This window comes from Schistocerca cancellata, chromosome 3 (assembly GCF_023864275.1).
Source record: "Schistocerca cancellata isolate TAMUIC-IGC-003103 chromosome 3, iqSchCanc2.1, whole genome shotgun sequence".
In the NCBI taxonomy this organism is placed as follows: Eukaryota; Metazoa; Arthropoda; class Insecta; order Orthoptera; family Acrididae; genus Schistocerca; species Schistocerca cancellata.
The window spans coordinates 242,332,975-242,405,063 of NC_064628.1; positions in this window are offsets into that span (position 1 = coordinate 242,332,975).

The window sequence follows — 72,089 nt, forward strand, 5'->3', positions numbered from 1 at the left end:
TAATTTTTGGTTCCTAGTAAACTCATTCAGTAAAATGCTTCTCACAGAAGCCGCTTTCTGTTAGCGATAACAGAACCTAATTTACGTCTGTAATTCTTCACTTTAGATACTATTTGCGAAGAGCAATCTATCATGATGTGTTCTGTACATTGTTTAGGAAGTGTCCTTTTACCACTAGCACTCGTATCTCAGCACAAGAAGCTCTCAATTATGATTGGCTGTTGATCTAAATGACCAATCAGAACATTCTTTTTAGACGATTGTCACTGCCAAATCTTCTCTCACCCAATCACAAAGTAATGTCATGTAAGCAGAACTCCAATTTATTACATTAGATTTCATTATAAACCAAATTAAATAACAAACTTATTCCGTTCCTAACTTATTTTCTGGCTGCCATTTACAAAAGCATGCTCGCTCAGACATATGTCATATGACACGTGGTTCTTCCTATGAATTTTTAACAAGGTTTGGATGTTACGTACATCTTCACAAAGTAAAACATTACGAATTTTCCTACGTCTCTCATTCACTCTCTCAGTCGCTTGGCCATACTCTCATAAAAAAAGGAATAAATACTAATTTTAAAAAGATGAAATATTCCATCAAATAAAAATTACAAACGCTATAAACTGAAAGATACTAGTGAACTGATTTTTTGGAGCTGAATTTTTCGCACTAGCTCCATATATGCCAGAACAAATGTGTAAAGTCATTTTTCACATTTATGCCTAGCTGCCGTTCATTACTCCAACTGGGAATGTTGTCTAAGTCGTATTGTATCCTCCTACTGTCACTCAACTTCGACATCTTACCGTACGCCACGGCATCATCGGCAAACAACCGCAGATTGCTGTCCGCCCTGTCAGCCAAATCATGTATGTATATAGAGAACCAAAGAGTGCAGAGTGAAAATCTCATTCTGGAAACAGTGGTCCTATCACAGTTCCCTGGGGGCATTCCTGACGATGCCCTTGTTTCTAATAAATACTCGCTGTCGAGGAAAACATACTTGGTTCCATTATTTAAGAAGTTTCGAGCCACTCGCATATCTATGAACTTACTCCATATGCTAGTACCTATTAGTAGCATGCAATGGGGAACCGTGTCAAACGCTTTCCGGAAATCTAGAAACATGGAATCTCTTCGTTGCCCTCATCCATGGTTCTAAGTATATAATGTGAGGAAAGGGCAGGCCGAGTTTCGCACGAGCGCTGCTTCCTAAAACCATGCATATTCGTGGACGTAAGCTTCTCAGTCTTAAGCAAGTTTGTTATACTCGAACTGAGAATATATTGAAGGATTCTGCAGCGAACAGAAGTTATGGGTATTGGTCTGTAGTTTTGTGGGTCCGTTATTTTACCTTTAATGTATACTGGAGGAGCCTGCACTTTTTTCCAGTCGCTTGGGAAGTTGTGCTGCGCAAGAATTCTCGATAATTCTAGCTAGGTAAGGGGTCAATGTCGTAAAGTACTCTTTGTAGAATCGAACTAGGATTCCATCCGGACCTGGTGATTTACTTATTTTAAAATCATACAATTGTTCCTCTACTCCAGGTATGCTTATTTTCGTGTCGTCCATACTGGGGTCCGTTTGATGCTCAAATGACAGTATATTTGTACGGTTCTCCTGTGTGAACGGTTTCTTGGACGGGAAATTTAAAAATTTGGCTTTCGTCCTCCTGTCTTCAGCTGCCACACCAGACTGAGCAACAAGCGACTGAATGGGATTCTTAGACTTGCTTAGCGATTTCATGTATGACCAGAATTTTCTCGGCTTCTCTGCCAGATCTTTTGCTAAGGTGTGATGGTGCGGTCTAACGCACGGCTTTCTGGGCGGGAAGGAGCGCCTGGTCCCCGGCACGAATCCGCCCGGTGGACTTGCGTCGAGGTCCTGGGAGCCGGCCAGTCTGTGGATGGTTTTAGGCGGTTTTCCATCTGCCACGGCGAATGCGGGCTGGTTCCCCTTAATCCGCCTCAGCTACACTATGTCGGCGATTGCTGCGCAAACAAGTTCTCCACGTACGCGTACATCACCATTACTCTACCACGCAAACATAGGGGTTACACTCGTCTGGTGTAACACGTTCCCTGGGGGGGGGGGGGGGGGGGTCCACCGGGGGCCGAACCGCACAGTAACCCTGGGTTCGGTGTGGGGCGGCGGAGCGGTGCAGTGGACTACGGTAGTCGTCATGGGGTTGTGGACCATTGCGGCTGCGGCGGGGACGGAGCCTCACCGTCGTTTCTAGGCCCCGGTTAACATACAATACAATACAAGGTGTGACCGTTCCAGTTGTTGTATGCTTCGCGCATAGATCTTTTCGCAGACGCACGGATCTCTACCAGCTTTCGCTTATCGTCCTTTGTGTGTCCCCATTGAACCTAGAGTGCAACAGCCTCAGCTTCCTTAGCCGAATTTCGTTATTAACACGTTCGTTTGAAAACGGATCTTTCACTTTCCAGTTCAACACCGTGACCAAGACGCCGTGGATCTTCCAGCTTCCTTCATGTTGTACATCTTGAGCTTGAATCGCTCATTATTTCTATTTTGCTTCTTTTTTCACAGTTCAGTACACCTTCTGCCTATTTTCATGCTTGATCTGTGTAGAGTCTTTGACGGACTATCCACTGGGGCATCTTATGTCTGACGAACTATCCACTGGGGGAGGGGAGGGTGAGATGGGGTGTTTCCCTTGTAAGTTATAAGTATTCTGTTTATATGTTTGTATGTTGGCAGCGCTATAGTCTGTAATTAATATCGCTGACAGTCTCGGTAAGAGACTCTGTGGTTGGACGGACTAGCAGTTAGTGAGCGGATGGCTTGGACATGTGTCCTTCATGGAGACTCAGTGTTGGTAGGACATGCATTGTAAAGTGAAGATGGATGTAGTTGGTAATGTTCGGGTAGTGGAATTAATGACGACTATATAATTTTTGGAATTGGGTGTCACAAGAATAAGGTAAAATCTTCTAAATACATTGTTCGCTCTTCCACGAAATCTTTCTTTTGCTAACCACATGCCTCCTATTAATTAAGAGTCTATACTAATTAGAATCTTTTTATTTCGCTGGCTGTAGTTGCTGCTTGCTGTAATTGTTGTAGTTCATGTTATGAAGATTTTCTGTGAGGTAAATGACTTATGAAAACTATGGGTTATTGTTAGGATTTCTTCCAATTCAGATCCATTCTTTTGTGTTAATTATTTGAAGTCATGTTGTCATTTTAGAGCAGTCAGCTTGCGTTGGGCTTTTATATTGCTTTGGAAAGGAAAATTCCGTAGGTCAGTGTTAAAATGATAAAAATAAGTAACGAGACAATAGGTTCAATTTCACTCAGTAGTTTCACCAGAAGTTTGATCTGGCGGTAAAGACCAGAAGTTTCACTCAGTAGATTCAGTTGCGTTCAGTAAACACAAAGAAGTTTCACCTACTCAGTTATTTCAGTGGACAGACACAAAGAAGTTTCAAAGTAAGTTTTCAAATTATAGACGGCGTGTATCTTCAAGAGTTTGCCCGCTTAGTTGTTTCACCATCCTCATGACGCTCTTCCATTGGTCAATGTACCGCTTTAGAGATAATTTCGATTGCTTCGAGCTACTCGCGGTCTTTGGCTCCTAGCAGTGGTGCCATCTCTCCGGTGAAGCTGTGGAGGGAGGGCGGAGTGGTATAGGTCTGCCCATGGCTTTTTGGATCACTCGAAATGCTAGGTGCATGTGATTCCCTGAAACTTTGGCATATGTCAATACAATCTCTTTGGCTGAAGGGAGCAACGAGACGACTTCCTTTACGTCCGTTCGAGCATCTTATGCTCGAGTGGCCCCAGTATCTACACTAGTTACCCGATTGGCACTTAGCCGCTCGCTGCAGGATGGTGGCTCGTGAACGTGAGCCAAAGAAGAGTGTGTAAAGTGACACTCCATCCGAAAGAATGCGAAAGGCGGTGACTGTAGCAGTGTGTGAGAGTGATATTCTTTACTGATTAGTAAAGACACTGGTAACGGGAATTCGGTACAGATAAGCTTGAAACAAGAAATGGAGGTTAGGTTTAACAGTTTGTTTAAAATGCTACTGTCTGAAGTGAGACTGTATGGATATGTTTGCGGAGAAGAGCGTCTTTGAAAAACGTATTGTTTAAAATATAAACCCTATATAAGAGCTCGTGACTTTTTGATGGCTTATCCGAGATGCAACAGAAGTGCTCGAAGGCAAGAAGTATACTACGATACAGGTTTGCTTATTATTAGTTCATAAACAGGAAAGTCATGGTAACAAAGTGTCTGAGGATACAGATGGAGGTTTAAATTACTGGGCACAGGGTTTTCTTGTCTAACACATGCTGCGTGTTATATAGTCGTCTATTAACTGCAGAAACTACGACCGCTGAAAGCATGCTGTCTCCGTCAAATAGAAGAAAGAGTCTAAATTCAGACACTCCACATTTCTGTAGCCACCTTTCACGTTATTAAAAATGATATCCGTTTTTGATAGAAATGAGACTACTAGGAAGGATAAGGAAGGGCTGGACAAATGGAATTGAACATCATTCGTTATTACACGTCTGAAATCAATTTTAGAAGGATGGTCCTCAAAACCAAAGGATATAGCTACCAATTTCCAAATTGAGCGTACTGCAAATTACGGACTTCGATGTGATGAAATTTGCCAAATATTATTTACACCAATGAACAATTTACAGTAGAATTACATAATATTATAGCTACAGGCTTTAAATAAAATCAAACAACACTTAACGGCTTTTAGCAGTGCCCGAAATAAGTACACAAATTCATAGGAAAACCCAGTTAATCTTAACCGGGCACATCCAGTGACATTTATATTAAAGAATGTTTTAAGAAAAGACATGTACAACAACTGTTGAAATGGCTCTGAGCACTATGGGACTTAACATCTGAGGTCATCAGTCCCCTAGAACGTAGAACTACTTAAACGTAACTAACCTAAGGACTTCACACACATCCATGCCCGAGACTGGATTCGAACCTACGACCGTAGCGGTCGGGCGGTTCCAGACTGAAGCGCCTAGAACCGCTCGGCCACAACGGCCTGCTACAACAACTCTAATAACAAATTTGAATAGGAAACTTTTATTCTGATCAATTTCCTGCAAGTGGTTCGCCCTGAGCGGTAGAAGCCGAAACGCTCACGCAGCCTAGTAGCCCAAATTAGCTGATTCCAAAATATACATAAGGCTGTTATCACAAACACAATAAAATTAACACGCGCAACGTAGCATGGAAAAAAGTGCTGAATCCCACACTCTGGAGATTAGATTTAGGGATTAGCTACACTCCTTTCTTCTGTACCACTCTGTTCTATAATATAATAAAGGACATGTAAAAATTCCTGGTACCACGTAACAGAGACCTACAATAAATTAAGACAATTTTGCTGCATTTACAAGACGTAGAAAGATTTTGTTTGCAAACACTATTAGTCTTAAATAGACAATCCAGTCAATAGCTTAGGAAGCCCAGGCCAACTCCGTAAGGAGGACAAGCAGAGAACACAGGTGGAGCTTTAAAAGTCACACCGAAACTTTACGCTGTTGACAACGACAAAACATACTGAATGTAAGACCGTATGTTCTTATCTCCTTCCCTCACCAAGGGAACAACGCATTAAACAGCAAGCATGTAATTAGAAGGGAGCTTTGCCGCGGGAGGCTGAACTTTGTAAAACAAATCAAGTGAATTAAATAGCGAGATGATGATTAGCGACTATCTGATTCTCTGAGTTCCTCCCTATTAACGAGTGTTACCAAAGTAAGCGGACCTCGGTTGATACAACGTGTCGTAACTGCAGTTAGAACAGCGCTGCTGCACTGCTAGATGTAAGCAAGCACTTCAAATCTTTTCACCGGGTATTAATGGAGAGACGTAAACGTGCAGATTGAGGTCTCGTGGCAGCACGTACAGTTGACCCTTCCCATAGACTGCGATTTGTACCACCAGTCAGGCCTCAGTGGCAAAGACCCCTCTTCCCGCTATACCACCAGCTATGGCGGCACGCGGCCCACACACCCATCGTCGAAAGCACAGCCGATAGTCCCGACCACCAGGAGCTCCTCACGGCCCACGAGCTCTCCATCTAGGCACCAGCTGCCTTCTCGGCGGACTGTCTGCGAGAGACCTCTTAGAAGCCGCCCATGGGTGTCCTCTAGCCAAAAATAAGTGCCCGCCAAAACATGGCGCCAAAGCTCGATATGCAACACGTCTCAGAGATTTTAAATACTGTGCGTCAAGTTTGTGATGAAATATCAGTTTCAGGTAAGCTAGAACCAAATCATAACTCGACAGTAATAACTTCTCTGTTCTTGTTATATAATCAGACATTTAGCGCAGCCGAGAGAATGCCAGCCGCACTCACCAGCCAAAAAAAGTAGTGTATGTTTTCGCAATGACCGCACTCTACGCCACGTCGCACTCAAGCTTCCGATGAAATTGATTTTTATTCAAGCCTAATGAATAGTGGTGACGATGACCATCTACTTCAGTGGTTGAAGTGTAAGATTAGCTTCTTTCTGAAGCTATTTAATTTAGCGAGAAGAACGTTGTGTTTCAGCCTAAAATGTGAGTAGCGAAAGACATTTAAGTAGGCAGAGAACCTTATCTAGGACAGTTGATAGTTAAGTTTTCTGGTTTCTGATTTTCGTTACTGTTTAAAGCAAACTATTTTCTCATGCGGCTCATAATGATGGCACGATTTTAGTGATCAGCAAGAACATTATGACCATCTGCCTAATAGCTGGTCTGTCCACCTTTGGCATCGACAACAGCGGTGACGCATCGTGAGATTAGATTAGATTAGATTCAGTTTTCGTTCCATAGACCCAAAAAATTGGATTATTCTCGTGGGTGTGGTACATGTCAGAAAGTATGACATAAAAACATAAAACATTTGAATATAATACCTACTACCCTGATCATTTGTCAGAAGGTAGTTGAAAATAAGGTAATACACTGCAGTAAACTGGGACAGCTAATATTTACAGAATTAACACACTGTCAGAATGAAGCACTGTTATCCACTATTAATAAATTCATCATACGCAAAGTACCTAATCCAGACCGTTTTGACTAAGTGTTGTCAAAACTGAAATCTAACAGATATTTTTACTTAAGCTGACTTAACAATCTCTGTTAAGATATTTATCTATAGAGTAGAAGGAATTGCCTAGCAAAAAATCTTTCAAACTCTGTTTAAATCGTGCTTTATCTGAAACCAAGTTTTTAATGGTTATTGGAAATTCATTAAAAATGTGTGTTCCTGAATATTGGACCCCTTTTTGGACCAAGGTAAGTGATTTTTGGCCTTTTGTAGATTCTTATTATTCCTGGTATTGATACTGTGTACTGAGCTATTGGTTGAAAATAGAGGTGTATTACTTGCAACAAATTTCATTGAGGAGTAAATATACTGAGAAGGAGTGGTTAGAATACAAAATTCCTTGAACAAGTTTCTACAAGATTTTCTTGAATTTACACCACAAATGATTCTTATCACACACTTTTGCACCCTAAAACCTTTTGCTCGGTTTGATGGGTTGCCCATAATATGATCCCATACGACATAATAGAATAGAAGTAAGCAAAGTATGCAAGTTTTTTTTATTTATATGTCCAAGTCGACATCATTCTCACGCCAAATACAGACTTGTTTAGGAGCTTAAGCAATTCTGTGTTATGCCCTTCCCAACTGAATTTATTATCGAGTTGTAATCCCAGAAATTTAACACTATCAACCTCTTCGATCTGCATGTCTTCATACATTATACTAATGCTGGAAATAAATCACTTACCGGTTCTGAACTGCATATAGTGGGTCTTCTCAAAGTTTAATGTCAAAGAATTAGCTTTAAACCACTTATTAATGTCAGTGAAAATTTGATTAGCAGCTATTTCTAAATCTGTACTTGACTTGCTACTTATTGAAATATTTGTATCATCTGCTAAGCAAAATAAACTTAGCATCTGGAAATGTAAGAGATGAGAGGTCATTAATATATACAAGAAAAAGCAATGGACCCAAAAAGGAACCTTGAGGAACACCACATGTAATTAATTCCCAGTTAGATGAAGACTGACTGCTTACTACACAGGTATTTCGCAAACGACACCCTTTTTTCCTGTTAGATAAGACTCAAACCATTTCACAGCAATCCCGGTGACACCATAATACTCTAACTTACTTCGGAGAATGCTGTGATTCACACAGTCAAAGGCTTCTGACAGGTCACAGAAAATGCCAGTAGCCTGTAATTCATTATCTAATGAATTAAGTGCATTCTCACTGTAAGTTTAAATAGCTTTCTATATATCAGAACCCTTCAGAAATCCAAACTGTGACTTGGAAAATATAGCATTTGCAGTCAGATGCTTAAGGAGACACTTGAACACAACCTTTTTAAATATTTTTGAGAAAGCCGGCATGGAAGCAGTGAGGTCGTGGTAGGTCGCTGGAGGGAGGTGGCATCACATCTGCAGACACAAGTTTCCTAATTCCCATAAATTCCGGGGACAAGTGCGTTGGCCTCTGAAGCCACATTCAGTCATAAAAGAACCGCCGCCAGCTTGCCTCTGTCCTGCAGTACAGGTGTCAAGGAGCTGTACACCTGGAAGACTACCACCGATTTGCGCCCCCCCCCCCCCCCCGCTCCCATCTGCATGATGAAAAAGGTATCGGGTGGTCACGTGTCCTTTTCAGTCAAAAATGGTTCAAATGGCTCTGAGCACTATGGGACTCAACTCCTGAGGTCATTAGTCCCCTAGAACTTAGAACTAGTTAAACCTAACTAACCTAAGGACATCACAAACATCCATGCCCGAGGCAGGATTCGAACCTGTGATGGTAGCGGTCTTGCGGTTCCAGACTGCAGCGCCTTTACCCGCACGGCCACTGCGGCCGGCCCTTTTCAGTCGTTGTTGCCGATGTCGTGGTGTTAACATGCATGAGTCGCCGGCTGTGCGGTGTTCGGTGCACTGCGTGTTGAGGCATATTTGCACTCTGCCCGGCATTAAAGGCTGATGTCACTTCCGCCACAGTTTGCCGCCTGTCCTGTTCTACCAGTCTGCCCACCTTGCGACGTCCGACACCTGTAATGTGGGGTGGCCACTCAACCCCATGACGACTGGACACGGTTTCACTTCGGTTTCGCTACGTGTTGAAGACATCACAGAACACCTCGAACAGCCGGAAAGTCGTGCAGTTTCCGAAATGTTCGTGGCGAGCCTTCGGGCGATCGCGATCTGTCCTAGGTCAAACCCAGATACATCGTGTACCTTCCCCATTCCACACACGGACAGCACGCTTACTGATACTACATGCACCGTGCATGTGCCTGATTAACAATAATTCCTTGCCAGATGACGCTGCTAGCGCCTGGACGACTTGATATCGATAGTACGTCGTTGGCTATAATGCTCTGGCTGATCCGTATATAGACTAAATTGCGAAAATATACGTTTCCAGTATAACTAAAGTGATCTGACTGTAGTTCCACCATCTGGTGCGAGTATGTCAACAGCAACACCAGCCTACCGACATACAGAGCGTCGAGCGCGCCAGGTCGGCCGGCGTCTGCCCTTACCCTCCACTTGGCTCTACGTTCGAAGACAGCATGCTCGCTTCCAGTATTCAAATTCGCACACGTTATACCCGTAGCGAGCATGAGAGAGCCAAACGCCCAATTTGCGGACCTCTACGAAGCGGCCGAGTGGAGTTCAGGGCTACTGTCCCTGAGGTTTATTAATCTGACCGCTGGAGGCGACTAGTGAGTGAGAGCCGGAGTCCAGTCGCATTGTATGCAAAGACAGGAGGCGCACTGGTGAGAATGTTCATGATTATGTCTGCTGAGAGCCCTTTGTTTTCATCTGCCTATGAGTTGGTTGTACCTCGCTGCACTGTGGATACTCATACTTGTTGTTGTTGTTGTGGTCTTCAGTCCTGAGACTGGTTTGATGCAGCTCTCCATGCTACTCTATCCTGTGCAAGCTTCTTCATCTCCCAGTACCTACTGCAACCTACATCCACGCTGCCCTCCAATATTAAATTGGTGATCCCTTGATGCCTCAGAACATGTCCTACCAACCGATCCCTTCTTCTGGTCAAGTTGTGCCACAAACTTCTCTTCTCCCATGAACTCATACTAGAAACCGACATTCTCAATGTTGAGTGTAGCCGAATTTTCAGATAGCATTAACAGTGGTGAATAGCTGCACTCCACTGAACTATGTTTTGGAATGCTAGAGTTGTTTTGTGACGGTTCTCTTCATGTAACTTATTAATAGTAAACTGGGTCATCTGGCGTCTCTACTCTTATCAGATCCCGAGTTTGTTTCCAGTCCTTTGGTGTTGTTTGTAAAGACGGTTTAGATCGGCGTTTGCGGGAGATTCTACTCCGGAATGGTTACTGCGACTGCAAACGGAGACAGTGATGCGCTGGCGACTCTTATATGATGGAAACTGTTATCATTACGAGTATCGTAAGTGAATAGTACAATACCCTTTTTTGTTGTGGGAAGAGCTAACCCTGATAGTTGCTCTGTTAATCTGAATTAAAATTTTGAATCACAGAGTTTGTCAGATAGTGCAATAAATGTTTTTAGGCACTTACTGAAGTACATACTTTAAGCATATATTATAAGCATTCGTATTAAGCAGTTTGTCTTGTTAATTAATTGTACGTGTTTTACACTCGGGGTTTGAAGGTTTGTTATACCGCCCATGTTAGCTATTTGATGAGCAGTATGTTAACCTATTACACTGACATGGATCTTTAGCTTTGATCTCCGAGATAAAAGGGACCTTTAAAGTACTGTGTACATACAATGAAGCGCAAAAGAAACTGGTACAGCTTTGCGTATTCAAATACAGAGATCTTAAATAGACTGAATACTGCGCTGCATTTGGCAACGTCTGTATAAGACAACAAGAGCATGGCACAGTTTTTAGATCAGTTACTGTGGCTAAAATGTCAGGTTATCAAGATTTAAGTGAATTTGGTGTTATAGTCGGCGCACGAGCATGGTACACAGCATCTCAGAGGTAGCGATGAAGCGGGGATTTTCCCATACGACCATTTCACGAGAGTATCGTGAATATCAGGAATCCGGTAAAACATCAAATCTTCGACAGCGCTGCGGCCGGGAAAGGTCCTGCAAGAATGGGACCAATGACAACTGAAGAGAATCGTTCAACGTGACAGAAGTGCCACCTTCCGCAAATTGCTGCTTATTTCAATGCTAGGACATCAACAAGTGTCAGCGTGCGAACCATTCAACGAAATGTCTCCGATATGGGCTTTCGAGGCCGAAGGCCCACTCGTGTACTCTTGATGACTGCACAACACAAAGTTTTACGCCTCTCCTGTGCCCATCAACAACGATATTGGCTGTTGATGACTGGAATCATGTTTGTTGTCTGGTCGGACGAATCTCGTTTCAAATTGTATCGAGCGGATAGAGACAACCTCATGAACCCATGGTCTCTGCGTGTCAACACGGGCTATTTCAACTGATGGAGGCTCTGTAATAGTGTGGGGCGTGTGCAGTTGGAGTGATATGCGACCCCTGATACATCTAGATACGACTATGACATGTAACACGTACGTAAGCATTCTTTCTGATCACCCGCCTCCATTCACATTCATTGTGCATTCCGGCGGACTTGGGCAGTTCCAGCAGGACAACGGGACACCCCACACGTCCAGAATTGCTACATAGTGGCTCCAGGAACACTCTTCTGAGTTTAAACACTGCCGATGGCTACCAGACTTCCCAGACATGAACATTATTGAGCATATCTGGGATATCTTGCAACGACGTGCTGTTTAGAAGCTATCTCCATCCCCTCGTACTCTTACGGATTTATGGACAGCCCTGCAGGATTCATGGCATCAATTCCCTCCAGCACTACTTCAGACACTAGTCGAGTCCACGCCACGTCGTGTTGCGGCACTTCTGCGTTCTCGCGCGGGCCCTACAGGATATTAGGCAGTTGTACCATTTACTTTGGCTCTTCAGTGAAAAAGCCTGAGAGGATGGAAGAGACTGGCATTGTAAGCGTGTGTCTTGACCAAAAGTCTAATGTAACCCAATTTTCAGATAAGCAGAAACTCCATTTTGCATCATATTTTAGTGGCTAGTCAGCAACGACTACATGCGTATTGTGATCTATAAGCTACGAAACAACATTCGTGCCTAAGAAAAGGTGGCTAATCAATGTCTTTCGAGAAAAATTTTTGTTGTCACTTGTCTGGCTTAAAACTGTTTAAATTTTCTTTCTCTAAAATTGTGATTTCTTAATTATTATGTGGTAAGTAGTCATCTTGCCTCCGCCCCTCTAAAAAGGGAAGGGGGTTGGCGTCAGGAAGGGCATCCGGCTGTAAAAACATTGCCAAAACAAGAGAAATGATGGATGCTTCTCAGGATAAATGTTCTGGAGTAATAGCCTCCCATTCGGATCTCCGGGGGAGGCGTTTTGCGAAGGATCCAAAGGTGTTCAAGATTAGAGTGGGAACTCTAAACGTGGGAACGATGACGGGAAGGAAGAGCGATAGTAGACATGGTGCAGAGGAGGAAGATAAAGGCTTTGTGTGTGCAAGAGACAAGGTGGAAGGGCAATTAGGCAAAGATCTTAGCTGAAGGCTATAAGCTACTTTATAGTAGTGCAACCATGGAATCAAGAAATGGAGTTGGAGTTATTTTGGACAGAGAGCTTCAAGAAGAGGTATGTGAAGTCAACAGAGTAAATGGTAGGATCATGTATGTTAAGATGATGTCTGGCGGAAAATGGTAACAGTGCTGACAGCCTGTGCACCCCAAGCGGGATGTTCGGAGGGCGAGAAGGAAAAATTTTGGAGAGATTTGGATGGAGTAATGGTCGGAATACCAGAGAATGAAAGAGTGATAGTCGGAGGGGATCTAAATGTTCATGTTGGCGGAAGGAAAGGTGGGGAAGAGAGGTGGCATGGAGGATGGTGGTATGGCAAGAGAATTGAGGAAGGAAAAAAGATAGTGGAGTTTGCAGTGGCTTTTGATCTAGTGATTACGAATACCTACTTCCAAAGAAAAAGAGAAAAACTAATAACATACGGGAGTGGCGAAAATAAAAGCCAAATTGATTACATATTATGTAGAAGGAAAAATAGTGGGGAGGTGCGAAATACTAAGGTCATATACGGTGAAGGAATAGCAACGCAACATAAGTTGACTGTAGCGGATTGTGAGATGAAAGCATGTATAAGACAGAGGCACATAAATCAATGTGAAAGGAAAATTATGTGGTGGAGATTAAAGGATAAAATTTTCGGAGAGGAGTTCAGTGAACAAGTACTTGGAAAGGTAAAATTGGCAGAGAGTGTGCAGGAGTGGTGGAAAATAAATAGTGCGGTTATAAGGAAGACCGGGGAGGAAGTGTTTGTGTTAACATATGGAAGAGAGGTGCCAAAAGATAAGGAAGCATGGTGGTGGAATGAAGAGATTCAGAAGGTTGTGAAGGAAAAGAAAGACGCTAAGAGGAAGTGGGATATGTCCGGAAGTGCTGAGGATGGGAAACCATACAAAAGTGCAAAGAAGGAGGCAAAACGAGCCGTTAAGGGAGGCATACGAACAACTACAGAAAAATCAGGATATGAGACAACTGATTTTTTTTTTTTTTTTTTGTCATCAGTCTACTGACTGGTTTGATGCGGCCCGCCACGAATTCCTTTCCTGTGCTAACCTCATCATCTCAGAGTAGCACTTGCAACCTACGTCCTGAATTATTTGCTTGACGTATTCCAATCTCTGTCTTCCTCTACAGTTTTTGCCCTCTACAGCTCCCTCTAGTACAATGGAAGTCATTCCCTCATGTCTTAGCAGATGTCCTATCATCCTGTCCCCTCTCCGATTCTGTGTAGAACCTCCTCATTCCTTACCTTATCAGTCCACCTAATTTTCAACATTTGTCTATAGCACCACATCTCAAATGCTTCGATTCTCTTCTGTTCCGGTTTTCCCACAGTCCATGTTTCACTACCATACAATGCTGTACTCCAGACGTACATCCTCAGAAATTTCTTCCTCAAATTAAGGCCGGTATTTGATATTAGTAGACTTCTCTTGGCCAGAAATGCCTTTTTTGCCATAGCGAGTCTGCATTTGATGTCCTCCTTGCTCCGTCCGTCATTGGTTATTTTACTGCCTAGGTAGCAGAATTCCTTAACTTCATTGACTTCGTGACCATCAATCCTGATGTTAAGTTTCTCGCTGTTCTCATTTCTACTACTTCTTATTACCTTCGTCTTTCTCCGATTTACTCTCAAACCATACTGTGTACTCATTAGATTGTTCATTCCGTTCAGCAGATCATTTAATTCTTTAATTCTTCCTCACTTTCACTCAGGATAGCAATGTCATCAGCGAATTGTATCATTGATATCCTTTCACCTTGTATTTTAATTCCACTCCTGAACCTTTCTTTTATTTCCATCATCTACAGATTGAAGTGTAGGGGCGACAGGCTACAGCCTTGTCTTACACCCTTCTTAATACGAGCACTTCGTTCTTGATCGTCCACTCTTATTATTTCCTCTTGGTTGTTGTACACATTGTATATGACCCGTCTCTCCCTACAGCTTACCCCTACCTTTTTCAGAATCTCGAACAGCTTGCACCATTTTATATTGTCGAACGCTTTTTCCAGGTCGACAAATCCTATGAAAGTGTCTTGATTTTTCTTTAGCCTTGCTTCCATTATTAGCCGTAACGTCAGAATTGCCTCTCTCGTCCGTTTACTTTTCCTAAAGCTAAACTGATCGTCACCTAGCGCATTCTCAATTTTCTTTTCCATTCTTCTGTATATTATTCTTGTAAGCAGCTTCGATGCATGAGCTGTTAAGCTGATTGTGCGATAATTCTCGCACTTGTCAGCTCTTGCCGTCTTCGGAATTGTGTGGATGGTGCTTTTCCGAAAGTCAGATGGTATATCGCCAGACTCATATATTCTACACACCAACGTGAATAGTCGTTTTGTTGCCACTTCCTCCAATGATTTTAGAAATTCTGATGGAATGTTATCTATCATTTCTGCCTTATTTGACCGTAAGTCCTCCAAAGTTCATTAAAATTCCGATACTAGTACTGGATCCCCTATCCCTTCTAAATCGACTCCTGTTTCTTCTTCTATCACATCAGACAAATCTTCATCCTCATAGAGGCTTTCAATGTATTCTTTCCACCTATCTGCTCTCTCCTCTGCATTTAACAGTGGAATTCCCGTTGCACTCTTAATGTTACCACCGTTGCTTTTTATGTCACCAAAGGTTGTTTTGACTTTCCTGTATGCTGAGTCTGTCCTTCCGACAATCATACCTTTTTCGATGTCTTCACATTTTTCCTGCAGCCATTTCGTCTTAGCTTCCCTGCACTTCCTATTTATTTCATTCCTCAGCGACTTGTATTTCTGTATTCCTGATTTTCCCGGAACATGTTTGTACTTCCTCCTTTCATCAATCAACTGAAGTATTTCTTCTGTTACCCATGGTTTCTTCGCAGCTACCTTCTTTGTACCTATGTTTTCCTTCCCAACTTCTGTGATGGCCTTTTTTAGAAATGTCCATTCCTCTTCAACTGTACTGCCTACTGCGCTATTCCTTATTGCTGTATCTACAGCGTTAGAGAACTTCAAACGTGTCTCGTCATTCCTTAGTACTTCTGTATCCCACTTCCTTGCGTATTGATTCTTCCTGACTAATTTCTTGAACTTCAGCCTACTCTTCATCACTACTATATTGTGATCTGAGTCTATATCTGCTCCTGGGTACGCCTTACAATCCAGTATCTGATTTCGGAATCTCTGTCTGACCATGATGTAATCTAATTGAAATCTTCCCGTATCTCCCGGCCTTTTCCAAGAATACCTCCTCCTCTTGTGATTCTTGAACAGGGTATTCGCTATTACTAGCTGAAACTTGTTACAGAACTCAATTAGTCTTTTTCATCTTTCATTCCTTGCCCCAAGCCCATATTCTCCTGTAACCTTTTCTTCTACTCCTTCCCCTACAACTGCATTCCAGTCGCCCATGACTATTAGATTTTCGTCCCCCTTTACATACCGCATTACCTTTTCAATATCCTCATACACTTTCTCTATCTGTTCATCTTCAGCTTGCGACGTCGGCATGTATACCTGAACTATCGTTGTCGGTGTTGGTCTGCTGTCGATTCTGATTAGAACAACCCGGTCACTGAACTTTTCACAGTAACACACCCTCTGCCCTACCTTCCTATTCATAACGAATCCTACAACTGTTATACCATTTTCTGCTGCTGCTGATATTACCCGATACTTATCTGACCAGAAATCCTTGTCTTCCATCCACTTCACTTCACTGACCCCTACTATATCTAGATTGAGCCTTTGCATTTCCCTTTTCAGATTTTCTAGTTTCCCTACCACGTTCAAGCTTCTGACATTCCACGCCCCGACTCGTGGAACGTTATCCTTTTGTTGCTTATTCAATCCTTTTTTCATGGTAACCTCCCCCTTGGCAGTCCCCTCCCGGAGATCCGAATGGGGGACTATTCCGGAATCTTTTGCCAATGGAGAGATCATCATGACACTTCTTCAATTACAGGCCACATGTCCTGTGGATACACGTTACGTGTCTTTAATGCAGTGGTTTCCATTGCCTTCTGCATCCTCATGTCGTTGATCATTGCTGATTCTTCCGCCTTTAGGGTCAATTTCCCACCCCTAGGACAACTGATACGGATAGGCAAATCAAGAGATAAAGCTTCTAAGGATCCAACAGCAATAAAACAAATGAAAGATAAAAGAGGAATAATTCTGCATGACCATGGAAAAATAATCCAAAGGTGGTTGAATTATTTTGAAAAATTTCTGAATGTAGAAAATGTAAGAGTGAAAACTGAGGAAGGAGGGGCAAACGAAGGATTAACGATGGATATAAGTAGAGATGAAGTCGAACAGGCAGTTTAAAATATGAATAATGGGAAGGCAGTTGGCCCAGACCAGATCCCCGTTGAGGTATGGAAGTGTCTCGGTAAAAACGGAATTGAGCTCCTTTGGGATTTAATGAAGAAGATTTGGCGACAGGAGGAGATGCCAGACGAGTGGAGAACTAGTGTACTGATCCCAATATTTAAGGGGAAAGGTGATGTGCAGGACTGTAGTAACTATAGAGATATTAAACTGATGGCACACACAATGAAAATTTGGGATATAGTTACAGAAGCAAGATTACGCAAGGAGACTGTGGTGGGTGAAGAACAGTTTGGGTTCATGCCCGGAAGAGGAACGACTGATGCAATACATGCTTTAAGGCGGATAGTGGAGCGACATGGGGAGCTACAAGCCGATCTACATATGGCTTTCATTGATTTGGAGAAAGCATATGACAGAGTCCCAAGGAACGAAATATGGAGGAGCAAGAGAAAGCAGTGCGTGCCAAATAAGTATGTGAGGTTAGTGAAGGAAATGTATAGAGGAGCAATGACACAGGTGAGAAGTAGTGCGGGCATGACAAAGGAGTTTCCAGTAAAAGTAGGATTACATCAAGGGTCTGCGCTTAGTCCCTACCTCTTTGACCTGATTATGGATGTGCTGGTGAAAGATGTGAAGAAGGAAGCGCCATGGAATATGATGTTTGCGGATGATGTGGTTCTTTGTGAGCAGAGCATCGACAGACTTGAGGAAAAGCTGGAGGATTGGACGAAGGCACTACAAGAAAGAGGGATGAAAATTAACACGACAAAGTCAGAATATTTAGCACTGAAGGATGTGCAGATGAGGTCTTGCAAGATCCAGGATGATGAGCTGAAATTGGTTTGCAAATTTAAATACCTGGGATCGTACATACAGAGGGACGGAGGACTGGAAAGCGAGATACAATATCGAATAAACTGCGGCTGGAACAACTGGAGGAAAATGAATGGAGTGTTGTGTGACAAGAAGGTGAGCATTGTGTTGAAAGGGAAAGTGTACAAGTCGGTGGTAAGGCCTGCTATGATATACGGGGCAGAGACGTGGTTAATCACAGTAGCCCAGGAAAGGAAGATGGAAGTGGCGGAAATGAGGATGCTGAGGTGGACGTGTGGGTAACAAGGAAGGAGAGGGTTAGAAATGAATTTGTTAGAGGATCTGTGAAAGTGGGACTCATGGGGAAAAAGTTACAAGAGAGCAGACTAAGGTGGTACGGACACTTACAGAGAAAAGGGGAATAGTATATCGGAAACAGAGTTGAAGGTATAAAGACTGAAGGAGCGAGAAGGAGAGTAAGACCGAAGATGAGGTGGAAGGATAAGATATCCGGGGACCTAAGGGAGAAAGGATGGAAGAAGGAAGAGGCAATGGATAGAGTACTATGGAGGAGAAGGATCCAGAAGAGCAACGGCGACCCTACATGACGTGGGACAAGGTGACGATAAAGAAGAAGAAGAAGAAGAAGAAGAAGAAGTCATTTTGCGGTTATGTACCCAGTTATCTCTCCCACTACCAACAGCGTGTAATAGTTGAACAAAATTGTGACCATTCTTGCTGCTCTTCTTGAATGTCCATCAAACATCTCACTAGAGTCAGCGCTAGCCTGTGTATTTCATCCTGCTACTCAAGGCGTCCAGCATTTTTTGATTCTCCTGTACCTTTCAATCAAGGTCCGAGGTGATAAATGTTGGTGCCACTAACTTTTTCTCACTCCATACTTTTTAAATAGAAGTTTTCTAAGCATTTGTATGGCGAAATTAACTGTCTCTCTTTCTGGACGTCGATCAGTCGATAGTCATTTCGAAATACTTTCAAAATTTCCTTTGTTATAGATACGACTGAGCAACAGGTAAATACGCTTTCTTGATCATATCCTTCAAACTGTTTCGTATATTTGGCATCTAGCACATTAGAAGAGAAAAGTATATAGTTTTCGTTGCAAAGTGAGATATTTTCAGTTGCTTTTGAACTGAGGTGTGCAGCCAGTAACAAACAAACAATGACTATAATGAGATTCGAGCTTCATTTCGTCTGTTCATCGAAAGAAAAGCAATAACTACAGACAATAATCGTCACAATTGTGAGATATAGAGAAAGAGGCAATGATTATTAGGCAGACGTGAATGTCGTGTTCTGTATATGAAAATGTTCTCTACGGACAACGGAGTACCTGATAAACAAAACTGAGAGGCAATGAGAAGACGGAAGTGTGAACGTTGACGTTCCCTACGTTTCCTGCAGATGGAAATAAGCTCTCGGGACATCAGATGGGTGGCAGTGACAAAGAGCCGTTTATCAACAATCATCTGGCAGGAGATCCGACAGCTTTCCGGCAGAGTCTCTTTAACCAACAGACGGGAGAGTTGATGGTATAATCAACACGTCCAGGAGCGATGTTGAAGGGAGAGGAACTATTACGTTACTATCATCACAGGGAGAAAAATTATTTGAATGTATCCACACGATACGAATAAAGTCTCAGTTTCAAAGAAAATTTTACATTAAAGCGCTAGATGGTATGTACTTCGACCTACAAAATAAAATAATTCCCTTTTTTATACTGAATAAGATATTACTGCATGTGTGACCCGCTTATTTTCAAATCTGAAGTAAAGGAAATCGAAAAAGAAGACAGTGTGCAACATTTTTAGAAGGTACACCATGTCACAGATACGACAGTTTTTCAGAGTTACGCTATACGAGTTACTTCTCTTACCGCACCTGGTAGATGCCTTAGTATGGGCAGCAGCACTTGTATATGTATGGATGGTTAACGCATCACTGTAACTCCTCAGGATAACTGCTGATGCCCCTAGAACTCATCCTGACTCGTAATATTCATAGCAAATGTGATTAGTTCCAAGTTACGCCAAGGTTCATATCCAAGAGTACATACTTGTATTAATGACAGGAGAACCGGTTCTTAATAAGTGGGCGGGATTAGCCGAGCGGTCTCAGGCGCTGCAGTCATGGACTGTGCGGCTGGTCCCGGCGGAGATTCGAGTCCTCCCTCGGGCATGGGTGTGTGTGTTTGTCCTTAGGATAATTTAGGTTAAGCAGTTTGTAAGCTTAGGGACTGACGACCTTAGCAGTTAAGTCCGATAAGATTTCACACACATTTGAACATTCTTAAGAAGTATGAATACGAGGAAAGAACAGTGTCAAATGCCAATAGTAGACGGAGTCATACAGGAGTCATCCGAGGCTCATATCGATGGCAATATATGATTTCCTGACATCAAGACACTTTCAAGCAACTAGCCTCATAAATTTCCAGCAGTTACGTTGGCTAGATGAATCACGCTTACCTCGAACCACAAAAATATAAGCAAATTAATCAGCCGCACACTCAGCAAAGCCACGCTTAAGAGACAGACAGCCAGAAGCATCTGCCATCAGTCTCGCGGTCGCGCTGATAACAGGAGACACGTGACTCTGTCCATCCACCGAAACATGCCGCACGCAAGCGTGAAGCCTGTGTAATGCATAGATAAGATACGTCGGCTGTTTACTCCTGCTCCTATCCACGACGCACTCGTGACCGATTAGGACGAATTATTACAGTCATGACGAGAGCATTTTCTGAGCTAGCAACATGTTAAGTTCTGGACTGCAAAGGCTTGGAGTGTTCAGAAACGTAGTTGAGACAACGTCTAGCAAAAATCCAAACTGGAACTAAGATCACTTATTTGTATAAACCGTATACTTACTTCTTGATGCAGACGATCAACAACAATTTTCACAACGCGAGAAAGTTCTATTTCGGAGGAAAGCCCAACATTAGTAGCCGGGCATTTTTCGGCGTCTTCTAACACGAATTGTTATATCAGTGTCCCGCTTTTCACTGTGAGGCTTAGCCTTCCCCACAGCCTCTTGACAGACATCGTCTCGAATTTCTCTACGTTCAGTCGCTAATGGTTCAAGATCATGGAACGCAGCTCTAAAATTCATTTTACGACCTTGTAATCTGAGCTGCACGCCATCAGGTCTCCTCAAGATTTTATGTCATGGGTTGCCTAAAGTCAGGAAATTGAAATTCAGTGAATTTTACAATACAATTGTAGTTTCAGTACTGGTGTCACTTGTGGTAGTAATGTCCTCTGCCAGTTTTTCTGATTTAACTCTTCCAGTTCGTCGACAATAACCGCTTGTGCCCTGCCATTCCATTGTAGTTCAGATTCACGTTTAAAAGTTTCCTATAAATAATTTTCTTAAATAATTCCCAGTATAATGTTGAATGTGAGAAAAAAGAGTTATATGTTTTCATTTAGTCCAAAACATATAATAGGGATTGGATCTTGTTAACCGCAGTAGCTCCTACCAAATCTAAGGAGTGGTTCACAGTTTAAAAAAAAAGCTTTATTATTTTTTTCCACAATTTCGTAATAAACCTTGACGTTATGGAAGCATTCTCATAACACTGTCATCTACAGTTCTTAATGAAATATGATCCGAATTTAATTTTTCAAACCTTGTATTTTCAGTTGAAGATACATCTTTAGTATGTATTTTAATAAATCCCCAAAAAAGATTCTTGATAGTAACTTTGCTGTTGGTAAACATCAATATTTACATTGTAAGTATGCTGTTTATGTTTTCTTTATGTAAGTAGGCTGTTTATGTTTTCTTATTGGCAACGTTACGTAGCGCTCTGTATGAAAATCACTGGCTGTGCTGTGTGCAGTCTGTGGCTAGTTTGCATTGTTGTCTGCCATTGTAGTGTTGGGCAGCGGCAGCTGGATGTGAACAGCGCGTAGCGTTGCGCAGTTGGTGGTGAGCCGCCAGCAGTGGTGGATGTGGGGAGAGAGATGGCGGAGTTTTGATAATTCGTAATACTGGATATTATGAACTACTATATATATTATGACTATTAAGGTAAATACAATGTTTGTTCTCTATTAAAATCTTTCATTTGCTAACTATGCCTAGCAGTAGTTAGCGCCTTCCGTAGTTTGAATCTTTTATTTAACTGGCAGTAGTGGCGCTCGCTGTATTGCAGTAGTTCGAGTAAGGAAGATTTTTGGTGAGGTAAGTGATTTGTGAAACGTATAGGTTAATGTTAGTCAGGGCCATTCTTTTGTAGGGATTTTTGAAAGTCAGATTGCGTTGCGCTAAAAATATTGTGTCAGTTTAAGCACAGTCGTGAATAATTTTTTTAAGGGGACGTTTCAACATACCCCTTGCGACATTTCTTCTCGATGAACGATATTATAAGTCGACTCAAATAAAAATCAATAATTTTATTCCTTTTCATGTCACTTATTAATTGATTTCGAACTGTGTATGCCAGGAGGTGAATAAAGTCACTTGAATCTATGGTGATAGGTATGAAACAGTTCTTGGCACCCCACAACATTTTAAGATGATTTTCTAGTAGTTGATAAAACTGAGCTACAAGTTCAAGTAAAGTAACACGTTTTCGACATTTGTACCATCTTGAAGAGCTAGATTTTCAACGTAACCACGTAGAGGAAGATTTTTTACTATCAGGTACTTCATGCAAGTCGTTGCAATAAATTTCGCCGCCGTTCTTTACCACACTTCAAATTTGTTTCTAATGATGCAATGATTCCTGTTGTATTAACCAATCTTCTTTCTGTTTCTTTCCAACTTGTAAATGATTTTCGATGTTATGGACTTCTTTTAGGGCTAAACAATTTCTTTGCTCCATTTATTAAAACCAGATGTAATTACGAAAGATGACTGTGTCGCAGAATTTGATGTAAGAACCAGAAAACAACAATAGCATATGCTACATTATTTTTTGGTAAATATAATAATCAAGGTTGGTTGGCTTCTGTTCCTTCTTTTTCATTACCGACCCGACGACAGAACAGACATTTTGGCACTAGACGATCAGCTGATGCTGCTCAGCATTTAGACTGCATTCCTTCTGAAATATGCGACATCCACGAATAATTATTTCTGTTTTAAGCTGATTCTATATTACAGGAAGATTATTAATGAATTTTAAATAAGCAACATCTTTGAGCTCTAGATCATCAGGAATTACAGGCAGTGTTAGTGTTGCATTTTGTGCATTTTTTATTGGATTTGGACGTGGATTAGAAACTTTATATTCATCATCTTCAAAGACTTGTATACGAAAGTTGTAACTGGTTTTCTTTTTGCGATTTTTTTCTCTAATTATGATTCCATGGACGGTCTAACACGCTGCTTCCCGAGCGGGAAGACGTGCCGGTCGCCGGCACAAATCGGCCCGGTTGATTACTGTCGAGGTCCGGTGTGCCGCCCAGCCTGTAGAGGTTTTCTGACTGCCTCGGCAAATGCGGGTTGGTTCTCCTTGTTCCGCCTCAGTTACGCTAGGTTGGCGATTGCTGCGCAAACACTGTCTCCACGTACGCGTACACAATAATTACTCTAATATGCAAACAGAGTTACATTCGTCTGGTATAAGACGTTCCCAGGAGGGGGCGAGGAGGTTCAGGGGGGGGGGGGGGGCTAACAGCTCAATAACCCTGGGTTCGGTGTCGGGCGGCGGTGGGATGGGTGGACTGCTGTGACCTGTTGTGGGGTTGTGAACCACTGAGGGCTATAGCGGGACGAAGCCTCTCCATCTAGGTCTACGGTTTAATGCATTATAGAAACTTATTCCATTGTTATTCTGGATTTCTGAGCTGCTTCTTCTTGCTTCAGTTATCTTTTTCGATTGTGGGAACCCCTAAGGATTTCTTTTCTTCAGTCACTGACGTAAAATAAATAAAAAGAGGCTTTATCTTATTAATTATAATATAACTTTTGAACACAGCAACAATTGTAAATGAAATGTAAAAAAAGGCGAACTTGCTTTGTTGGAAACTGATATTTCTCCTGAACTACACTTGCCCGTGTAAGGTAAAGGTTCCGAGCTCGAGTCTCGGACGGCGCAGACTTTAAATCTGCCAGGCAGTTTCATATGAGCGCACACACAGCTTTAGAGTGAAAATTTCGTTCTGAAATTTACAAGTAGTCTGATAGAAACATGTGATTAGTGGTAGTAATAAGGTGTAGTCATCATTCCAAAAACTTATTTGACGTAGCTCTTTACATTTATGTCTGTTCTGCACATTTCTCCTCGTCTCTGCAGAAATACCGAAACCTCCATTTACTTGTACCTGTTTACTATATTCAAGGCATGATCTCCCTTATCACTTTTACCCTTCTCAGTTTCCACTTGTACCAAAGTAATGCTTTGTCCTGTTCACTCTTTCCCTTGTTTTAGTCAAGTTGGATCATAAGCTCTTTTTTCCTTGCTTCGATTCATTGACTGTTCTTTAGGTTTTTGATGAATCTACCTCATATTCAACGTTTCTCCGTAGCACCACATTTCAAAAGCTGATACTGCTTTCTTATCTGTACTGTTGATTGTCAACTCCAGGCAAATACTTCCAGAGAAGACTGCACAACAATTAAATTTATATCGCTGTGAATATGTTTTTATTGCTCGAATTTTTTTCAAATGCTATAACATCATCTGCATTTTGTATGCCCTTACTTCTGCTGCTGTCAATTACGTCGCTAAAAATGTCTAAAAATTGATCAACAACTTTCAGAGTCTCACTTTCTAATTTGAGTTCCCAAAAACTGTATTTAATTCTATGATAATTTCCTATGATAATCTGATCTGTCAGCGTACTTCAATAAACGTTGTCGAAAATTTTGTCTTTTCTCAACCAAACTTCTACATTAAACCATGAGCTACGTATTGCTTTGCTTATTCCCGTATTTCTGCTCACCTGCACTGATTGTCCTTTGTGTCAGCTTCTGTCAGTTGTTCCCTTCTTCTGCAGATAATTCGTGGTAGTATTTTGCACATTAAACAAACGGTTTGAAAATAATCATACCCGTCGCCCCCAGATTTGTGTGATACATTTACATTTATGTTAGGAAAGATTTTTATATCCGCGCAAAGAGTCGACAGTCATGATGGTAGTGACGAAGAAGAAGAAGAAGATAATGATAAAGCTTGTGATAACTGTAATGGTGGAAAAGGCGTTGGTTGTGGCGGCGGCAGCTGTGATGATGGTGCTTTTGATCTCCTTTTAACAATGTTGCTGTCCTTTGGTGATAAAGATTCTGTACAGGCGTTGTGCACAAGAATACACATGCGAACAGTCGTGAATTGTCGTTCTTCTCTTCACGCCTTTTTCCCATTAGGTTATTAGGAGGACCAAACTAAAATGAGGGCTGGCTCTGAGCACTATGGGACTTAACTGCTACGGTCATCAGTCCCCTAGAACTTAGAACTACTTAAACCTAACTAACCTAAGGACAACACACAACACCCAGCCATCACGAGGCAGAGAAAATCCCTGACCCCGCCGGGAATCGAACCCGGGAACCCGGGCGTGGGAAGCGAGAACGCTACCGCACGACCACGAGATGCGGGCCTAAAATGAGGGTTTAATGTACTATCGACGATGTGATCTTCAGGATTGGCAGACAATTATCATTGGATAATGGTGAGGCAAAAATATCGTTTTTAGCAAAGTAACGCTACCGAACATCACTTAAACCGATATAGGAAAAATCACTTAGAATCCGTCCTCACTGGGCAGACAGAAGCCTAAAATCCGCCGAAGCCCCAGATACAAACCGTTGACCACGGCAGCATCTCGTTCGAGGCTACTGGGGTCCTGTCTGCTGCCACTTTTGTACCTGGCAGGAGCAGATTAGATGCTTGTAAGATTTCCTTCTTTTACTCTGCGTTTCCTGAACAAACTTTCTAGACGAAAGTTACTAGAAAGAAATAACCACAACGATACACACTACTGGAGTAAGGTTGCCTGGGCGTGGAAGAACCCGGAAAAATAAGGCTTGAACATCATTAGCACGAGTTTTATTAACACTCCTCTGGAAAAGTAACTTTACCAAATAGGTGACGTATTAAGATAAAGCCATCTAATTAGATAAGACAATTTAAGAACAATTATTGATAATCGACAAAACAGTGTCCTCAAAGGTTCTAAAGGTTGAAGTACAGAACTCAAGAATGCCCTAAATAACTGTTTAACAACTGCTAAAACACGATAGAAAAACAAGCAGCCCAACATCTTTGGAATTTTCTTAATTAAAATACAATAAGTAATACAGGTTAACCTAAAATGGAGTTCATTAAATGGAAAGAAAAACAATTAAAGCCTCTTGATATGAAGCCACTAGGCATCGTGCAATGTGGTCCGGAAATTACTTAGGACAGGCTATATACGCTGCTCACCGTACTCCTCCTTTTCTCAGCAACCAATGGGTGACGTCTCAAGGCACAAGCATACAATGATAGAATGATAAGCAGAGAAGTTACTTAAGTAAAACAACTAAAAACTGAAGTTACCAGATTACATAGTGGCAGCATAGAAAAAACAGTTGCAATAAGTCGTTGAAGGATAATAAGGTAGCTGGCCATGGCAATCCCCAATCCGCCCTCCCTCCCCCCTTCATCTAATTGTAAAGAAATTCAACGGCTAACCAAGACTGTTTCAAATCACGCCACGAGGTGGAAACTGTAAATACTTAACTGTCGCGAGGGACGGAAAACGTAGGTGGAAGGAATACTCGAAAGATTGGCAGATGAACCTCACATATGTGGATTGGAAGTATAACCCTTACAAAATATATGCAACAAGATTTTCCTTCGTAAGACGCACAAATCTGAGGGCTCCAAATAACCCAATAAAGTGACTTGGCAATATAGTGCACAACGTGCCAGGGGGAAAAAATTTGGACGTCACGAATAATGACACACTGAACATAAAGAAATTTTACAAACCCAATAATTTAAAACAAATCAAAACACAACTCTATGACAATTATCAGATTGAAGCTATTATGTTTTGATACGAGCGATACGCTCCTCAAATCGCCTGGTCAGGCACAGGAACAGGGAACAGCAACAACAGGAGGCTGAACCGAGTCAGATACAGAAGCAGCAAGACACAAACAAATGCAGGAAGCGAACCAGTCATAACTGCCACGCTCACAGGGGCAGCAAGATCAGTCTACACGAATGCCGCCTCGTTTCGGCACCGAGGCAACGAACTGGAAGTAGCTCTCCGAGCATCCAAAGCCGCTGTTTGGTGCCAAGCACGGGAAAAACTTTGAGCCACCAGGAGATGTTTGGATAATGGAGAATCACCGCTCGCTTCTAAATCTGGTCGGCCAAAGGAATAATGTGTCCATTCCCGTTTACGGTGAATGTGGTCCCTCATGTCCGGAAGATGCTCAGCCAGACAGACTTGGAAGACACATGAGCGGACTGATGACCCTGTAGTTTGGTCCCTTTATACCTCAAACCAACCAACCAACACATGGGCGGTGGAACAGAGAGCTGGGCCCGTTGCCTCGCGGAACTTCGCTGCCCATGCTGCTTGACTCCGTTTCCCGGAGGACGGCCTCAATGCCACTCGCGGCAAACGTGTCACTCCCCCTTCACGCCAAAGCTCGTGTTGCATGAGACATGGCGCGATCCATCGATGGCACAACGGTTGACAAAAATTTTACAAATGTTCATGGCGATTTGACGATAGTCAAGTTTGAGTGAAACTGTTTCGTTTGTGGCTGTATAAATTAAGTTGTTATTAAACGTTTGCTGCGTCTTTCTGTTATAGGTTCGTTGTTGCATTCTGCGGAGAGAAAGGGAACGGAAAACATTCTGCAGAACTTCAGAAGATGGAAATATGTGTTTGATTCTTTTGTGTGAATGTCCGAATAGTATTGTTGTGACTGGTGGTGAAAAAGCTAAACTGATGCTGAATTGTCTAAGTACTGGTTATCAACTCGAGTCTTCTAATTGCTTACTATTGAAAACTTGTAATAAATTACTTATGTGTTTCTTGAAGTCTTACGGGACAACCAAATATTTCATCGTCTTTCAAGATTGCACCTGGGATAACATTATTTCTTCCAGTATTTCAGTTGATAATCTTACAGCGTCAGGCCTCTGTGACCGAGCAGTTCTAGGCGCTTCAGTCCGGAACCGAGTTGCTGCTACGGTCGCAGATTTGAAGCCTGCCTCGGACATGGATGTGTGTGATGTCTATAGGTTAGTTAAGTTTACGTAGTTCTAAGTCTAGGGGACTGATGATCTCAGATGTTAAGTTCCATAGTGCTTAGAGCCATTTGAACCATTTGAATCTTTCAGCCATTTTCAGCATGAGTCGCTGGCAGAATTTACACCAGCCCGCAATACTGTGGAGTAAACACAGTCCAGAACTGGTATGCTAATCAAGCAAAATCACTGTGAACATTGAGGCAGCCATTCCACCGATACAGCAGGAGCAAGATGCCTACTTAGTAAAACACCGTGACCTGGTGCGTGAAGAAATGCGTTACTGACAGCTGCAAATCCTCTTTCGACAGCAATCGTCGACCCTTCAAGGCCTTTCTTAAGGGAGGGAAGGTGCGAAATAACATGGAGAGAGATCAGGAGTATAGGGTTTTCGACAGACAGGAAGCCCCATACACGTTCTTCATTCTCCACCGGTATTCGTCCTTCGGCAGGAGAGAAAAGAATAAGAGCACGTTGATACTGTTTGTACACATTTGGTAATAACGTCGCTACATTTCGCGTTTCTGGATTTACCGCACGCACGCCACAAGTTACGAATGCCACACTAATCCCTTTTGTACATGACGATGCTTACGTAGCTGCTTCGGAGTCATGCTACGTTGCATATACCCAGCGGCAACGCCCTCAAACGGAAACTTTTTGATCACGCCTTATATTAAAATGAATGGCATGTGTTTGAATCCCTGTCAGTGTAGTCCCAAAACAGTAAATGAGTGGTTTCATGATTTGTAGAACTGGAATCCCTCGTCTAGGTTGAGCAGTTCATCAGCTGTAATTCCACAGTTTCCTTGACTACTGAATCCCAATACAGTGAGTCTACGGCCGGTATTTTTCGTTTTCCATAACCCATCGAATGACCAGTGGAAATACAGTGTTCAGTCCATGGAGATTCGTTACACTGTGCAAGGCAAGAGTGTCGTTGCTGTTCGATGCACCGTTCTTGTACAGTGGATATTGTTTTTCCTATATGCCTTTTTCCCATACGGGTAAAGAATTTAATATGTGTCCACCTTTAGTAAAAGCAAATCATATTTCACAGATCCTAGAAAAGCTGCTGTCTTGGATGCTCCACCTTACGCTTCTTCATTGCTCTGGCAGTTTTTGAATAAATATTTCCCATTTACGATAGAAAGGCCGAAGATTATACATCTGTTTCTTATTCCTCTTTCTTTAGTTGGTCAGACATTTTCGCTCTCATAGCTCTCCGAGTCTATATCAAATTTTACTGTGCCAGATCACCCATATCGGTCACTACATGGGCCCTATGTAATAGTGTTTGGAGTACACTCTTAGCGTGCAAAGGATGGTGTCATATAGACTCATTCAGGCATAAATCTGTGTGGGTGAACTAACAGTACATGCGATGCTCTAAGAATTCACCCTCCCTACGCCAAACTAACACTTCTAAAAGCCGTAGACAACCATTAATTTCGCATTCCATGGTAAAAGTGATATTTTTATTAAGGGTGCTATGATTTTCAAGAAATTCTATCAATCCCTCCTCGCCAAGAACCCAAACTATGAATATGCCAGCGACGTATCTCCCGAACATTGTCGGTTTTAAAACTGCAGAGTTGAGCGCTCATTATTCAAAATCCTCTGTAACTGAATAAGTTACCATGGGTGCTCTAAGCTTTTACTGCCTGGAATTTCGCACATGCCATCAAATCAACGCGTCTGACTATCTCATAAAACAAACAGAAAATTCAGAAGACAGCACTTAACTGATATCTCTTACCGGTATTAAGCCAATGTGCTTTACAATGGACATGAACTTTGGTGATGATTTCATTTGTTGGAACACCTGCGGGCACGGAACGCTCGTCTGCTCTGTAGCCTGTCGCTATTAGGATAATGATGAGACTGTCAAAAATCAAATTTTATTTGACATACTTGCGATGTGCGATGCAAGACAGTATCTTACCATTTTTCACAAAATGCTTCTCAGTAAACAACTCTCGATGAGCAACACGAGCGTGCAAACAGTCATGAAAATAAATGAAATTGGAGAAGTAAGTTTAACGACTGATAAAAGAGAGAACAAAGATCCAACTCTAACTATGCTTAATTAACCCATGACTACAACACACCTTTTCATAAAGTTCCCACACCTAGATATGTTAGCAGAATTTTTCTTAATAACTTTCCTCTGTACAATTACTTTCCTTGATACTTGTTTCAGTTATAAGAAACAATCATATGTTGCATTACAAGAGTTCTACAGCGAACTTCTATCATCCACAATGTTCTAACAATAAGAAGCTATACAGATACAGAAATACGGAAAACTTTATACAATGAAAAATAAAGTTTGATCTTCTTCCATTTATATAATCTCATTATCTTTCCTTAAAACATATTAGTAGAAAATCCTTCTTAAAATAATGCTGACTTTCATTGCCAGACTGTGCAACACACACTACTACAACGTACTCTCCCAAAGAAGTAACGTCTCCGAGCAAACAATATAATATTTCAGTTGTTGACTACATCTATCAAATTCGCAACTTCAGTCAGATTTACGGCCAAAACTATCTGAAAGTCGCCATGGCAAATAGGACAGTCCCTGTCAAGCTCAGACAGAAAAAATAGCAATCATCAGCTGATAACTCCTGGTGTCATATTATTTCAGTGTTTTTCTTTTTTCATTTCCATCTACAGCTTGTCTAAAGAGCACACAAAATAAGATAATCCAGAGGTTGTGCTGCACTCCGCATAGTAGGCCACATCCGGTGGCAGAAGCGTTGCTTGAGGCATGTAGCTGCCAACCTCGATGCGGACGAACTCCAGTGTATCTTAGGGACTTCCTTGAGTATGGAAAGAGGTCTCACCCCCCTTCTAACAATAACAACGATTTCGGTATATCAGCTATATTTCATACGCAGCCATGTATGACCTAAACTGCACCAAAATTCAAATGGCTCCGAGCACTATGGGACTTAACATCTGAGGTCATCAGTCCCCTAGAACTCCTTAAACCTAATTAAGCTAAGGACAACACACACATCCATGCCCGAGGCAGGATTCGAACCTGCGACCATAGCGGTCGTTCGGTTCCAACCTGAAGTGCCTCGAACCGCTCGGCCACACCGGCCGGCTAAACTGCACCAAATGTAAACTGGCTAATGACTGCATTCTTCACTGCAAATCTATGAAAATACCCTCAGCGGTTAAAGTATTGTTGACGTATCACAATAAACACGGGAAATAACGAAAGGGAAACAAATTCATGATCGGTCTGTGAGGTGAGACTATAAGATGTGAGACATACACTTTTTTATCGAATAACCTTAGAATCGAATGAGAAAGACCGCAGAACGGAGAATACACGCTAATGAAAAAACCATGGATAGCAATTTTTAGGCAAAAAGTAAAAGATCTACTGAGAAACTAACTATTGAGATGGATGTAGCTTTGTTTCACTTAATATAAAACAGTTTTCTTCAAGGCATATCTGATGACTCGTAACTTGTATCTTACAATACAGTGGCGTGGAGCAACCAGCACACGCTCTTCAGCTGGGTGACGAAATAGAGTTACTTCTCGGTGTGAAACAGATAAGCCGCTTCAACTAACTCTTTTTGAAAATCACCAGTGCAGGTTTCTTCTGCATCGTACTGTGAGTCACATCACGTATCGTATTGCGTGACTTAGTTCATTTATGGGAATCCCGCCTATAGGTGACTTGTTACATCGTAGTCAATCGATGGAGACCTGAGCAAAACCCTCTAACGATCGAATCCGAAAATGTTTTACAGGATTATCTTGCAACTGCGGCATATATACATAACTATTTAGCAGTATTTATGTGAATCTGTCAAAGACAATACATTTACCCTTACGAAGCTTTCCGTCGTTGTTCAGTGATATCCTTGGGTTTTTCGATGTAATGTTACTGAGCGTATCGATGTTGGTCTGCCGGGGGCGTAGCGTTTCAAACACAGTTAAAGATGAATTTTGGGCAAAAATGGGGATTTTAAACTGATACTTCACGATAATTGTTTTTCAGAGTTACAGGACATGAAAACAGTTTAAAAGATATTAGGGAGAGTCGTGCAGTATCAGCCGGCTTATAGTATCGGCCACGGCTGTGATTTCCCTTTCCGCCTCCAAATGGCAGAAGTGTACAGTAAGTCGAAGAAAGCATAGGTATCCATGTGCACCGGAGTCGCATTTCTTCTGCTTTCCTTCAGTGCTTTGTCTGCTCTGAATGCTTGAGGGTGTTGCTGCAGCTCCTATGGCCTGTGGTGCTCAAGTGCTTCATTTCGTTGCTATATCTCTTCTGTCTATGTTATTTAAGGAATGACATCTAACAAACGTTTCATGACAATGTCTCGTAATCAATGTAGTCTACATCTACATCTACATCTACATCTACATCTACATACATACTCCGCAATCCACCATACGGTGCGTGGCGGAGGGTACCTCGTACCACAACTAGCATCTTCTCTCCCTGTTCCACTCCCAAATAGAACGAGGGAAAAATGACTGCCTATATGCCTGTGTACGAGCCCTAATCTCTCTTATCTTATCTTTTTGGTCTTTCCGCGAAATATAAGTTGGCGGCAGTAAAATTGTACTTCAGTCAGCCTCAAATGCAGGTTCTCTAAAAATCCTGAGTAGCGATTCACGAAAAGAAAGCCTTCTTTCTTCCAGAGACTCCCACCCGAGTTCCTGAAGCATTTCCGTAACACTCGCGTGATGATCAAACCTACCAGTAACAAATCTAGCAGCCCACCTCTGAATTGCTTCTATGTCCTCCCTCAATCCGACCTGATAGGGATCCCAAACGCTCAAGAAGTACTCAAGAATAGGTCGTATTAGTGTTTTATAAGCGATCTCCTTTACAGATGAACCACATCTTCCCAAAATTCTACCAATGAACCGAAGACGACTATCCGCCTTCCCCACAACTTCCATTACATGCTTGTCCCACGCCCGCATCTCGTGGTCGTGCGGTAGCGCCCCGGTTCCCGGGTTCGATTCCCGGCGGGGTCAGGGATTTTCTCTGCCTCGTGATGGCTGGGTGTTGTGTGCTGTCCTTAGGTTAGTTAGGTTTAAGTATTTCTAAGTTCTAGGGGACTGATGACCATAGATGTTAAGTCCCATAGTGCTCAGAGCCATTTGAGCTTGTCCCACTTCATATCGCTCTGCAATATTACGCCCAAATATTTAATCGACGTGACTGTGTCAAGCGCTACACTACTAATGGAGTATTCAAACATTACGGGATTCTTTTTCCTATTCATCTGCATTAATTAACATTTATCTATATTTAGAGTTAGCTGCCATTCTTTACACCAATCACAAATCCTGTCCAAGTCATCTTGTATCCTCCTACAGTCGCTCAACGATGACATCTTCCCGTACACCATAGCATTATCAGCAAACAGCCGCACATTGCTATCCACCATATCCAAAAGATCATTTATGTATATAGAAAGCAACAGTGGAGCTACCACACCTCCATGGGGCACTCCAGATGATACCCTCACCTCCGATGAACACTCTCCATCGAGGACAACGTACTGGGTTCTGTTACTTAAGAAGTCTTCGAGCCACTCACATATTTGGGAACCAATCCCATATGCTCGTACCCAGGTTAGGAGTCTGCAGTGAGGCACCGAGTCAAACGCTTTCCGGAAGTCATGGAATATGGCATCCGTCTGATACCCTTCATCCATGGTTCGCAACATATCATGTGAAAAAAGGGCGAGTTGAGTTTCGCAGGAGCGATGCTTTCTAAAGCCCTGCTAATGCATGGATAGCAACTTCTCTGTCTCAAGGAAATTCATTATATTCGAACTGAGAATATGTTCGACAATCCTGCCACAGACCGATGTTAAGGATATTGGTCCGTAATTTTGAGGATCCGTCCTTCTACCCTTCTTATATACAGGCGTCACCTGCTCTTTTTTCCAGTCGCTCGGGACTTTACGTTGGGCAAGAGATTCGCGATACGTGCAAGCTAAGTAAGGAGCCAATACAGTAGAGTACTCTCTGTAAAACCGAATTAGAATCCCATCAGGACCTGGCGATTTATTTATTTTCAACCCATACAGCTGCTTCACAACCCCAGGGATGTCTATCACTACGTCCTCCATACGGGAATCTGTACGAGACTCAAACGGCGATATGTTTGTACGATCCTCCTGCGTGAAAGATTTCTCAAATGCTAAATTTTAAATTTCAGCTTTCGTTTTGCTGTCTTCCGTTGCTAGGTCAGACTGATCAGTGAGTGACTGGATGGAAGCCTTCGACCCGCTCACCGATTTTCCGTATGACTAGAGTATGACTAGATCCTGCTGTGTCTGTGTCGTGCAGATCGGCTACCCGATAGCCTTCCAGTACCGACCACAAATAATTTCAATTTTTAAGTTATATTTTCTTCTTCTTACTTATTTAAAGACTGAAATGGCGGAAAATGTGAAAAAAGTAAGTGGAAAATTTAATGAAGAGTGCATGAAAATGGCTGGGAGCAATGTTATTTCTAACAAAATGACTAGACAGCTGAAGCGTTTTCAACAAAGAAAAGAAAAAGGTCACCTCTGAAAAGAATAGATTAAATGCAGGAAAAATAAAGTCTGAAAGAGAGGTGAAGGAAGCTGATTTAAATCGGAAGTTTCCAAATAATTTAAGCACGCAAAAGTTGGCAATGGAAAGCCAATTACAAAGCGAAGAAGAAAACTGGAATTTACTAGAAATAACTGGGGGTGAAGAGAAGAAGAAACGTACATTATGCGTTCAGAGTCATTTGAAGAAGACTGGGTGCTGTGTGCCAAATGTAGAGCCTGGGCGGGTGTTGGATGCGTGGATCACGAGAATATTTTGGATTTGATTTGCGACGTCTGTAGAACAATGAACTAAACAATGGCAACATCTCAGCTGAAATAATAACAACAAGTTTCCGTGCCGATGTGTTATATGGTTCAAATGGATCTGAGCACTATGGGACTTCACATCTGAGGTTATCAGTCCCCTAGAACTTAGAACTACTTAAACCTAAGTAACCTAAGGACATCAGACACATCCATGCCCGAGGCAGGATTCGAACCTGCGTGGTTCCAGACTGTAGCGCCTAGAACTGCTCGGCCACTCCGGACGTCAAATTCAGCCTAGTCTTCAACATTACCATATTGTGATCTGAGTCCATAGCTGCTAGTGGGTACGCCTTGCAATCCAGTATCTGATTTCGGAATCTTTGTCTGACCATGATGTAATCTAAATGAAATCGTCCCGTCTTTTCCGGCCTTTTCCAAGTGTACCTGCTCCTTTTGTGATTCTTCAACATAGTATTCTCTGTTACTATCTGAAATTTATTGCAGAACTTGATTAGTCTTCCTCCTCTCTCATTCCTACTACCAAGCCCATTTTGTATTGCAGCCCTTTCTTCTACTCCTTCCATGCGAACGCATTCCACTCTCCCATGACTATTATATTGTTTTCGCCCTTTACATACTGAATTACCTATTTAATATCCTCATATACTTTCTCTGTCTCTTGATTTTCAGTTTGTGTCGTCTGCATGTATACCTGAACTATCGTTGTCGGTGCTCGCTTGTTGTCGATTCTGATAACAACCCAAACACTGAACTGCTCACAGTAACACACTCTTCAGCCTACGTTCCCATCTAACGTTCAGTTCACTGACCCCTACTACATCTAGAATGAGCCTTTGCAGTTCTCTTTTCAGATGTTTTAGTTTCCCTACCACGTTCAAGCATCTGATATTTCACGTCCCGAATCGTGGAACGTAGGAACATATACAGAAAAAAACTTGAAATCAATGTCACAGTGTGGTAGGTTAAGTAAAACAGAGCAACATTTGTCAGGGAATCATCAATCATATATGCACCGTTCTGCGTGTAAGGAAAAGAAATAAAAAATTAGCTGCAAGATAACAGAAAAATGTTAGGTAAGCAACGGGTAATGCCAACCCTGTGGTTCTATAGGGTTAAGCTGCTGTTCTGTTGTTCTATAGCGTCTGTGCTGCGCTACTCTAGGAAAGTTCATTATTTGTGCCAACCGTTAGGTTCTTTGCAGCTAGCGCGAATTTCCCACTGTCATGGTGCCGAATGAACTTTCATCGCTGAGACGCCTTGTTGGGATACAACGACCATTGATGATCTGAGTCTGAGTAGGAGACCGCAGACTGTACACAATGTGCATGTGGACTGAGGTTACAAGCTGAAGATAGGATTTCGCATTTCTAGATCATCTGTATGAAAGTGTTTCCTCACTTTCTTTAATTTATCCCTTCTTTTGAATTAAATGCAAGGAGTGACCACACAACGAGAAACTTCATCCGTTACACATAATATGTAAACCTTGTTCAACATAACGAACTACGATGAGTGTTTTTGTCTTTTGACTAGTTGATAACGAGTTCTTGGAGATCTTGATTGCTTAAGTCAAACCTCTTCACAGGTCGCACAGAATAGCCTTGGGGAATCGTCGATAAAGTTAGTACTCATATCTTATGTGACGTAAAGCTGTTGCACCATTGAGCCTGTAGAATCCCTTAACACTTCCAACACTTCTGCCGCCATTCCGCCCTTACCTGATTAATAATCTATAATGCTAATTTTCTGACCGCTGCACATATCTCGCACGTAACAAATGGAGCAGAATAGTTAGACTCTGGATGATAATGACACTAGTGTCGCAGGAAGTGCGAAGTTCGTTACGAATCTGGTATTTCCCTCCGATTTCATAGCAATATGTGAAAATAAAAGTTGGAAAAAAACTATTTTCAGAGGAAGGTTCCATGTGTCATCTTTCCGCATGTGCTCATCACACCGAGGTATTAAATTTCCTCGCACAGCGGTCTCTCGCTGCAGTTGGCCAGGGGGTGCACTTGTCGAAATGCACTGACGGAAAAAAAATCGTAACACCAAGAAGGAGTTGTGCGATATAAATGAAAGTTGGGAGGCGTTCTTCTACACCTGAAAGATGATGTCTGTTCAAATTTAGCGCCGGTCGCACAGGGGTAGGCTAGAAGCGCTACTACAAGGATGCAAAGCACGTTTACTTTAAATACACGCTGTAGTGGTCGGAAGCGTAAGTTACCTTTGAGATTGGGCGTAGTAAGTTGCCTTTTAGGGGACAGTCATAATCAGCTCCTCACTGAATATGAAGGATGGTTCAAATGGCTCTGAGCACTATGGGACTCAACTGCTGAGGTCATTAGTCCCCTAGAACTTAGAACTAGTTAAACCTAACTAACCTAAGGACATCACAAACATCCATGCCCGAGGCAGGATTCGAACCTGCGACCGTAGCGGTCTTGCGGTTCCAGACTGCAGCGCCTTTAACCGCACGGCCACTTCGGCCGGCGAATATGAAGGAAATCGAGTAATAGCACTCGGAGAAGCTCGATGTTCCCTCTGCTGCACTGCAAAAGGAATTGGCAGGAATGTGGCCATCGTTCGTGATGGCTGGTAGCGGTGGTCAGGACAATGTACGGTCGCAAGAAGATCGGGCTCCAGACGGCCGTGTGGCCCTACGGAGAAGGAAGACCACCGTATGTGGCGTATGGCTCTGGGGCATCATCGTACTGCAATTGGAGCAGCGATTTGACCAGCAGTTGGCAGCACAGTGACACAACTGACTGTTACAATTCGGTTACTTCTAGAAATGCTCCGAGACAGAAGCCCTGTAGTGTGCATTCCACTCATCCCAAACCTCTGCCATTTGCGACTCCAGTGGTGATCAGCGAGAGCTCATTGAAGCGCAGGGTGGAGATGTGTTTTCTGATGGAATCTGGTTCTGCCTCGCAGTCAGTGATGTCTTTGGGTTGGCTAGAGGCAGGCCAGATGAGGAACTGCAACCAACTTGTCTGTATGCTAGACACACACTGGGCTTACACCTGGAGTACGGACTGGGGTGCGATTTCCTTCGACAGCAGGAGCAGTCTTGTGGTTATCTCACGAACCCTTACTGCAAATTTGTAAGTCAGTCTGCCATTCATGAACACTATACCAGGAGATGTTTTCCTGGCCGGCCGTAGTGGCCGAGCGGCTCTAGGCGCTACAGTCTGGAGCTGCGCGACCGCTACGGTCGCAGGTTCGAATCCTGCCTCGGGCATGGGTGTGTGTGATGTCCTTAGGTTACTTAGGTTGTAAGACGTATGCGTTGCCGGCGATGGGCGAGGCATGGCAGAGTCTCTGACCAGAGAGGAGTGTGTAGTTAGTTGTTGCTTGTCGCTAGTCGGCAGTAGTCTTCAGTAGTCTGCAGCAGTCGACAGTAGTCGGCGCGTGCCTGAGCGTGTCGGCAGTCTGCTCTGGTCGGGACTCTGGAGGATGAGTATTATTGTAGAAGAAAGCAATAACGTATAAAAGAAATAAATGAAACAAACCACAGTGGATTACTATGAAATGGGAATTTCACCTTCGGAATGAATGAAAGAAGATGCAATACCTCGTCACGAAGAGTAAATGGATCAGAATTAACAAGCATTAACAAGAATATACTATATACATCGTATGATAGCAGTCGTAACAAATTTTTTCTTTCAGAATACCAGGCGATTGATGCAGGCTGTCAGACAGAACTACACATCTTAGTTTTAGTGATGAAATATGCTAGAAATAAGGAATAGTTGTATAATGAATAATGAAGTGACTTTTTTGCAGATGATAATGAATGATGATGAATAGTGATGAAGAGTATGCTACTATGGATAATGAAGTTTTTCTTTACAGGTGATGATAATAATGGAGTTATAGTGATAAGGATAATGAAGTTTTTCTTTGCAGGTGATGATAGTAATGATAATGAAGTTTTTCTTTGCAGATGAAAATAATGATGCAGTTTATATATTTACTGTTAGTTAAGAAATGCTATGTAGTTATTTAGGTATTTGTTGCAGTTCGTTTTGACAGTATGTCTTATGTCGCATGGTATGATGACTGAAGTTTTTGGAAAGGACAGCTAGGGAACATATATATTTAATACACATTTCCCTACCTGTTAATTCGAAGTTCACTACTTTTCAGCATAATATGCGTTTCTTCTTTCAGTTTAATAATCCATTTTGTATTTTTTGCAGGAGAAATTATTCACGAAATTAATACGCTATAAGCAGTTAATCATTAAACCTGTTCTAGTACTCGCATTTTTTCTTACCCATTTGTGTGTGTCATTCATGAATGTGATCACATATACTCTACTTGTTTCATAACCTTGCTACAGCTGACTCATGACGAATGACATTACACGTCTTCATTTGCAGCAATAACTCAAAAGCAAATATTGCTATGCCCCAGTAATTAATTATCGATCTCAACGCAATGCATTGCTAGCACAAAAAAAATGTATTACCAGTCCCAAATAATGCAACAGTTTAAGAGAGTTCTGAGTAATACTGAATAACGTTTTCTAGTCACAGACCTTGAATAGTAGTTACAGTATGTTACATTTTCACTATGTCCTATGTCACTTGAATGATGAGTTCTGAGTAATGTTTTCTAACCACAGACCTTGAGTAATAGTGACAGTGTGTTACATTTTCAATATGTCCTATGTCACTTGAATGATGAGTTCAAAGTACTACTGAATGATGCTTTGTAATAATGCATAAATACTATGCCAATAATTTCTGTAAATAATATTTTTGTTATGCTGTGTAAATGGTATGCCAATAATTAACTCTCATTTTGAATGATGACTTCTGATGGTTTGTAACTAGCCAATGAGTGCCAATAATTATTTTAAATATGTCATATGTCACTTGAATGATGAAAAATGTTTTGTAATATTCAATACTTGCTATATGTTTTGTAACTGGCCAATGAGTGCCAATGATTACTATAACTAAGTGAATTATGTTAATACTATGCCACTGATTAGCTCCTGTTTTGAATGATGACTTCTGATGTTTTGTAACTGGCCAATGAGTGCCAATGATTACTATAACTAAGTGAATTATGTTAATACTATGCCATTCATTAGCTCCTGTTTTCAATGATGACTTCTGATGGTTTGTAACTGGCCAATGAGTGCCAATGTTCACTGTAATCAGATGATTTATGAAATAGTAAAAAAATTGTATACAGTGCGTGTGTACTTTTGTCATTTTGTTAACATGATTTGTATTCATTGCATATACAATTTGTGATTTGCTGATATGTTCTAAACTACAGTGCGTGTGCACTTTATGTCATTTGTTAATATGATTTGTACTCATTCCGTATACATTTTGTGATTTGCTGATATGTTCAGTACTACAGTGCGTGTGCACTTTATGTCATTTGTTAATATGATTTGTACTCATTGTATATACATTTTGTCTTTGCTTGATATGTTCTGTACTCAGTGCATGTGCACTATATTTTATTTCATGTTCTGCACTTATATATATGTATATATTCTGTGATTGTAAACTTAGTTAATTAAGAAAAATTTGTTGCTCATGGCAAGTCCAATTGACTCACCATCGCTGCCAAATTTTTGCCCCCCCCCCCACCCCGCCAGTGGAGGGTTATGTAAGACGTATGCGTTGCCGGCGATGGGCGAGGCATGGCAGAGTCTCTGACCAGAGAGTAGTATGTAGTTAGTTGTTGCTTGTCGCTAGTCGGCAGTAGTCTTCAGTAGTCTGCAGTTGTCGACAGTAGTCGGCGCGTGCCTGCGCGTGTCGGCAGTCTGCTCTGGTCGGGACTTTGGAGGATGAGTATTATTGTAGAAGGTAAAGAAGCAGCCTTGCGCATATCTAGTAATGTATATTAACTGTCATTAATTTCTTTTAAAAAAATGCCCCAATAATAATTTTTATAATATAAAGTAATTTTTTTTAAGAAAAGCATTCATTTCAATTTAAAGAATATTTCCAATGCATGATAATTCCTTCCAAGAACAAAAAAAAATATAGGCCAGCATTGCACGAAGCTGTGCCGAAAATTTTTACGTAAGAGCAGATATATTCGCAGTTTTTATTGAGGTAAGAATTTTTTCTTTTTTGTTCAGAATACAGGGCCGAGGTGCAGCGCTGCTGTGGTCATAAAATGTACCAGGTTACTGAATTTTTTTATTATTTCCACGTTTAGGAATTGAATTTTGTGGTCACATTAAATGTGAATGCATTTCTGCACGGAGACTATAAATGGGAACCAATTTTGTTCAGAGTTTACATTAAAATTAATTTTGTTCAGAGGTAACAATATTAAAAAATTCATTTAATTATTATTTTTGAGCGGATTTTCGTGTGGGGTGGGGGTTACAAGGTTTAAGTAGTTCTAAGTTCTAGGGGACTGATGACCTCAGAAGTTAAGTCCCATAGTGCTCAGAGCCATTTGAGATGTTTTCCTACAGGATAAAGCTCAATCACATACTGCTGTTGTAAGCTAACATTGTGTTCAGAGTGCGACATGCTGCTTTCCCCACTCGATCACCAGATCTGTCTCCTGTCGATCTCAAATGGAGCACCTTCGGTCCTCAATTAAATTTGTTACCTACACAAATGTGTTCCCGAAATTTCGTTACTCAAAATTATCGCCAAATGTCGAAGCTACATTCCTGTTGAAAGGAAGTTACTACTTTTGTGGCCTGTTACCTTATCTGTTTTTTCATCCTTTCCGGAGCGTGTTCGGTTACGTACAATGAGGCGGAATTTAGCTTAGACTAGCACTCAAAACAGGAATTCACCTGTCGTGTCATGTCCCACGGGCGGCCAGGGCGTTCACTGCACGTGCAGTGGCTCTTTTGAGTCATGACTGAAATTCAGATTTAAGCTCAAAATCTGAGTGATAGAGGAATATATGCATGCAACGACAACGCTAAGACCCAGTGAAAGTGTTCAGTGACGAATTTCATTCAGCGTACACTTTTTCTGATAAATTACCGATAGCGATTGGATACTACTATATTATTTATGATGATAATTATTTTCGTGTTCAACTGATTAATTACTTATTACAAAATTACAGCATAATTCGTTATATTTTAGGTACCTACTATAGCCCCTACGTATTGCAAGGTGGGATACGTTTTGATTGTGAACAATCGACAGGGGACAGCTTTATCGCACTGGGGGAATCTCGAAAGAACCGAAGAAGGTAAATGGTTTCATCACCAAGGACAACTGACTTCTATTAAGCTTTGAAAAACCTATATGACAGGAAAAATTGGCATCTTTTAAACTGCCAATTCATGGTACACTTTAAAAACGTAAACAACGGCTGTTACGATATCCCACGTGGCGATGGAACCCATCTTACAATAAATACAGACCTACTCGATTTTGATTCCTGAAATATTGCATAATGAGTGCGTCGCAATCCTAACAGCGTTTGAGAAATCAAAGTAAAGAGTCAGCACCAGAAGTTCAACTGATTTCTTGATATGTCTACTCTGGTGGCATGCGGGTAATATAAGAGCCATTTGCTTCATTTAAAACTTCACACGAAATAAGTGAACCACACTATCTGTCAGGAAACGAATATAGCGATTCACTAGCTCCTCCTGCTTACGTGAGTCTCCGACAGTGAAACGCCCCCCTACAAAAATTAAAGAATTACTGTGCTAGTAAATTTCTCTCTTTACTTATTCTGATCATCACTAAACTGACGCACAATATCGTTTTAGCGCAACGCACTCTGACTTTCAATAACCCCTACAAAAGAATTACCCTGACTGACAATAACCTGTACCTTTCATGAATCACTTACCTCACAAAAATCTTCGTTACTCGAACTACTGCAATACAGCGAGCTCCAATACCGCCAACTAAGTAAAAGATTCTAACTACTGAAGGCACTACCTAGTGACAAGCACGGCTAGCAAATGAAAGATTTTGATAGAGAACAAACAATGTATTAACCCTAATAATGTTCAAACGTCATTATATATATATATATATATATATATATATATACACTCCTGGAAATGGAAAAAAGAACACATTGACACCGGTGTGTCAGACCCACCATACTTGCTCCGGACACTGCGAGAGGGCTGTACAAGCAATGATCACACGCACGGCACAGCGGACACACCAGGAACCGCGGTGTTGGCCGTCGAATGGCGCTAGCTGCGCAGCATTTGTGCACCGCCGCCGTCAGTGTCAGCCAGTTTGCCGTGGCATACGGAGCTCCATCGCAGTCTTTAACGCTGGTAGCATGCCGCGACAGCGTGGACGTGAACCGTATGTGCAGTTGACGGACTTTGAGCGAGGGCGTATAGTGCGCATGCGGGAGGCCGGGTGAACGTACCGCCGAATTGCTCAACACGTGGGGCGTGAGGTCTCCACAGTACATCGATGTTGTCGCCAGTGGTCGGCGGAAGGTGCACGTGCCCGTCGACCTGGGACCGGACCGCAGCGACGCACGGATGCACGCCAAGACCGTAGGATCCTACGCAGTGCCGTAGGGGACCGCACCGCCACTTCCCAGCAAATTAGGGACACTGTTGCTCCTGGGGTATCGGTGAGGACCATTCGCAACCGTCTCCATGAAGCTGGGCTACGGTCCCGCACACCGTTAGGCCGTCTTCCGCTCACGCCCCAACATCGTGCAGCCCGCCTCCAGTGGTGTCGCGACAGGCGTGAATGGAGGAACGAATGGAGACGTGTCGTCTTCAGCGATGAGAGTCGCTTCTGCCTTGGTGTCAATGATGGTCGTATGCGTGTTTGGCGCCGTGCAGGTGGGCGCCACAATCAGGACTGCATACGACCGAGGCACACAGGGCCAACACCCGGCATCATGGTGTGGGGAGCGATCTCCTACACTGGCCGTACACCACTGGTGGTCGTCGAGGGGACACTGAATAGTGCACGGTACATCCAAACCGTCATCGAACCCATCGTTCTACCATTCCTAGACCGGCAAGGGAACTTGCTGTTCCAACAGAACAATGCATATACACTCCTGGAAATTGAAATAAGAACACCGTGAATTCATTGTCCCAGGAAGGGGAAACTTTATTGACACATTCCTGGGGTCAGATACATCACATGATCACACTGACAGAACCACAGGCACATAGACACAGGCAACAGAGCATGCACAATGTCGGCACTAGTACAGTGTATATCCACCTTTCGCAGCAATGCAGGCTGCTATTCTCCCATGGAGACGATCGTAGAGATGCTGGATGTAGTCCTGTGGAACGGCTTGCCATGCCATTTCCGCCTGGCGCCTCAGTTGGACCAGCGTTCGTGCTGGACGTGCAGAACGCGTGAGACGACGCTTCATCCAGTCCCAAACATGCTCAATGGGGGACAGATCCGGAGATCTTGCTGGCCAGGGTAGTTGACTTACACCTTCTAGAGCACGTTGGGTGGCACGGGATACATGCGGACGTGCATTGTCCTGTTGGAACAGCAAGTTCCCTTGCCGGTCTAGGAATGGTAGAACGATGGGTTCGATGACGGTTTGGATGTACCGTGCACTATTCAGTGTCCCCTCGACGACCACCAGTGGTGTACGGCCAGTGTAGGAGATCGCTCCCCACACCATGATGCCGGGTGTTGGCCCTGTGTGCCTCGGTCGTATGCAGTCCTGATTGTGGCGCCCACCTGCACGGCGCCAAACACGCATACGACCATCATTGGCACCAAGGCAGAAGCGACTCTCATCGCTGAAGACGACACGTCTCCATTCGTTCCTCCATTCACGCCTGTCGCGACACCACTGGAGGCGGGCTGCACGATGTTGGGGCGTGAGCGGAAGACGGCCTAACGGTGTGCGGGACCGTAGCCCAGCTTCATGGAGACGGTTGCGAATGGTCCTCACCGATACCCCAGGAGCAACAGTGTCCCTAATTTGCTGGGAAGTTGCGGTGCGGTCCCCTACGGCACTGCGTAGGATCCTACGGTCTTGGCGTGCATCCGTGCGTCGCTGCGGTCCGGTCCCAGGTCGACGGGCACGTGCACCTTCCGCCGACCACTGGCGACAACATCGATGTACTGTGGAGACCTCACGCCCCACGTGTTGAGCAATTCGGCGGTACGTCCACCCGGCCTCCCGCATGCGCACTATACGCCCTCGCTCAAAGTCCGTCAACTGCACATACGGTTCACGTCCACGCTGTCGCGGCATGCTACCAGTGTTAAAGACTGCGATGGAGCTCCGTATGCCACGGCAAACTGGCTGACACTGACGGTGGCGGTGCACAAATGCTGCGCAGCTAGCGCCATTCGACGGCCAACACCGCGGTTCCTGGTGTGTCCGCTGTGCCGTGCGTGTGATCATTGCTTGTACAGCCCTCTCGCAGTGTCCGGAGCAAGTATGGTGGGTCTGACACACCGGTGTCAATGTGTTCTTTTTTCCATTTCCAGGAGTATATATATATATATATATATATATATATATATATATATATATATATATGATCATTTCATGACATCCATCTTTACAAATTTCCTTTTTCTGGCGGATTCACATCCAGATCGTCCGTTTATAGCGACCTCTCAAAACTCTGGCATCTGTCTCTCCACATCCACCACTGCTAGCGTCTCACCTACAACTGCACAACGCTACAGGCTGTTCACATCCAACTGCCCAACACTACACAAGCGAATATTCCGATAATGAGTCCAACCAGCCACAGACTGCACACAGCACAGTCAGTGATTTTCATACAGAGCGCTACGTGGCGTTACCAACATAAAAACCTGAACAGCCTACTTACAACAGTAGTGAGTCGTTCCAGAACCTAAAATTCACCGCTGATTGTGTCCAGCACAAAGATTTCGTGGGATGGGAATGGGGGGAGGGGGACGCTAACCCAGTCACATTGACTCGAAAGAGCGCGGGGTGCTAACGGCCTCACAGCCTTGAGGACAGAGAACTTTCTAGTGCCTTCTGGGAGGTTCCTCTTACCATCTTCCCAGGAACGATTAAAAGACTAGGTTTTGAAAAAGGCGTGAAAGTGCTTTGCCACATTTGTGGCTCGATTTCGGCCCCGTTGTTCTGAAAAAGAAGGAAGTAATCGTCTCAGACTCTCTCCAAACATGCCATGTCACAGTCTTCATGTAACTGGCGACGTAAGGAATGTGGATATGGAAGGGAACGATGCCGCTGATCCCAGTGATCACGTCAGAAAATTAAAACGAAATAAATTTAGGAAACTGGATAATATTTTATTTCATCCGTCTCAGTTACATTGCTGTCAAATTCGGCTATAATGGTTAACAGTTTTGGGCTGACACGTTCATTCTCAGTCCGCAAACTTAAAATTACAAAGTAAATATCTTACAATAATGTGCACAAACAATAAGTATGTCCATATTACAGGTGCTCATATGCTTACAGACATATGTTGCTTTCAACCGTAATTATTCATACAAAAGCTGACAAAAGGCATGAACAGTTTCTATGCAGCAAAGTATACAGTGGGCCGGAAGTACCCTCATTGACCTTAGCCTAGGTGTCCGTTGAAAATGGCTGACACAACCAAACTGACAAACGTTACCTACAGTAGTCCACAGGACATCTCAGTACGTGTCGACCTCATACAAACGCACATGCACATGTGTCTGCCTATTATCTTTCTATGGTGAAACTGCATCAGTTGTCATTTAGTGATAAGGTTTTTAAAAACTAAAAAAAAAAAATCCATTTTATCCTGTAGAACATGTTGACAATTTTATTCTACAAAATAATGTAGCATCCAAATGAAAGTATCAATTTTATATAACAGGAAATGCTTACAACTTGTTTCACAAAGTAACTATGCTGTTCATTACTGTATGTTAGCCCCATACTGCCTAAAAATACAATCAGGCGAAAGACAGGTACAGCTTCAAAATTTACATTATTAGTGTTGTCTTTGGTACCAAACCCACAGTAACGCAATAAATAAACATAACATGGCACCATACAGAGCACCATCCGACATATCCAAAGCCAAGCCTTATGTATGCATTGATCATTTATACATAAAAATCGTAGGTAAAAGTATTATATAAAATGCCGGTAACATATCATTACATAGGGCTGCATTACGAAAGAGCATGTTACAAATAATATGTGCCATCATGTGTATTGCAAATTTTGGTCATACAGATTTGAATTATGTTTGCGTGCACCCTGACCACACTAGTAATGTAACAAACAAATGCTTTTCTCTCACAAAGGGAATAACCATAAGTACAGCTGACAATACAGCACAGTACATTTTTGTGTGACCAATGTGTAGTGTATGATATAATGCCTAGTTTGTGAAATCGAGCCCCTTACCATCTTTCGTATCATGTGTTAAAATTTTTCTTATTAAAACAAAACTCTTGTTTGTTGCAAGGTGTCATGAATAAAATATGAACGTATTATAAAAAAAATTGTGTAATACTTATACCTAAGATTTTTATGTATATATGATCAAAGCACAGATAAGGCTTGGCTTTGAATTCGTACTTGTGACATGGCGCCAAATATTATAGCACCTTGAAACTCACTTGCCTGATTATTCCTAGTGTAATAGTCTACTCTACGGCAGTCCTGACGGTGCTTGGTACTATACACCGCTACGAAAGTACAGGGTTATATACAGGAGGGAGTGCTAGGTTGTCACCTCCTAGTTTATGTGTTCTATTTGTACACAACATTATTTTATAAAAATAATTATGAACATTTTGGTTGTCGTCAGTGTGTACAGTAGATTTCCGTAGCGAGAGGCGATAGTCGTCTGTTTGGTTTATTTTTAAAGCTAGTGACCGCTTCTTGGTGTTAGTCAGCCTGTCAGTCAGGCAGCAGTAGCCGGCCGCGACACAAGCAGCAATAGGGAGTAACAGATTTTGCGACTTTTATGAGTTCCTAACGAGGAGAGAGTTTTATATCATCTGTGTGCTTTAATAGTTTAGCTTCTTGTGTTTCTGCGTGTTTACTTAATACATAATAGCCATAGTTCTCGCGTTTTCGTTTGCGTCGGAGGGTAAATCGATTTTGTCACATATTAAAAGCTCCTAACCAAGGGCGAATTATTTAGTTTCTTGCGAGTGCTTCGGTATTTAGGTTTTTGAATCTCTGCAAGTTAATCTAATTTATTAGACACAGTTCCTGCGTTTTCGTCAGGATCTACAGTAGAGTTGACCGAAGGCATTGCGGCAGTGGTAACACCGGTTCCCGTCACATCTCTGAAGTGAAGCGCTGTAGGGCTGGGCTAGCACTTGAATAGATGACCATCCAGTCAGCCGAGCATTGTTGGCAAGCGCGGTCCACTCGGCTCTTGTGAGGCAAACTGAGGAGCTACTTGATTGAGAAGTAGCGGCTCCGATCTCAGAAACTGACATACGGCCGGTAGAGCTGTGTGCTGACCACATGCCCCTCCATATCCGCATCCAACGACGACTATGGTCACGGCGGCCGGTTGGTACCGTTGGGATTTCGTTGCCTGTCCGGGAGGAGTTTACTTTTTAGTTTTCTACAGTAGAGTTGCATAGCATGTGCCGATAGTCCATATATCTGTTCAGTTTTCCACGGTCTTTAGTATGGACAGGTACTGCGATTGTTGTGTGTGAGCGGAGTTGGTGGCACTTTGCTCTCAGCTCCAGGCTGTGATGTCTTCGGTTACACAGCTTGAGGCTGCAGTGGATGGGCACCACTGTTGCGGGTGGGCCGTTGGGATCCAATGGATGTCCAGCACGGCCGAGTTCTCCGATCTCTCCTCAACAGTGGACAGCCCAGTTACTGGTCGCAATGAAGTTGACCCCTCTATTGTGGACGAGTGGGAGTTCGCCCTTGAGCATAGCAAGCGACGAAAGACTTGCCAGGCGGCTGCACGTAGGGCCTCCCCGGTTTGTCTAACAAACAGATCCCAGGGGCTGTCTGTGGCTGACATTGTCGCTGAGCCAGATGCTGTCGCCTGCTTCAGAGGAAACCTCTCGGCCTGCAAGATTCGGACTATCACAGAGGGTGCGATTATTGATAGTTGGGAACTCCAGCCCGCATCTCGTGGTCGTGCGGTAGCGTTCTCGCTTCCCACGCCCGGGTTCCCGGGTTCGATTCCCAGTGGGGTCAGGGATTTTCTCTACCTCGTGATGGCTGGGTGTTGTGTGCTGTCTTTAGGTTAGTTAGGTTTAAGTAGTTCTAAGTTCTAGGGGACTGATGACCATAGATGTTAAGTCCCATAGTGCTCAGAGCCATTTGGGAACTCCAACGCTACGAGCGTTATGGAGTTCTTTAGGGACATGGCTGCCAAGTAGGGACAGAAAACCTATGTGCACTCTGTGTGCATACCGGGTGGAGTCATTCCTGATGTGGAAAGGTTCCTCCCGGATGTCAAGGAGAGCACAGGGGGCAGCCAACTGCAGGTGGTTGCTCACGTCGGTACCAATGATGTATGTCACTTTGGATCAGAAGAGATTCTCTCTGGTTTCGAGCGGCTGACAAAAGTGGTAAAGGCTGATAGTCTTTCATCCAAGATGGAAACAGAGCTGACCATTTGCAGCATAGTCGACAGGACCGATTGCGAGCCTGTGGTATAATGTCGAGTGGAGGGTCGAATAAGAGGCTCAGACGGTTCTGCGACCGTGTAGGCTGAAGAGTCCTCGACTTGCGCCATAGGGTGGTTGGGTTTCGGTTCTGCTGAATAGATCAGGTGTCCACTATACGCAGCAGGCGACTACACGGGTAACAGGGGCTGCGTGGCGTGTACTGGGTGGTTTTTTAGCTTAGAGGATCTCGGGAAAACACAAGAAGGGCCTCAGCCACAAAGCGTGCAGGCCGAACACAGAAACTATCGGTATAACAGTTGTAAATTGTCGTAGCTGTGTTGGAAAGGTACTACAGCTCAAAGCGCTAATAGAAAGCACTGATGCTCAAATCGTTATAGGTACTGAAAACTGTCTAAACCTGGAGATAAGCGCAGCCGAAATTTTTGCGAAGAACATAACGGTATTCCGAAAGGATAGGCAAAACACTGTTGGCGGTGGCGTGTTTCTTGCCGTTAGAACTAGTTTATCTTGTCGCGAAATTAAAATAGATGGTTCCTGTGAGTTAGTATGGGCAGAGGTCATTGTTGGCAACCGGAATAAAATAATAATTGGATCCTTTTACCGACCTCCAAATTCAGATGATACCTTTGCTAAAAGGTTCAAAGAGAACTTGAGTTTGATTTCAAACACATACCAGACTCATACGATTATAATTGGCTGTGACTTTAATTTACCCTCGATGTGTTGGCGAAAATACATGTTTAATTCCGGAAGTGCGCATAAAACATCATCCGAAATTGTGCTAAACGCATTCTCTGAAAACTATTTCGAGCAGTTAGTTCATGAGCCCACGCAAATAGTAAACGGTTGTGAAAACGCACTTGACCTCGTAGCAGCAAATAATCCTGAGTTAATAACGTGCATCAAAACCGGTACAGGGATTAGTGAACACAGGGTTGTCGTAGCGAGATCCTCCAAAAATAAAAGAAAAATATACCTATTCAAGGAAGCAGATAAAAATTCACTTGACGCCTTCCTAAGAGGCAATCGTCACTTCTTTCACACTAATTATATAAGTGTAGACCAGATGTGACTTCAGTTCAGAGAGATAGCATAGGCAGCAATTGGGAGATTTATACCAAATAACAAACGACGGAGCTGATCCTCCTTGGTGCACAAAACGGTCAGACACTGTTGCAGAAACAACGAAACAAACATGCCAAATTTAATCAGACGCAAAATCCCCGAGATTGGCAATCTTTTACAGAAGCTCGAAATTTAGCGCGGACATCAATGCGAGATGCTTATAACAGTTTCCACAACGAAACTTTGTCTCGAAACCTGGCAGAAAATCCAAAGATAATCTGGTCGTATGTGAAGTGTGTTAACGGCAAGAAACAATCAATGCCTTCTCTGCGCGATAGTAATGGAGATGCTATCGAAGACAGTGCTGCCAAAGCAGAGTTACTAAACAGGGCCATCCAAAATGCCTGCACAAAAAAGACGAAGTAAATATTCCGGAATTCGTTTGAAGAACAGCTCCCAACTTGAGTAATGTAGAAGTAAATATCCTCGGAATAGCTGAAGCAACTTAAATCACTTAAATCACTTCTGATCCAGACTGTATACCAATTACGTTCCTTTCGGAGTAAGCTGATGCATTAGCTCCATACTTGACAATCATATGCAATCGTTCACTCGACGAAAGATCTGTACCCAAAGACTGGAAAGTTGCACAGGTCACACCAATATTCTTGAAGATAGTAGGAATAATCCACTTAATTATAGGCCCATATCATTAACGTCGATATGCAGTAGGATTCTGGAACGTATATTGTGTTCGAACATTATGAATTACCTCGAAGACAACGGTCTATTGACACACAGTCAAAATGGTTTTAGAAAACATTGTTCTTGTGCAACACAACTAGCTCTTTATTCGCATGAACTGCTAAGTGTTGTCCGCGGCTCGTGGTCGTGCGGTAGCGTTCTCGCTTCCCACGCCCGGGTTCCCGGGTTCGATTCCCGGCGGGGTCAGGGATTTTCTCTGCCTCGTGATGATTGGGTGTTGTGTGATGGCATTAGGTTAGTTAGGTTTAAGTAGTTCTAAGTTCTAGGGTACTGATGACCATAGATGTTAAGTCCCATAGTGCTCAGAGCCATTTGAACCATTTGCTAAGTGTTATTTCAGATCGATTCCGTTCTTCTGGATTTCAAAAGGCTTTTGACACTGTACCGCACAAGCGGCTTATAGTGAAATTGCGTGCTTATGGAGTATCGTCTCACTTATGTGACTGGGTTAATGACTTCCTATCAGAGCACACTTCGTAGTAATTGACGGAAAGTCATCGAGTGAAACAGAAGTAGCTCGCATCTCGTGGTCGTGCGGAAGCGTTCTCGCTTCCCTCGCCCGGGTTCCCGGGTTCGATTCCCGGCGGGGTCAGGGATTTTCTCTGCCTCGTGATGGCTGGGTGTTGTGTGCTGTCCTTAGGTTAGTTAGGTTTAAGTAGTTCTAAGTTCTAGGGGACTTATGACCACAGCAGTTGAGTCCCATAGTGCTCAGAGCCATTTTAACCATTTTTGAAACAGAAGTGATTTCTGGCGTTCCCAAGGTAGTGTTATAAGCCCTTTGCTGTTCCTTATCTATATAAACGATTTTAGGTTTTTTGTAGATGATACTTTCGTTTATCGACTAATAAAGTCATCAGAAGATCAAAACAAATTACAAAACGATTTAGAAAAGATATCTGAATGGTGCGAAAATTGATAGTTGAGCCTAAATAACGAAAAGTATTTGGTCATCCACATGAGTGCTAAAAGAAATCCGTTAAACTTCGGTTACACGACAAATCAGTCAAATATAAAGGCCAAATTCATCTAAATACCTAGGAATAACAATTACTAACAACTTAAATTGGGAGGAACACATAGAAAATGTTGTGGGGAAGGCTAAACAAAGACTGTGATTTATTGGCAGGACACTTAGAAAATCTAACAGATCTACTAAAGAGACTGCTTACACTAGATTTTACGTCCTCTTTTAGAATACTGCTGTGGGGTGTGGGATCCTTACCAGATAGGACTGACGGAGTACATCGAAAACTTTCAAAGAAGGGCAGCACGTTTTATACTATCGCGAAATATGGAAATATAGTAGAGAGTGTGACTGGAATGATACAGGAATTGGGCGGGACATCATTAAAAAAAGGCGTTTTTCGTTGCGACGGAAACTTTTCACGAAATTCCGATGACTAACTGTCTCCTCCGAATTCGAAAATATTTTGTTGACAACGACCTGCAAAGAGAGAAACCATCACCACAATAAAATAAAGTAAAGATATAGGTGTTCGTTCTTTCCGCGCGCTAAACGAGATTGGAATAACAGAGAGTTGTGAAGGTGGTTCAGTGAACCCACTGCCAGGCACTTAAATGTGATTTGCAGAGTATTCGTGTAGATTTAGATTTACGTCATGTAAAACTGATATTCTCGTTTGGATGCTGCGTTATTTTGTGAAACAAAATTGTCAATATTTTCTGAAATGTAAAATTGTAATATAAAGGCCTCTTCATTAAATGAAAGCGTTTGCGGCAGCGGCTCCATGGAAAACTAACTCACGTCCATTTGCGCATGCGCGTATGTATGACTGCTGTAGGCAATGTTTGACAGTTTGGCTGTATCAATCGGTTTCGAAGAACACGCAGGCTAAGATCAATGAGGGTACTTGTATCCCACAGTATACTTCGCTATACAGAAGCTGTTGATGCCTTTTGTTACTGTATTGTATGAATAATTACGTTAATAGCAATTTATGTCTATAAGGATTTGAGTACCTGTTATATGGACATACATACCGTTTGTACAAATTTTTGTAAGATATGTACTTTCAAATTTTAGGTATGTGGTTTAAGAATGGGCTTGTGAGCCCGAAACTGGTGACTGCTACAACTGAATTTTATATCAGTCCAGCTGAGACAGACGAAATAAAAAGTTATCCAATATCCTCAGTGCTGAACAATTGTGAACCTACCATCCATGCCTCGAATAAGCAAATAAAATAAATTGTCCATGAGTAATCCTTCCCCAAGCGTCGATATATGTCAAAAAAACGTCGATTATGTAAAGGTTGAATACAAACCCGAGGCAGCGAAAAAATGAAATTGTGAAAGCTGGACACAAGTAACAGCCACATTGTCAAAAGTACACGCACGTAGCATCTGCTTTTCATCGTAAGTTATTTGAACAATTTAAACCTAACTTTCTCTTTTAAAACTGATAGGGTAAAATTATTGGAAATGAAATTCAAAACGTTTTGATATAGAATAATGTATATACTGTAAAATCATTGGAAATAATCGCATCGCCCCACATCCAAGAGTGCAATCAATGTGTGGCACATTGCATTGCAATGCAGCAGCAGGCAGCCACTAGACGTTGAAGTAGCTATATGGGAGGGAGCGTTGACAGGCAGTAGCATACGAGTATCGAACCACATGTTTCCTTCTTTTTTCGGTGATCAGTCTTCGGACTGGTTTGATGCAGGCAGCCACGAATTCCTCTCTTGGGCCAATCTCTTCATCTCAGAGTAGCACTTACAACTCATATCCTCAATTTTTTCTGGTTTTATCCAATCTCTGTCTTCCTCTACAGTTTTTGCCCTATTCAACTTTCTCTGGCACTATGGAAGTCACTACCTGATGGCTCAACATGTCTTATCATCCTGTCCCTTCTCCTCGTCAGAGTTTTCCACATATTCCTTTCCCATCCGATTCTGCGGAGAACCTCCTCATTCTTTACCTTACCAGTCCACCTACTTCTAAACATTTCTCTGTAGCACCACATCTCAAATGCATCAATTCTCTTCTATTCCTATTTTCCTACAGTCCATGCTTCACTACCATACACTACTGCGCTCCAGACGTATATTCTCAGAAATTTCTTCCTCAAATTAAGGACTATGTTTGATGCTAGTAGACTTCTCTTGGCCAGAAATACCCTTTTTGCCAGGGCTAGTCTGCTTTTTGATGTCCTTCTTGCTCCATCCATCGTTGGTTATTTTGCTGGTTAGGTAGCAGAATTCCTTAACTTCATTTACTTCGTCACATCAACCGTGATGTTAAGTTTTTACTGTTCTCATTTCTGCTACTTCTCATTACTTTCGTCTTTCTTTAATTTACTCTCAAACCGTATCCAGTACTCACTAGACCGTTCATTGACCGTTCATTCCATTCAGAAGATCATGTAATTTTCCTTTACTTTCGCTCAGGATAGCAACGTCATGAGCAAATTTTGTCATTAATATCCTTTCATTTTGAATTTTAATCCACGCCTGAACATTTCTTTTATTTCCATCATTTCTTTTTCGGTGTACTGATTGAACAGTAGGGGTGAAAGACTACATCCCTGTCTTACACCCTTTTCAATCCAAGCACTTCGTTCTTGGTCGTCGACTCTTATTATTCCCTCTTGCCAGTTGTACATGTTATACTTTACACGTCTCTCCCTATAGCTTACTCCTGTTTTTCTCAGAATTTCGAACCCCTTGCACCATTTTATATTGTCGAACGCTTTTCCCAGGTCGACAAATCCTATGAACGTGTCTTGAATTTTCCTTAGGCTTGCTTCCATTATCAACGGCAACGTCAGATTGTCTCTTTAGTGACTTTACCTTTCCTAAAGCAAAACTGACCGTCATCTAACACATCCATAATTTTCTTTTCCATTCCTCTGTATATTATTCTAATTGGGCAATAACTCTGCATTTGTCAGCACTTGCAGCCTTCGGAACTGTGTGGATGATATTTTTCCGGAAGTCGGGTGGTATGTCGCCAGACTCATACATTCTATACTTTAACGTGAATAGTCGTTTTGTAGCACTTCCCGCAATTATTTTAGAAATTCTGATCCTGAATGTTATCTGTCCCTCAATTCGTTGTGCCCATTTGACTCTGAACCATCCAAAGTTCTTTTAAATTCTAATTCTAGTACTGGATCCCCCATCTCTTCTATATCGATTCCTGTTTCTTCTTCTATCACATCAGACAGACCTCCTCTCATAGAGGCCTTCGACGTACTCTTTTCATATATCCGCGCTCTTCTCTTCATTTAACAGTGGATTTCCCGTTGTACTCTTAACGTTACCATCCTGGCTTTTTATTTCACCGAAGGTTGTTTTGGGTTTCCTATATGCTGAGTCAGTCCTTCCGACAATCTTTTCTTATTATACTTCTTCGCATTTTTCATGCAGCCATTTCGTCTTATCTCCTCTGAACTTCCTATTTATTACGTTATTCAGCCACTTGTAGTTCCGTATTCTGAATGTCCCTTAGCATTTTTTCACTTCGTTCCTTTATCGATCAACTGAAATGTTTCTTCTGTTTCCCATTTTTCTTCACAACTACCTTCTCTGTACGTATGCTTTTCTCTTCAAATTGTGAGTTAAAGAGCATTTCGCTCTCATTTAAGTATGTCGCCGAAAAAGTCAGCCTCCAGGAATTGTGAAACGAACCCTGTCGTCCAGGTTCGGATGCCACACAGGGCGCTGATTCACCACGAGACGGGGAAACTCACAGGCGCGTATTGAGGCCTAAGCGTTGTAGTAAGCGAGTGAGACAGACAAGAACCTACGTCATAGGGAAAACCAGTAGGAGGCTTTGTGGTCTAGGAAACGTAGCAGTTTTAAATATGGCGGACCTAAGATCGGCCATAAAGGGAACATTATGAAAACTATTTAATTCTGTAGTAGTTTAAATAATTAAGCCACAGTTCTTTTAATCTACCATTCTTCATAAATTTTCATGGTGATCCCAATACAACTTGAATATTGAACATATCTATAATACTTTAGGACATACTGTTAAAGTGAAATCAACAAGTTTTGTAACAAAGACCAGAATGTTAAAATCTGAACGCTTTGGTCGATCTTAACGATCGACTTCTCATATAGAAGCACATCATTAAAATGACAAACGTTGTAAATATCAACTCAGTAACTTTATTTCTTTAAAGGATACAGAAATTTAAATTATCAGTATTTACAGTTCAGCATCAAATAATCATTTCCTCCACACAAAACACATTGAACGATGGCAGCATGACATCTATTGAGTTATTAGGTAATAGAATACTTGTTGTAAAGTTTAGTTCATGATAGTTACTTTTGTTTTTTATTTACTTATCAGAAAGAACATTGGTGCAAGGCTACTGTCATTCAACGCTAAGAAGGAAATTGTATTGGTTTTATGTAAAAGAATTTAAAGTTTATTGTGTAATGGATATGTATTGTTACTTTATTTAGAACGTGGAAGTTGTCAAGCTTTGATTATTTAAATATGTTAAAATGTAAAGTAATGTAGAATAAGCTGTTGCCAATCAGATGGACGGCTTCAGGAAAGGAAACTGCGCTAGTCTGTTGAGCGAAGATGTTCAGCGCGTGAGAAACGCGGTCGGAGACGGGCAGAGGGCAGTGCTGATCGAGACACCAGAGGGGACAGTTCGCATGGAGACGCGAAAATGGACAGTGTGGCGGGAGACACCAAAGTGGACAGTGCTGGTACAGACGCGAAAGCGGACGGTCGGTCTTTAGGTAGCTAGGATGATCGACTTTAAAAATTTCACATTTCGTGGTATCGCGGGGCTTAGTCTCTGAGCGGCGAGTACCAGCGCGCCTGGTGTGAACTCTCGCGTAGATGACAAAGTGGAGTATTGGACTTGTAATTAGCGATGAGATTCTGAAAGATCAAACTGTGTCAAATGGATATGCGCTCAAATGTAATAGTAATTCTAAATACGACCACTTTCGCTATTAGTTTTCTTTCTGAATATACATTATTCTAACCAAATCGGAACTGTGTGACGTACATCATTTATGGGTCGTTAATTTATTTCCCGATATTATTACTACGGTTATTATATGTTATATTAACTGTGTATTTCGTAAACTTGCCATCAGCCAGACAATTTAACCAAAGGGTCACAAGTGTCTAATTTGAGGCGTGTAATGCAACACGTGCGGTTCAACCCCGAGACGAGTTTGAGCCAAGACATTTCGACGAAGAGGAACCGCATGTGAGCCCGAACATCTCTGGGATGTTAGCTTGCAAACTTCTGTGATTGCCCTTTCTAGTGATATCCATTCCTTTTAAACTGTGCTGCCTACTGAGCTATTCCTTATTTCTGTATCTATAGTCTTAGAGGACCTCTATCGTATCTCGTCATTCCTTAGTACTTCCGCATCTCACTTATTACTTATTAAAATGGTTCCTGACGAATCTATTGAACTTCAGCCGCTCTTCATCACTACTACATTCTGTTTGAGTCTATGTCTGCTTGTGGGTACGCCTTACAATCCAGTATCTGTTTTCAGAATCTCTGTCTGACCATGACGTAATCTAGCTGAAACCTTCTCGTATCGCCCGGCCTTTTCCAAGTGTACCTCCTCCTGTTGTGACTCTTGAACAGAGTATTCGCTATTACTAGCTGAAATTTATTGCATAACTCAATTTGTCTTTCTCCTCTCTGATTCCTACTACCATGTCCATATTATATTGCAACTCTTTCTTCAGGTTTGTAATTTGGAATCAGTAATGCGTAAATTGGCACGGAAGTGTGGTTTACTTCACAATAACAATCAGTTCCTAACAAGGCGGTGAGGAAGAAGCTTTCCCAGGTGGTGGTGGTGGAGGAGGGGGGGGGAATTTATAAATTATCTGCTTTAAAACTATTGCCAAGTTCCAGACTCCATTTGCAATTACGAATGAAGTTAATAGCCCATCACTGTTCAATGCCTAACTAGAGTTGAGTTCGACTTATCTAATTAAAAAGTTCGCTTCAGTGTAATGTAAGATAGTCCTCTATCTCAATTCTAAACGATGTTATAGTTGAAGTCAATGTTTCGTTTCACTGCGTCATAGTAGATCGCAATTATCAATCCTCGAAAAACAATCTAACCGTGCCTACATATACGAGTATTCAAACAAGTCTGACCAGCTTCGGCTAACTCCCGTAACGTAGTGCCAATGGATCAAATTTTCCTTAACCATTACTCACGATCCTCAAAGAGTACTCACACCATGTATTCTTTGAGATCGTTGGTTCTACTTTGCCGGTTTTAATTACAATGATTTTGTGATTTACTATGGTTTTGAGTTTGAGTTTACTGAGATTCTATCTTTCTTTTGTTAGCTGATAAATTACTAAGTATAAGGTTCTTGTTTCAGTTACTGGTTATTATCCAAATAATAGTGTTAAATGGAACTTTGGTTACTTGTTCACTTTTCACGGAATTTGGAACTTGTTTTGGGGAAATTTTTGGGGTATTGGTTGCTATTTTATCTGTTTTCAATTTTCGTCCGAGGAAGTGGCATTACATATGGTTGTCAAGTATAAACCAGCGGTACGATCTCAGGAAAAATGCAACACACAAAAATTCTTACGAAATCAATTCACTGGTTTATATAGAAACATATTTTAACATGTTTTTGTGTTAATAGTAGTAGAGGCACATGCACTATCAGTGGCTACTGTGAAAACGGCTTTTCTCATGAGCTGTGAATATTGTTCTGACTTAATGAGCCGTCTCGCAGAATTTACGAGGCATTACGTGTCCCTCTTTGGACATATGAAAACCTCTATTGTTAATAATGAGGTGAGTTTCAAAAAGCTCACAAAATTGGGTATTTCTCATTTCCAGCTGCTCAAAGAGTGAGGTGGCATAGACAGATCTCTAATAGCAAAATATCTCCAGTTCTTTAAGGAGATCCAAAAATCTGCTCCCATATCCTCCATACAGCAAATACAGCTGGGAGGTTGTATCAGAAGATCCATGCATAGTGTCAACAAGATGGACAATAAAATTTGATTTTCATCTGTCTCCCTCCTCTCTAATGCCACGTGCTCACCAAATCGAATCTCATGCCGTCTCCCTGTTGCCACTACGTAACAGGCAGTGCAGTCGGTACACCGCAATTTCGATATTTCTAATTCACGGAGAGAATGAGTTTTATGTGAATTATTAGCAAACACATGAGTAAATTTGCCGCCGGTTGAAAAACAAAATAGCCCAAGGTAATGTACTTCTTGTTTTTCTCATAATCCTTATCAGTCATAAGATTTGTTACTGACTGTTCTTTGTCGTTGTGTTCTTATTGTAAATATTACTTACATGATCTTTTGGATAGTTGTTTGACTTCACTTAGTATCTGTTAACCTCAAGTTTTTTTATGTGATCAGAATCTGACAGTGGAAGGATAAATATTCTACTAACGGCAAAGTTAAGGAAATATCTTTTTATGTTGACTGGGATGGTTAGAATAGTAATCTAAAAAGACATCATTATAAGTATTCTTTTAAAACATCTCTATGGCATGTTTACCATTTTCATTCTTGATATAATTTATGGAACCTCCTTACCGATTTCAACCTTAAATTTTATTTGTTCATATAGACTGTTGAACTTTGTTACAGTTGCAAGTATGTCATTATTCCTTCCTTTCTTAATAAAAGCATGTCATCCACGTATCTGTAGTAATAGATAATTTTATTTGCGAAGTCAGGTGTCTCCCGAAAAAAATTATTTTCCAGATAATTAATTAAGATGTCAGTTATCAATCGGGGCCACATTGTGGGCCTCCGATTGGCTAGCTGACCGAGTTGTGCAGTATCAAGATTTGTGCGTCATTTAGATGCAACAGTGACCCAGTCTTGGACTGTATGGGAACTTGAGATCAGGCATATTCGTCGTTAACTTTCATTCGACCACGTCTAGCTACTACTAGGGAGGATCCCCATATGGTGCACCAGGCACGTCGTAACCCCTTCACTTCCTAGCCAGCCACATGTCAACAAGTAATGAACTCCTCTCGTTATTTTGTGTTACTCTGTCCCGCTGGGCAGAGACCAGCAGCAGCTGGACTAAGGAATTACTCTCCATGCACAGACTGCTGTTAACAGCATAGAACAAGCGGCTGCGTTTGGGGTGGTGGCGTGATCAGTAAGCATGGACTGCTGATGAATGGTATCGCATTCTGTACAGCGAGGAATCGCTGATCAGCATTGTGCTGTGTGGCCCGTTGTCAGAGAGCATGGCAGCTATTCTGAGAAAGGCATCATTCTTCCAAAGTCTTGGAGAAGAACATTAGTGTTACTCGTGGCGTCATGGTGTGGAAAGCCAACGGGTATGACTTCAGGCCACAGCTGGTAGCCATTAAGGGAACTCTCACAGCAGAACGTTACATCGCGTACATCCTGCCTCCTGATGTGTTACCTCCAACGTGATAATATTATAGTGCCAGTTTTCAGGAGGACAATGCTAGTCTACTCATGATGCGTGTCTTTATGGTCTGCCTGATACGCTACGGCGGCCAGCACACTCCGTTCTCAAAATGTAGTTACACTTTGTTCTCAATATGCCAACGACACATGTACGTGAATATATACGTAAAGTGTAATGTCAATTCGAAGATGACAACACAGTTCTGTCCAAAGTAGTAATTTGAAGAAAGATGTTAAAATCAAGTGATGTAAGCTTTCACAAAAAATATATATCCTCAGATCCGTTCTTAACAGAACGAGTGTGGAGCCAGCTCCAACGTGAACTCCGCTCCAGTGCCAGCACATACGGGTGGTGACAGGAAGGCATCTGCTCCGGCGCATACCATTAACATTGTTATAATCAGATTCACATGCCGACATACGGGATAAAGTTCACGGGAAAAGGAGATATGTATTTACACTGAAGAGCCAAAGAAACTGGTATACCTGCCTAATATCGTGTAGGATCCCTGCGAGCACGCAGAAGTGCCGTAACACGATGTGGCATGAATTAGAATAATATCTGAAATAGTGCTGGAGGGAGTTGACACCATGAATCCTGCAGGGCTGTCTATAAATCCGTAAGAGCACAAGGGGGTGGAGATCTCTGCTGAAAATCACATTGCAAGGCATCCCGGATATGCTCAATAATGTTCGTGTCTAGCGAGTTTATTGGCCAGCCGGAAGTGTTTAAACTCAGGAGAGTGTTCCTGGAGTATCTCTGTAGCGATTCTGAACGTCTGAGGTGTCGTATGGACCTGCTGGTATTGCCCACGTCTGTCGCAATGGCCGCGCGTGGTAGCCAGCTTGAACGGTTTCCTTCTGATACGTAGGGTCCATGGATTCATGAGGTTGTTTACGTACCCGTACATGTCTATCCGCTCGATAGAATTTGAAACGAGACTCTTCCTATCAGGCAACATGTTTCCTGTCACCAACAGTCCAACGTCGGTGTTGGTTGGCCCAGGCGAGGGGTAAAGCTTTGTGTCGTGCAGTCATCAAGGGTACACGAGTTGGTCTTCGGCTCCGAAAGCCGATATCGACGATGTTTCGTTCAATGGTTCCAACGCTGACACTTGTTGCTGGCCCAGCATTGAAATCTCCATCAATTTGCGGAAGGGTTGTACTTCTGTCACACTGCACGATTCTCTTCAGTCTTCGTTGGTCCCTTTCTTGAAGGATCTTTTTCCGGCCGCAGCAATGTCAGGAATTTGATGTTTTACCGGATTCCTGATATTCGCGGTACAGTCGTGAAATAGTCGTACGGGAAATTCCTCATTTCATCATCACCTCGGAGATACTGCGTCCTATCTCTCGTACGTCGACTATAACACCATGTTCAAATTCACTTAAAACTTGATACCCGGCCATCGCAGCAGCAGTAACTGATCTAACAAATGCGCCAACCGCAGCGCCGTATACTGCCTGTTCACATACCTTTGTGTTTGAATACTAGTTTCTCTGGCGCTTCAGGGTATAAATTTAAATAAGTTCTGTCACATCGAAAAATTGTATGTAGGAATGCCACATGAATCGTGCTAATTATTTGTTTGATATTGTGACGACAAGAAGATTTCTTGGCACCCCTGCTGTTCAGTTGTACTTTAGAATACGTAATGAGGGAATGGTACAAGACTAACCCAAAGAGCATCCACATTGGAAGAGTCAAAGACAACATAAGTTTAAATTGTCTAGCATTTGCTGATGACCTTGCTCTATTCAGGAAACCAAACAACACGTTAACTCACTACACGAAATCGCACAGGAAATTAGCCTTGGGATATCCTTTGAAAAACATTCGTCATGTTAACTGACCCATCACCCATAAACAAAATTGCCTAGGAAACCAATAAATCAAAATTGTTGATAAATTTAAATATCTGGGAGAAATCATAACATATAACCTTAATGAAAAGCCAACATGGCGTAACAGAATAAACAAATTGACTATAGCACAATATATCACCTAGAACACCGACGACAAAAAGAGCCTGTCAATAGCAACAAAATTCAAACACTACCAAACAGTCACTCAACCAGAAATAACATACGCAAATGAAACCATCTTCGGCCGGCTGGAGTGGCCGAGCGGTACTAGGCGCTACAGTCTGGAACCGCATGACCGCTCCGGTCGCTGGTTCGAATCCTGCCTCGAGTATGGATGTGTGTGATGTCCTTAGGTTAGTTAGGTTTAAGTAATTCTTAGTTCTAGGGGACTAATGACCACAGAAGTTAAGTCCCATAGTGTTCAGAGCCATTTCAACCATTTTTTTGAAACCATCTTCAAAAGAACTAAAACTACACAAATAGACAAAATACTCAAAATAGAGAGACGAACCGTCAGAACGTGCATCAACAAATCGTACAAGAAAGAGCGACATTGTAGAGTAGCTACAAATGAAACAGTCTACAAGGAAATACCACCGGTAATGAGTACAGTCAGGAAGAAACGCATTTCATTTTTCGGACATCTAATCAGAATACCAGAGAACAGGATCATCAGGATTTGATAAGCGCGCTTTTGGTAAAGAAGCTGTGCGGTCAAGTATCCACATGTGGAGTTAACATTTCAGTGGAAATTTAACATTTTAGCGGACTTGGAATACTTTTGTGAGTGCGAGTTCCAGACTGTAATTTTTTACTGATCTTAGTTTTCGGTGACTGATTTTGAGCGACTGTAGGAAAATTTAACTTGGTTTATGGTATTTAGCCGGCCGCTGTGGCCGAGTGGTTCTAGGCGCTTCAGTCTGGAACCGCGCTGCTGCCACGGTCGCAGGTTCGAATCCTGCCACGGGCATGGATGTGTGTGATGTCCTTAGGTTAGTTAGGTTTAAGCAGTTCTAAGTCTAGGGGACTGATGACCTCAGATGTTGAGTCCCATAGTGCTTAGAGCCATTTGAACCATTTTTTATGGTATTTAACGCAGCTGTGAATCGTAATTATTGCTGCAGTTAACATTTATATTCATATGTACAATGGACTTGTTGAATGTTTCCTCAGTCATTATTCACCGTAATGACCTTCAATTTATATCCAGGCAGAATGTGGGAAATTGCACTTTCGAACTCTCAGTGTTCGCCGCTGATTTTCGTGAGTTACAGGCAGTTAAATGAACATTTGCCGTGTTCTTGCACTACATATAGTCATTCTTATTTATTTGATTTCTCATTTGAGCGGACAATTAGTATGAGATTACCATTCTCAGATTAGAATAAATTTCTTTTATTTTTGTCCATGATCAGAAATCTCATTGATCGCTAGACTACCAGTTTCGCTCAGCGACGACAATTTTCAGATTTGCAGCAAAACATTAACCTATTAGTGGACAGTACTACTTTCATACACGTGGAAAACATGTGTTTAAAATATGACGAAGCATACCTGTTTTATAAATACACATAAAATCAGCTTAGCATCGTAGCACATATTTAAAAAAGGGTGTAAACTGAGCCACAGTGCCGGCAGAATAATTCTGTTAACAGCGATACTGCTCATAACAAACTGAGATTCAGTAACCACAAAATAAGTTAGTGTTGTAAGCTCGTTGGATGTCGCTGCATTAAGACTACACGTATTGGTCAACCACATAATTGTACAAAATGCAATAAAATGAAAAAAAGTGAAAGCTATAATGGGATGATAAGGCGTATAAGATAATACAGTGATAAAATGTAATAAATTTATAACGCGAATAAAGTTAAATTTTTAAAATTATTAAAAAGGAAATGGTTAAGTGACAGGACGTGACTTTGAGAAACCGTTACGATGATTCTAGATAAAAATAATAACATACACAATAACTAGTTCACGGAGCTAACAAAATAATATAAGGTAGATAAAATAAACCGGGAAAAAGCGAAGTGGATGAAACTGTGTATACTGCGTTCTGACGGCCAGGCCAACAGAGAGGGCTGATTACTTACTTCAGTCTCTTGTTTCATCCATTTGACTTGTTTGTTAGTTATTTTATCATTCTTATTTCGTTAGCTCCGTAAACTTGTTTTTGTGTATGTTATTCCATTTTTTTAAAATCATCGCAAGAATCAAACCTTGTCGCTTTCAATCATTTTAAAATTTAACTCTATTCCTATTTTAAATGTATTGCATTTTATCACTGTAATAATGCACACACCTTATAATCCACTATGAATTTTATCTGTTGTGTTTTTTCATTTTATTGCGTTTTGTACAATTATGTAACTGACGAATACGTGTAGTCTTTCAGTAGCGACATCTAACTAGGTCACCTCACAATCTTATTTTTTGGTTTTGGCTAATGTACCTCAATTTTTTATAGTCAGTAGATTTGTTAACAGGTCTAGTTTACACCATATTTTAAATATTTTAAACGATGCTAAGCTGATTATCAGGAGAAAGAAAACTGGCGTTCTACGGATCGGAGCGTGGAATGTCAGATCCCTTAATCGGGCAGGTAGGTTAGAAAATTTAAAAAGGGAAATGGATAGGTTAAAGTTAGATATAGTGGTCATTAGTGAAGTTCGGTGGCAGGAGGAACAAGACTTTTGGTCAGGTGATTACAGGGTTATAAATACAAAATCAAATAGGGGTAATGCAGGAGTAGGTTTAATAATGAATAAAAAAAATAGGAGTGCGGGTTAGCTACTACAAACAGCATAGTGAACGCATTATTGTGGCCAAGATAGACACAAAGCCCATGCCTACTACAGTAGTACAAGTTTATATGCCAACTACCTCTGCAGATGATGAAGAAATAGATGAAATGTATGACGAGATAAAAGAAATTATTCAGGTAGTGAAAGGAGACGAAAATTTAATAGTCATGGGTGACTGGAATTCGTCAGTAGGAAAAGGGAGAGAAGGAAACATAGTAGGTGAATATGGATTGGGGGGAAGGAATGAAAGAGGAAGCCGCTTTGTAGAATTTTGCACAGAGCATAACTTAATCATAGCCAACACTTGGTTCAAGAATCATAAAAGAAGGTTGTATACCTGGAAGAATCCTGGAGATACTAAAAGGTATCAGATAGATTATATAATAGTAAGACAGAGATTTAGGAACCAGGTTTTAAATTGTAAGACATTTCCTGGGGCAGATGTGGATTCTGACCACAATCTATTGGTTATGAACTGCAGATTGAAACTGAAGAAACTGCAAAAAGGTGGGAATTTAAGGAGATGGGACCTGGATAAACTGAAAGAACCAGAGGTTGTAGAGAGTTTCAGGGAGAGCATAAGGGAACAATTGACAGGAATGGGGGAAAGAATTACAGTAGAAGAAGAATGGGTAGCTCTTAGGGATGAAGTAGTGAAGGCAGCAGTGGATCAAGTAGGTAAAAAGACGAGGGCTAATAGAAATCCTTGGGTAACAGAAGAAATATTGAATTTAATTGATGAAAGGAGAAAATATAAAAATGCAGTAAATGAAGCAGGCAAAAAGGAATACTAACGTCTCAAAAATGATATCGACAGGAAGTGCAAAATGGCTAAGCAGGGATGGCTAGAGGACAAATGTAAGGATGTAGAGGCTTGTCTCACTAGGGGTAAGATAGATACTGCCCACAGGAAAATTAAAGAGACCTTTGGAGAGAAGAGAACCACTTGTATGAATATCAAGAGCTCAGATGGCAACCCAGTTCTAAGCAAAGAAGGGAAGGCAGAAAGGTGGAAGGAGTATATAGAGGGTTTATACAAGGGCGATGTACTTGAGGACAATATTATGGAGATGGAAGAGGATGTAGATGAAGACGAAATGGGAGATAAGATACTGCGTGAAGAGTTTGACAGAGCACTGAAAGACCTGACTCGAAACAAGGCCCCGGGAGTAGACAACATTCCATTTGAACTACTGATGGCCTCGGGAGAGCCAGTCATGACAAAACTCTACCATCTGGTGAGCACGATGTATGAGAAAGGCGAAATACCCTCAGACTTCAAGAAGAATATAATAATTCCAATCCCAAAGAAAGCAGGTGTTGACAGATGTGAAAATTACCGAACTATCAGTTTAATAAGTCACAGCTGCAAAATAATAACGCGAATTCTTTACAGACGAATGGAAAAACTGGTAGAAGCCGACCTCGGGGAAGATCAGTTTGGATTCCGTAGAAATGTTGGAACACGTGAGGCAATACTGACCTTACGACTTATCTTAGAAGAAAGATTAAGAAAAGGCAAACCTACATTTCTAGCATTTGTAGTCTTAGAGAAAGCTTTTGACAATGTTAACTGGAATACTCTCTTTCAAATTCTGAAGGTGGCAGGGGTAAAATACAGGGAGCGAAAGGCTATTTACAGTTTGTACAGAAACCAGATGGCAGTTATAGGAGTCGAGGGGCATGAAAGGGAAGCAGTGGTTGGGAAGGGAGTAAGACAGGGTTGTAGCCTCTCCCCGATGTTATTCAATCTGTATATTGAGCAAGCAGTAAAGGAAACAAAAGAAAAATTCGGAGTAGGTATTAAAATTCAAGGAGAAGAAGTAAAAACTTTGAGGTTCGCCGATGACATTGTAATTCTGTCAGAGACAGCAAAGGACTTGGAAGAGCAGTTGAACGGAATGGACAGTGTCTTGAAAGGAAGATATAAGATGAACATCAACAAAAGCAAAACGAGGATAATGGAATGTAGTCAAATTAAGTCGGGTGATGCTGAGGGAATTAGATTAGGAAATGAGACACTTAAAGTAGTAAAGGAGTTTTGCTATTTAGGGAGTAAAATAACCGATGATGGTCGAAGTAGAGAGGATATAAAATGTAGACTGGCAATGGCAAGGAAAGCGTTTCTGAAGAAGAGGAATTTGTTAACATCGAGTATAGATTTAAGTGTCAGGAAGTCGTTTCTGAAAGTATTTGTATGGAGTGTAGCCATGTATGGAAGTGAAACATGGACGATAACTAGTTTGGACAAGAAGAGAATAGAAGCTTTCGAAATGTGGTGCTACAGAAGAATGCTGAAGATAAGGTGGGTAGATCACGTAACTAATGAGGAGGTATTGAATAGGATTGGGGAGAAGAGAAGTTTGTGGCACAACTTGACTAGAAGAAGGGATCGGTTGGTAGGACATGTTTTGAGGCATCAAGGGATCACAAATTTAGCATTGGAGGCCAGTGTGGAGGGTAAAAATCGTAGAGGGAGACCAAGAGATGAATACACTAAGCAGATTCAGAAGGATGTAGGTTGCAGTAGATACTGGGAGATGAAGAAGCTTGCACAGGATAGAGTAGCATGGAGAGCTGCATCAAACCAGTCTCAGGACTGAAGACCACAACAACAAGAAGCTGATTTCGCATGAATTTTTTATGATGGCGACTGATGACCTCAGAAGTTAAGTCGCATAGTGCTCAGAGCAAACCGTCTGGCTTCGTCAACATGGTTAATCCAAAGGAATTATCCTCTAATTTTTACTCATTTATGTATTTTAGCGATTTGTCTAGGTCCTCAAAATGGATAAGGATTAGTTTCGTGTTAAATGTATGGGCTTTAAAGCGACAGTGGATGCGTGATCCTTTATATCACAAAGGGTCAATCAAAAAAGATATGTCGTGCTTTACCCACACCGACAGCGGCCTCTAAAACCGCCGGAGTGCTCGTGTCTCGGCTGGTTATAAATGAAGTACAGCTGCTCACAGAGATCCAGTGTGGGCTCCAGTTATGGTAGGGCAGTGAAACTTGGTTGATACGCTAATGCGTTAATACGGAACCGATTTAGGCTGGAAAAATTAGTTCAGTTTCGGTATCCAGTCGCAAGTCTGGCACTGTACAGTATCTTGATGAGTCCCCGGTGCCCATATTGAACAAATTATGCAAGTCGGGTTAATAATAAAATCAAGGTCATGCCTTTCTCACTTGTTTGACCTTTCCGCTCCATATCTTGTTCCTAATCCATAACATATGGAAACATTTCTACACATCTTTCATGCATGGCCAAAATTGGAACAAATTTTTTTCCAGCGTAAATCGGTTACGCATTAACGCATTTTAATACCTCCCAAGTTTCGCTGTCTTACCATAATTGCAACCCACTCTAGATCTCTGTGAGTAGCTGCATTTTAATTACAACCACCCATTGCAACAGATGTGGATGTATTCTAAATTTAAACATTTATGATGCATGGCGCTCATCAACTACTATATAATAGATAATTTACATTTTCTCATTATTCAAACAAAACATGTACAGTTTATTATTCGACTTGTCTTAGGGTTTAGCTCACATCAGGAATCTTATATTGACACAAATCAGTACGCATGACGCCAATTCGTGTGTCACTAGAGATAGTGTAAGATTCCTGATGATGGTCTAGTTCCGCACGCCGACTGAATAATAAAATAATCATACGCATTTCAAAGGCGTAGTTTTAATTAAATGAATGTAATGATGTATTCATTTCACATTTCTTTCCCAGAAATCCAGGGAGTGTTTAGTCTGTAGGCTGCAAAGAAAGCACTGCAATTTTATCCACCAAACGTACATCTTGAAGCGAACGTAACTGAATAAAACTACTAAATATTGTTGTGCATTCTGTTCCTGGTGAACATTGTGGTAACGATAGTGTAGTTGCGATTCATTGTTGTGCCACGAGCACTACAGTCTGATTAAGTAATTTTTTTCCAGCGCGATCATTATACAAGAATACTGCCACAAAAGAACGGAAACGCTGCCAACATCCTGATGTGCATCTCTTATACTATCGAACCGCTATGATATAGGTCTTGGTAATGTTGTACCTTTGCATGCTGACAAACCGCATGTCACATTACATTATCGATATTTCATCATCCGGCGTTTTTCTGTTATCTACTACTAATTTCTTGAACTGAGATACAGAGCTGTATTGACATGGGCCTGCCAAAGTGCTTGTTTCGTAGTTGATATTCTTGTTGCATCATTTGATAAAGCGATCACTGTGGCTTTTGATAATGGACTGTTTCAGTGCGGAAGTGCTGGAGATAGTTTAGTGATTCCACGTGGTATCACTGCCTGGTGCCCGTAGTTTCAATCTCATATACTTCTATCACTTTCTTGAAACTCTAGTCAGTGACGAGTAAGTTAAGAACGTACGACAGTACCTTCTGTTTTTGGGAATAGGTCCCTGAATGTAGTGTATACACTTTTTTAAGTAAATGTTTAGCTGTTTGCCAGAAAATACATAACTTCCAACAGTTATTAAACAGGTGTTCTGTTTCATGGTATTTTATTCAGAAATTTGTACAGTGCTAGAGTGCCGAAGGATATGAAACGAAATCAGTAGCTGAATTGGACTGACACAAGGTTATAGCTTACATCAAAGTTATTCAATCTGAGCAAACTGTAAAGGAAAACAAAGTGAAATTTGCAATGGGAATTAACGTTCAAGGAGTTGAAATAGACACTTCGAGGTTTTCTGTCAGAGACGACAAGCATTTTGGAAGAGCATTTCAGCGGTGGAATGCATAGTGACTTCAAAAAATGTTGTAAGATGAACATCTAATAAAATAAAACATAGGTAAGGTAGCTTAGTGTAAGTGAATCAGGCGATACTGAGGGAACTGGATTTGAAAATTAGTTACTGAACGCCGAGTTATGTGGGCAGAAAAATAACACATAATAACTGAAGTACAGAGGACGTAAAATGCAAACTAGCAGTAGCAATAAATGCATTTCGGAAACCGAGAAATTTGTTAACATCGAATATAAACTTAAGTTTTATGAATTCTTTGGTGCTTGTCCAGAGTGTATCACTGCACGCAAGGGAAACTTGGGCGATACACAGTTCGTAAAAGAAGCGAATAAAATGAAAATGAAATGTTGCCCAAGAATGCTGAAACTGAGATAAATAAATCGAGGAACTAATGAAGGGATGCTGAATAGAATTAGAAAGAAACGAAATTTATGGCACAATTTGACTGAAAGAACAAATCGATTTGTAGGAGATACCCCGAGACATAAAGGAAGCATCAGTTTGGTGACTGAGGAAAGGATGTGGCGTAAAAACTGAACAGGGCGACCGACGCTCGAATGCATTAATCAGCTTGAAATGAATGTAGGACGCAGCAGTTTTGCAGAACGTCAGGGACTCGAGTAGGACAGGGGGGCGTGGAGAGCTGCAGCAGACCAGTGCTGGGACTGAAGACTTCAACAACAACAGCATTTTCATTGTGACGACTACATCATTATATTTTCTTATGCTGTAGAATGTCTTCTCACTCACGTAGTTTTGCATTCACGTGTACAAGAAGAATGTGTATTCAGCTGTTTCATATTTCTTTTGTTTAGAGAGACGAAAGTGTTTGTTCTAGTAGAGCTGAGAACCAATGATTACTCTACTTATTAAATCAGAAATGTTTTAGATTTCTCAGGCTAGCCACTTCGTGTTGACACTTTTTCATTGCAAACTATGTACAAAGGGTGCAAAGCCATCTGAGACACTGGTCGACAATTTTTCACTTAATAAGTAAAAATGCATTTTACTTATAGTTAAATGATCGAGCATTGTTGTCTATAAACAAAGAGGAATGTTACAGCAGCGGTTCTTAATGTGGATGTAAATTTCTTGCTAGGCAAGCTGATATATTCATCGTTTCTTTGTACCTCAAAACAGTGAAGCTTGTAAAAGTTTTCGCTGGAAACAAAATCAACTATTTGCCTCCTTTAATTTTCTCAGTTATTCACAATAGTTCTGGTACTGGTTTGTATCGAGACGGTGACACAAGTATTTCTTAATGTCTTTCACATAAAACGTATCATGCTGTCTGAAGATGAATATGTGAATTCGTCACAGATAACGACCTTTTTGTGAATAATTAACAGTGTTAATTTTGAGATACATTTTCCCAAAGATCTGAAGAAATTTTGCTGTCGAATAGCCGCTTGCTTGATGGCACGGTTTGACGTTAGTTCAAGGATAACCTGTTTCGATCTGTGGGGCCATATTCAGAACTTTGCACATAACCAATGTGCCAATATGTCTGTTTTTCACAAGGTTACACGGTCTGTGCAACAAAAGCACTCTAAGCACTCCGGCTTCAGGCCACAAGTGGCCAATCGGGACCATCCGACCGCCGTATCATCCGCAGCTGAGGATGCGGATAGAAGAGGCGTGTGGTCAACACATCGCTCTCCCGGTCGTTATGATGGTTTTCTTTGACCGGAGCCGCTACTGTTCGGTCGAGTAGCTCTTCAATTGGTATCACGAGGCTGAGTGCACCCCGAAAAACGGCAACAGCGCATGGCGGCTGGATGGTCACCCATCCCAGTGCCGGACACGCCCGACAGCGCTTAACTTCGGTGATCTCACGGGATCCGGTGTATCCACTGTAGCAAAGCCGTTGCCTGTCTGTGCAACAGCCCCACACTAAATCAGTTAAGACCAGTCACACGTGGTG